This window comes from Amborella trichopoda, chromosome 2, assembly GCF_054954075.1.
Source record: "Amborella trichopoda isolate Santa Cruz 75 chromosome 2, AtrichopodaSantaCruz75HAP2 v2.0, whole genome shotgun sequence".
Classification (NCBI taxonomy): Eukaryota; Viridiplantae; Streptophyta; class Magnoliopsida; order Amborellales; family Amborellaceae; genus Amborella; species Amborella trichopoda.
The window spans coordinates 4,835,666-4,907,754 of record NC_142337.1 but is presented as its reverse complement, the minus strand read 5'-3'; the positions used below and the strand labels follow the sequence as shown (position 1 = coordinate 4,907,754).

The window sequence follows — 72,089 nt, the reverse complement described above, 5'->3', positions numbered from 1 at the left end:
TTTTGATAAATTTATCTAATTTTTTAATCATCAGACTACTTGTTAACATCAATTGCCTTTAAATTTTTGATAAATTTATCTAATTTTTTAATCATCAGATTACTTGTTAACATCAATTGCCCAACTAGACTTATTAACATCAATTGTCTAATTTTTTTTCTTCCAGTATTTGGTCCTTATTTTTTGAAAGTTTGAGACGGTCAGACTTTAGACCTCAATTTTTTGAAGGTTTAAGGCATAAAATAAAATAACAAATGTTTAGTGGCATGATGGTTTAGTTTGGCTCTTTATTATAAAAAAAAATTAAAATTAATTTACAGTCCGATATTTAAAATATAAGACCGGAGGCAAACTTGAAAAAAAACGAAAAATCGAGAGGACAAGAACTTCGACATAAAGACCGTATTTACCATCACTAAATAACAGTCAAATAAAATGATACAAACATAATGTTCCCTTTAAAAAATAAATTTGCAAGAAAACAGGTTCCCCTCTCTCTCTCTATGTAAAATAGACTTGCAAGGGAACATGTTGCCCTCTCTCTCTCTCAAACTTGTCACACACTCTCTCTCTAAAATACACCTACAAAAGAACATGTTTCTATCTCTCTCTACAATTTAAAAAAAAAGAAGTTCAAACTCCGTACTTGTCTAATCTTGTTGTTTTGTGGTAAATGGGAAGAACCTACTAAACAATGCCACACATGTATAGTATACAAGGCGGCAGTGGTTATAATATTAGTATTCTATTACTTTTCCCTTTCTTTATTTTACATTGTACTACTACTATGATATGTACGCCACACCTAAACCAATGTATGACACGCCGACCTCTTGAATATTGATTGCAAGTGATTTAAGAAATGTGTCGGTGGCCGGATCAGGCACAAGTCGCCGCTTTATTATACGGCAAAATAGTAAACTGGTCAAACAAATACATGCAAAAATAGCGAACCACAAAAAAACTGATCCGAATTCGTGTATCGACGGTCTTTTTTAGCAAATCTCCTGTTCTAAGGTTGGTGTCATGGTGATCGCATCGCTTGTGTCTTTGTTAAGGTCTAGGTTTTCATTCTCGTCTAACGCATTAAAAAATTACTAACAATTTAAAAAATGAATAGGGGACTGTCATCCCCATTGAATTACTCAAAAAAATAAAAATAAAATTGTCAATTCTTTTCTAGACCCAGACGATTTCCTATATATTGACAAAACCGGCATGGGGTGACCGATTCTCGAGTCAGACCGAATGATTCTGTGCTGACCCGGTATTTTTTAAATCACTGCCGATTACTGACATGCTCGAAAGACAAGAAAAATTTCAAAACACACTTTATTTTTTAACAATTTAACAATTTATTCTTTTTTAACTATTCTAACTAATGGCCTGTATTTTTATGGGTATTTAAAAATTAAATTAAAACATGGTTAAAATGTTAAATAATTATTTTTAAAAAAAATGCTAAATACTTTAGCTCTAATGTGTATTTTGATAATGAGTATGTTTTGCATATATTTGTGGCCTTAAATAATAAGAGGAATGCTTTCTGATAGAACTAATTGGTTAGAGAGGCCTCTTTCAGAAGGTGACGTGAAAGAAGTTGTTTTTAGCCTAGCTAGTGATCAGGGTTCCTGAGCCTAATGGTTTTTCACTAGGATTTTTTCAACAGTATTGGGAGATTGTTTAATCTAATGTTTGCAATATGATGTTTGAGTTTTATAAAAGAGGAGTGGTGAATACCAGTGTAAACTCAACTTTTATAGCTCTTATTCCTAAGAAGAGCATGATTGAAAGACTTAGTGATATTAGACTTATTAGTCTTTTGTCCAGCCTTATTCTTGCTAAGTGCTTCGCTAAGAGACTAAAAATTCTTTTACATATGGTGATCAAGGGACCTCAGTCAGCTGTTATTCAAAATAGGCAAATTTTGGATAATATTTTTTGTGCTCAAGAAGTTATAAGTTCTCGGTTTGCTAAAAAAGAATGAAGGATTATATACAAGATTGATCTTGAAAAAGCATATGATAAAATTGAATGGAAACTATTATTGCAAACCATGAAAGCTATGGGTTTTGGTAATAGATCGTTAAAATGGATAAATGGGTCTTTGAGTTCCATTTTTCTATTTTAATCAATGGGAAGTCTAAAGGATTTTCTAAAACTTCAAGAGGAATTAGGCAAGGAGACCATCTATCTCCTTTTTTGTTTACCATTATGGGTGAGATTTTTAGCGTGATGTTATCTTCTGTGGTATAGAAAGAACTTTTAACAGGTTTTCAAGTGAAGAACAATGGTATTAATGTATTTGAAGTTCTTTCTCTACCACAGAAACCTTTGGGCATCATAAATAAAGACATGAAAATGATGGGTAAATTTGCGACAGCTGCCTTAGTTAATGTTATTCTACCCCCAAAGGGTAAGAGTGTTTATTTCCATGAATCGAGCTTATATTGAATCCTCTGAATAACATAATCCTACAAAGCCACCCTATTATTATTGTCAAATAGAGATATACCCAAATATTTGACTCGAAATCTGCCCACTTCACAATTCATACATTCAGCAAAGTGTTTGACGTTATTATCATCACAAGCAATGCCAATGATATAAGTTGTGTGCAAATTAATTTTTTGCCTGTAACCACTTCAAACACTCGCAAATTTCCAGGTCATCAGAAGATAACATCAAAAATTTTTACTCACAAAAATTTATGTGGCAAATTTGCCAATCTATTTCATGTCTTTATTTACGATTCCCAGATGTGTGGCTAAGAAGATAGAAGATTTGATGAGGTGGTTTTTATGAGGTGAGCAGGAAGGTCAAAAGAAGTATAACCTTGTTAAATGAGACAAAGTGTGTACTCCTATAGATGAAGGGGGTATGGGACCGAAAAAAAATGCTGACTATGAATAATGTATATTTGACAAAATGGTGGTGCAGATGTACAACAAGTAGGCATTAAATATGGCGAAGGATATTAGGTGAGAAATATGGTAAGGATATTGAGCATGGGTTACTTGCAAAAGGTATAAGGAAGAAAGGTATTTCTTCTATTTGGAAAGGTATTTTGGCCCATAGATTATTCTTTTTTAGTAATGTGAAAAACATTATTGGGAATGGAGATAAAGTGAGATTTTGGCAAGGGAAATGGGTAGGTGAAAGTCCTCCAGTTTCCTCTTCCTTTTTTCAAAGTTAATTCTAAAAGTAAAACAATATATGATATAGTGGAGGGAAATGGCTTCAACTTAAGATGGGATATTTGTTGTTCATATAGAAGAGTAAGTAATGAGGTTATAAATGAATACATTCAGTTTTTGGAGCTCCTAAATCAGATCTATTATTGTTCTGAAATTGAAGATAAAGTGGTTTGGAAACCTAGTAGTAGTGGAAATTTTTTAGTCAGCTCAGCTGACAAACTATTATATAATGTATAAAGTTTAAAGCTTCAAAAATAGTGTAGTTCAACAGATGTATGAGAATTTGAAAATCTTGAAAATTGACGGTCCAAAAATGCGTTACAAAATATACTATTTCCAAAACTTGAAATCCATTTTTCTCTCGTGTCCATGCATCTTGATGTCAAGATGATCAACTTGAGGATATTTGGGCATCAAAACAACCTCTTCTAATGAAATTTTTGATGTAGGCTCTTATTTGATTGTTTAGAGTCTAGGCTCTATATAAACTTTCTCTTCTAATGAAATTTTTGATGTAGGCTCTTATTTGATTGTTTAGAGTCTAGGCTCTATATAAACTTTTTCTTATATATATATATATATATATATATATATATATATATATATATATATATATATATATATATATATATATATATATATATATATATATATAGGGAAAAGATGAGATTAGCCCATTAGCTCATATGAACATATGAGTCCAACAGTCCAGATTGAATCTGGGCCAATCTGACGATCACGGTGTCCGATAGTGTTTGAATTTTTTTTTTTTTCTACAGATACAAATCACTTGAAAATTTAGGTGTGTGTTCTTCTCATCAAGGCGCACCTAATAAAAATATAAAAAAATTTATTTGTGAATAAAAAATGACCAAAATCCCCCCGAAAATTTTTTAGGGTATTTTGGTTAATTTATTTCATGTAAACTAATTTTTTTGATATTTTTTGAAGATTCACCTATTTTTTATGAACACACGCCTAAAATTTCAAGTGATTTGGATTTGTAGAAAAAAAAACTAAAATTCAAGCACTACTGTCACACCCCAAGAATTTACATTACTGTTATTCCTGAGATGTGACAGACACAACATATATACACCTATCGATAGGACAAATTTACACTGACGAATTCTTACAAAGTAACAAAAAAAAGCTTAGACACAACTACAATATCTTCCAAAGTTGCCCTTGACGAGTACTCAAAATGAATCCGTAGTTATCCTGAAAAAAAGTTTACCATAGTTTGATGAGTTTGGCTACTCAGTAAGTGATCATCATAATCCTAAAAATAATCATAATTGAAAGATATCAATATTTTCCAAAATGAGATCTATTAACAGAAATGCATCAACAGTTTCACTTTCAATAAATGCATAATTAAGTATAATCCGAGCAATTGAAATGCTTATAACACTTTTAACGACAGTACATAATTCAAAGGATTTCACAAAATACCCTACTGGCGTCCCAAGTAGGTCACCTATATACCCCATCAGCGTCCTGATGGGTCCACTTAATCCCTATCGGCGTCCCAGATAGGTCCACTTAATCCCTGCAGGTCCACTTATACCTCACCGGCGTACCGGATGAGTCCACTTAATCCCTACCGGCGTCCCAGATAGGTCCACTTATACCTCACAGGCGAACCGGATGAGTCCACTTGCATACTTAAATTATTTCTAAATCTCTTTAAACATTCGAAAGCAGCAATATCATGTACTCAACATATCACTGAAACCATTAATATGAATTTCACTTAAACCATTAATAACAATCACTCTATATAACATTTCAAAAATAACCAATCAAATATCTTGGGCTCAAATTTAGAAAGGTAGCAGTTTGTAAAGGCATTCTAGCATAATTGCCAATTTAATATGTATAGAAAAACTCTTATAAAAATTCAAGAATACAGAATTATCACAATTTATGGGATGTTAATTTGTAAATAAACATTTCACAACAATACTATATTCAATTGTAAAAATGTCAATTTTTAAATAATACGGCAGTTATTTGCACACGAATTCTAAATAATACGGCAGTTATTTACAATGTCTAAATATTCAAAACAGTAGAAAGAAATATCACAATTTTACTAAAAGCAGAAATATCACATTTATTTCTAACAATAGACAAGAAAAACAAATAAATTTATTTTTCTAATTTACAGCATTCAAAATTTCTAACATAGATAAAATATCACAATTTTTATTAAAAAGATTATTTTTCAAGATAATGAGGTCACGTGCGCAAAAAATTTATCGCTCCTAAAATTCATGCTAATAAGTAGAAATAATTATTTCATTTTATTTTTAAAAAGAATGGATTATTTTTCGAGACAATGAGGTCACTTACACATAAAACTGATAAAATAAAGATTCTAGACGGAAATATCACTATTTATTAAAAATAGACTATTTTTCAGAAAGACGATGTCACTTACCCACAATTATTTGAGAGGGAGCTTCCGATAAAAATTTTCGGTTCGAAAGAGAAGTTCATTGTGTTTCGAGCAGAGAGAGATCTCAAAGTTTTGTTTTAGGGTGGGAGTGCTCACATCCCCTATTTAAATTCTTATAACGTATTATTATATTATTTTCTTACGCTCTACCTCATACCTGAGGTGTTACGTTAAAAGCAGACGTTTATCGTACGAAAACCACGTCCGCTAAAGGACGCTGCCAGCTGCAAGCAGCAAGAGGCAAAAGCGGGCAAAGGAAAAACGTAAAGGCGTAATCCAAAGCAAAAGTTTTTGAAAACAGTGATGGTCCCCAAGGACCATCATACTCAAACAGAACATCACCTATTTATAAGCATATTTTCTCCTTTTTTCTTCTTTTTTTTTTTTTTTTTTTCAAAAGTTTAGGATTGTTACAACTACCGAACATCAGCGACCGCCAAATCGGCCCAGAATCAATCTGGGACATTGGGCTCATATGTTCATATGAGCTAGTGGGCTAATTCCATCTTTTCTTATATATATATATATATATATATATATATATATATATATATATATATATATATATATATATATATATATATAGGAAAAAGTTTATATAGAGTCTAAGCTCTAAGCAATCAAATAAGAGCCTATTTCAAAAATTTCATTAGAAGAGGTTGTTTTGATGCTTAAATATCCTCAAGTTGATCATCTTGTCATCAAGATGTATGGACATTTAAAAAATAATGGATTTCAAGTTTTGAAAATAGTGCATCTCGTAATGCATTTTTGGAATACCAATTTTCAAGATTTTCAAGATTTTCAAGTTTTGATAGATCTGCTCAATCTACACTATTTTTGAAGCTTTAAATTTTAAAATTTGAGATGAAAATATATTTTAAGGCTATAACAAACATTTCCAATATTGCAAACGGCTCTACATTACTTTGATTGGTTAGATCCTCAGCTCTATACAAACGGCAATATATATATATATATATATATATATATATATATATATATATATATATATATATATATATCGAGGAGATCAATTTTGAGGGTTTTTGGGCAACGCAACAACCCTTTTGGTTGAGTTTTTTAGGTGCACCTTACTTATACATTACCATATTGACATTTATACAAGGGAAAAGTTTATATAGAGCTGAGGCTCTAGACAATCAAATTAGAGCCTACCTCAAAAATTTCATTAAAGAGGTTGTTTTCATGACCAAATATCTTCAAATTGATCATCTTGACATCAAGATGCATTGACATGAGAAAAAAATAGATTTCAAGTCTTGGAAATAGTGTAATTTGTAACACATTTTTAGACTGTCAATTTTCAAGATTTTCATGTTTTCATAGATCTTGCAATCTATACTATTTTTAAAGATTTAAACTTTATGAATAAAGATGGAAAAATATTTTAAGGTTAACACAAATATTTCCAGTATTGAAACGGCATTTCTCGACTCTATTTGAAAGTAGGGTCTAAGAGTCTAATTTGATTCTTTAGAACCTAGGCACTGTACAAACCGCACCCTTAATTTAAATTTTTCCTTTTGAGAAATCACCCAGAAAGAAACATTAATTAAGGTATTTCCTTTCGAGTGCACTTTATATAAGGCATCAACTAAATAATCAAAGTGAGGCGAATGTCCAAACCCTACTTAAACAATTAGTTCCAATGCCGAAACTCCTTTGATGCCTTTAAAGAATTCCAATGCCAAAACTCCTTTGATGGCTTGAATACCTCTTTATGAAATTTGAAGTTAAACAAAATGGTCTAGATCAAGCATATATAAAAAGGGCACTATTTCGGAGACTAAAAAAGGGCACTATTTCTGAGACTTCAACCAAATTTGAAGTTGGCACACGGATGCATCCGTAGGTGTAGAGGCAAGGTGCACCTTCAAATTTTATCATGGTATATAATTTTGATGTAAAATACTTTTAGGATTATCTCAAAATCAATTTTTATATCTAATTATAAAATTTTAAATTTCAAAAATGGTTAAAATCAAATAGATCTATAAACATATGAAAATCTTGAAAATAGACGGTGTAGATAATATGTTGTAAAATGCACTATTTCTGAGACTTAAAATCTTTTATTTTTCATGGTCTTACATCTCGATGTCGAGATGATCAATCAAAGGGTTTTTAACATTAAAACTACTTTCTTCGATGGATTTTTGAGGTGCATCTGTAGTCCTACAGTATCATATTTGCATCCTTATATAAACTTTATCCATATAAAAAATACTTATAAAGTTTTGAAAATGGACAATAGAGATAACGTGTCACAATATATACTATTTTTTAAAACTTAAAATCCTTTTGTTTTTTTTTCCATATCTTAGATCTCCATATTATAGGTGGAGGGTCTTCAAACGGCAGAACGAGCTTTTCAGATAAACCTTAAAGTACACCTTACATCTATAATATAAAATCAACACCTTGTATAAATAGAAAGGTTTCTATATTTCTTCAACAGTATAGAAGTTCTATACTCCCACCCCCCATCCAGCCGTCCAATTTAGGTCAAATGAGTTATTGACCACTTGATTCGACGCCTCAGAGTATTTTATTTTTAATTTTTATTCTACAAATCATATGAATAAAAACTTTGGTACATGTTATCATCTCAATGGGGCCCACCTAAAAAAACATTTCTAATAAACTAAAATCACCAAAATACTTTTGAAACTTTCATGGGTATTTATGTTATTTTAATTTTATTGTGAATATCTTTTTATATATTTTGTTGGTGCGAGTTTAAGAGAATAGTGGTCGCCAAAATTGCGTTTCAAAATCTTTTGTAGAACAAAAAACTAAAAATAAAATAAAACAGTATAAAGAGGCATGACATTGTAATTGAATCCATCTCAGTCGTTCATTTAAATCCCACGGCTAGATAAGAGAAAGTATATAACTACTGTACATTAGGAGAAATATAGAAAGCATGCCCTAAATAAACCATATCCCTTTCCCATATATCTACATTTCCCCCTCTCTCCCTCCCCCACACAATCTCCTCACAAAAATTCTCATTCCCTCTAGCACCTTTAGTCTCTCTCCTCTCTCAAATGCACATTTTAACATCATAACCATGGCGTTCAAGGATTATTTATAAATTATGTAGAAGAGAAAAAAACATCCTTATAAAGACAAAAGTGACCCTATTAAAAAAAAAAAAAACTAGCATAATGCCTGTGCGAATTTATTTGACCATTAGAGAGCAGACACAGAGTGAGGCTGGCTTGTCAAGGTCTGGGTATGGGTGTAATTACTTGGTCTCAAATAAAAGCTTTACTTTTTTCTACTTCAATATATACAGGCTTCTATTCTACATATATCAAATCACAATTTGGGTACGATATGTGTAATTACCGGTCAGGGTCGACGAATCGTCGATCTAGAGGCTGAGAGGATTGGCCAACGAAAAACTTTGAGAACAAAATAAAAATTGGAAAAATAAAAAAATATGAGGCCGAATCGGCAGTTCCTTGAAAGAACTAGTTAGTTCTATCACAAAACCAATGGTTCCCAACTGGAACTGCAAGAACCTCCCAATTCCTTATATATTTAGGGAACCATAACGGCCCCACTGATTTCCACTTCTGCAATTTCAATAGGATACTATTGGTTACGATGGATGTCTTGAATTCCATTCTGACTAGGTCCCAAGTTAACATTCAAATAAATAAATAATAAATTTTATGATTTAAAATGTAATAGCTATCACTTGGCATCAAAACTTATGTAAATAAATAAATAATAAATTTTATAACTTAAAATGTAATAGCTATCACTTGGCATCAAAACTTATGTAAATAAAAACACATGCATGACACTTACACATGACTTAGTCAATGTTAAAAATTAGTGACTTTAACCTAAGTACTTCACATTGTCTCATTAGGAAATTCCATGACCATCTACAAAAAGGACAAAAATTTCTAATGGAGAATACATGGTGAAGGAATAAACCTTGGGATAGAAGGAGAAAACATGTGAAGTTGAAAAACCACATTTATTTCACCACGTCGTCCAAAATGGCTTTCAATTCGTGTCCTAAGTCATCCTTAAATTTTCAAAAGAGATACTTTCTCGTGCAAGTTCTTATTATTGTACTCATTTATATTAGGACCGTAAAAGTCATCCTTAAATTTTCAAAAGAGTTATTTTTTAATGCACCCTCTTATTGCTGTGAGCATTATACATGCTCATCTCTCTCTCTCTCTATATCTCATTTCCTCTCTTTCTTTTCCTCTTTTTTTTATTTTATTTTTTTTACATGAGTACTTATGTTTTATTTTATTGACCAAATAGGAATTACAACTCATAACTCAAAATATTACATACTAGTCAATTAACGAATTCAAAACGGCTCCTTCCTTCGCCAAACCATCTGCTACCTCATGCGCTCTATATACATAATAATAGCTAACTAACCACGAAGATAGCTCTAGAATTTGCAGCCATAAAGATCTAAGACGCCAAGGAGGTCTGGAAATCAAACTTTTTTCTGTCTAATTTCCTCTATATATATATATATATATATATATATATATATATATGGTGTGGTTTGTATAGAGCCTAGGCTCTAACCAATCAAATTAGATCGTACCTTCAAATAGCATCGAGAAATGTGGTTTTCATACTGAAAATCTTTATGATAGCCTTAAAATACATTTTCATCTTTATTTGTAATTTTTAAAGTTTCAAAAATAGTATAAATCAACATATCTATAAAAACTTGAAAGTCTTGAAAATTAACGATCCAAAAATATGTTACAAAATACACTATTTTTAAAACTTGAAATCTATTTTTTCTCATGTTTATGCATCTTAATGTCGAGATGATCAATTTGATGATATTTGTGCATCAAAACAACCTCTTTTAGTGAAATTTTTGAGGTACGCCCAAATTTGATTGTTTAGAGCCTCGGCTCTATATAAACTTTTCTCATATATAAAAGCTCTATTGACATTTAATTCATGGAGTCAAATCGACAAGTTTAAAAGAAAAATTGTGTAGTCGTGGTTGTTGGGTTTATGTGACCTTTAAAGTTCTTATGAGAGTTTGTATGAGCATTTTATATAGTAAAACATAAACTCAGTGGGAGTGAGGTCCTCTTGTGGACCATACTAAGTAGCGATTTACCGATACTCGGACTAAGCTCAACATGCTAGGCCAACCGAGTTTGAAAAAACCCGAGATACCTGAGCATTGTGATCTACCGAGAAGGGTTTAGTAGATTAGCCCTTGACGAGATTGGAGTATGCCCAGATGAGAGCTGAGGGAGTGTGGCCTTTGCGAGTGATGGATCACCTTTAAAGACAGTTAAAAACATCATCGCTATATCATTACACAGCATGTACATAAATAATCGTATTAAGATTTATCAATGAGGGTGAAGCGTGTACATATACGAAAGACGATAGATTACCCCCATGCACCATAGAGTCATGGTTGCATCATGTCTTAGAGGACCATGATTTTTTTGTCTCTAGGGGAGAACCTGAAATCCATAAACTGCCATTGTGTCCCCTAGTCTATTGGCTGATTTTGGTGATCCAATAATGAGCCGGACTGCAGGTTATGAGAAATACTAAGGCAGTTTGAGAAAGCTAGGTGAATCGTGTTTCAGTTGAAGGCGGAGTACTCCTATATATTGATAAATTTATAGATCTAACGGATCTGATTCCCATCAAAATTAATTAGTTTTAATTAATTTCATGATATATGATTTTTAGAATGTTTATTTTAATTTTTGTGAATCTTCTTAAAATATTTTTTTTTTGTCATTTGGATTTATAAATTAAGATAAATTAATTTTTCAATGTTTTAAATAAAATATAAAAAATTGAAAATTCTAAATACAAAATAAAATATTTTCTAAAATTATATAGAACCCTCTATAAATATGGGGGTTCAATTTAGAACATGTGGAATTGGCATGTGGCCACCAATTAAATATTTGAAATATTTAGTAAATCTTGAAATCAACTTTTCTTGATCCAAAAAATAAAAATTGGATATAGTAAAATAAAAAGTAAGATATATATTTTATTTAAAAAGATGCTATCCCATCTCATAAAATCACTACACCTAATCTCTCTTTTCTCTTTAAGGGTTTATCTCTCTCTGAAGGAAGATACCCTTAGTAGTAAATCTCTCCTTATCTCTTATCTCTCCAAAGATCTTTTGATCTATCTCTTATCTCTCCAAAGAATCAAATGATCTTTTGATCTATCTCTTATCTCCCCAAAGAGTCAAAAGGGCTTTGATCTATCTCTTATCTCTCCAAAGATCTTTTTATCTATCTCTTATCTCTCAAAAAGGCCAAATGATCTTTTGATCCATCTCTTATCTCTCCAAAGAAAGAATGGCGCTTGAGCAATACTACATTGAGATCCATAAGCCCTTGAGAAGGTTTGTCAGGAGGAAAGATCCATATATGCCATTCAGAAGGTTTTACCGTACGTAGGAGAAAAGATCCATATGCAATTGAGAAGGTTTTGCTATATGTAAGAGAATCAAGTGAATGATCATAGATCATAATCACCATTAGAAAGAGGAGACTCGGTGTAGGAAGTACTAAGTCTGGTTGAGATAATTTTCGGCAATTTACTTTTTTAAATATTTATTTGTGATTTGATCTTCTCTTCTCATCAATGAGTTAAGGTTTTGATTTAAATAATTGTATTCAATAGTAGTAGTAAGTGAGAACCGTGTTTCTTTACTTTTATTTATTTGATTCAAGAGTTATTATTTTTATTTATTTGTTTCAAGAGTTGTTTGTTTATAATTTGACATTGTGAGCGGTTTTCTCAGTGTAAAAATAAGAACAATAAAAAAAAATTTAATTTATATACACAGTATTTGATCACATAGTCCAACTTTCAATAGTAGCATAAGCTCCAACGACTTGACTTGCACAAGAAAATACACAAAAATAGAACACAAATTTGCTTCAACGGTAGCATAGGCTCCAACCACTTGACTTGCACAAGAAAATACAGAACACAAATTTGCTTTTGCTACGTCTCTTAATATTCTTAAACTACTACTTATGCGTTGACTCTTCTCAATCACCCCCAATTCCTATAAAATGCCAATATCTAAAAGTAACAGGAAAACAACTCTCTCTCTCAATAGACTAAGCAAAACTATAAACTATTCTATCTGCAAATCACACTAAGCAAAACTATTCTATCCACAACTCACTCAAAGCGTAGTGTGGATAGATATGGATACGTATTGTGTATTAATATGTATTTTCTATCTTTGATAAGATTAGATGTCTTTGTATAGATAGGTATTTAGGTATTTCTTCATTATGATAAGATGTAGATGTTATATATCCATAACTATATAGAACTCTTTGTGTATTGATTTTATCTAGAGATATACACCTAATCTAGTAAGAAGATAAATATCCTTACATTTGATTTTATCTAGAGATATACATCCATACAACCTAATATAAACAGGAGATACATATCCTTACGTGATGCGTATCCATATCTATCCACACGATAACACTTCACAAATGTATATTAGGGTTTCATTTCAGTTTTGAGTTAAGTTTTTAAGGAACCCTAGTTTGGGAAGAGCATAAAATGAAGGGTGTGGTGTGTATAGAGCCGAGGCTCTAAACAATCCAATTAGAGCACACCTTCAAATAGTGTCTAGAAATATGGTTTTCATACTGAAAATTTTTGTGATAGCCTTAAAATATATTTTCATCTTTAATTATAAAACTTAAAGCTTAAAAAATAATGTATATCAAGCATATCTATGAAAACTTGAAAATCTTAAAAATTAATGGTCCAAAAATGTGTTACAAAATGCACTATTTCCTAAACTTGAAATCCATTTTGTTCTCCTGTCCATGCATGTTGATGTCAAGATGATCAAGTTGATGATATTTGGGCATCAAAGCAACCTCTTCTAATGAAATTTTTGAGGTAGGCTCTAATTTAGTTGTTTAGATCCTAGGCTCAATATAAATTTTAAGTTCCTTAAAATGAATTACTTCAAATGTATATTAGGGTTTTCTTTTCAGTTTTGAGTTAATGTATATTAGGGTTTCTTTTCAGTTTTGAGTTAATGTATATTAGGGTTTCTTTTCAGTTTTGAGTTGGGTTTTTAAGGACCCCTAGTTTGGGAAGAGCATAAAATGAATTACTTCATAGTTGAGTAGTTACCATTAGGGTTTCAAAAACCGGATCGGTCATCTTTTATATTGCAAACGGAAATATATTATTTTTAAATTGATTTTAGGAATCCTAAACCCTGTCCAAACCTTTTTAAAACAAACAAAATTTAATATTTTCAAACTTCATATTTTTGGTCCTTTATAAATTGGCCAATCCAACTTGAACCGGTGGGTGACCGGGATTGCTTCCGTGATCGACATCACAATGTTTGCTAGTGAAGATGTCCCTTCTAAGGAAACTTTTACAATATGAAAGAGATAGCTACATGGAATCTTCTCTTTTCAATTGCACTATTGATGCTGCACAAACTGAGTTGGGGGGCTTTGTAGTACTTTATTGCTTTTGAGCCGGGACACTTTGCATTACTTTGATATCTTGACATGTGTTAAGACTTGAAGACACATATATTATAAAAACTAATTACATATAATAAAAAACCACAATTGGGGTACCAATAATAGTCATTTCGAGTTACCGCCACCCCATCCTAAAGCTACCCATTTTGTGTTAAAGGGGAATTATAACATATATTCTAAGCGTGTAATATTTTATGTTGCGGTTGGCATAAGGTGTGCACCTAGAACAATCAAAGTTAGGCACACCGCCAAACTTTAAGGAACGATGAAGTTTTTTGGTGTAAAAAATTTTTATGTTGTCCTCGCAATATATTTCCAGCCCTAATTATGAATTTTAAAGCTAAAAACAATTATACAAATCAAATAGATCTCTAGTCTCTTGAAAATGTTGAAAATGGACAGTTCAGATATTATATTATAAGGCATTGTTTTTAGCATTGCACTCTCCTTAGAGAGAGAAGAGCGATGAAAGTGGCTAGAGAATGAATCTTGGGCTCCTTAGGTCAAGGCAAATATATTTGCATCATAGTTACCCTCAAAAAGTATTCAAACCAACCTTGTTCTTTTCCGAGGAACTGGCTGAGGTTCAATTTTTTTGTGACTCGTGTATGGTACATGAGTGGGATTGAATTCCCATTTTCAGATTTGATATACTCAAAAACTGCCTTTTGGCAAAACCACAGTTCTTAAGTAAGGTAAAATAGAACCCAAAATGCAAAGGAAAGCATGTGATACTAATTGAGTGTAGCGCATGGCTTTCGCATTGGTCAAAACAGATCCATTAGTATTTAGTCCCCAGATGCTAACAAAAGGGTTTAAGAACTTCATCAGAATGCAGCAAGGAGATGCGAGCATGTGTGAATAGCGATGGGAGAGACTCAATTTTTATTTCCTGATAAGGCAGAATACCAATATTTTCTATGCAGATACATGTACAACTACCATCAATATTTTTTCTCTTATACTGTCACTAAATTATTAGTTTATCTTGAAGTACCTTGAAACTGATTCCTCAGCCTTTCATATTTCTGGAGTTCAGCCATGGATAGAGATGGGGATAGCTCTCCTAGTACCTGTGGAGCATTCACAAATACTTTCATGCATATTAATTCTAAAGAAAAACCCCCAAAAAAAAAAATTTCATTAAAAAATACTTGCAAGGGTACAACCCTATTTAGTGATGTAGCCAAACTCTAAATCTGCTATAGAAGAAGGCCAAATGACTGAAAACCCCACATCATTGATTCAGATGACAACCCTAAACCCCACCCCCTTGCAGAAACATTGTACCCTTTTGCGACTATTTCAACTCATTATCATGTGCCTTTTGATAAGTACTTTAAAATTAAATCAAAATAAATAGGTAAATGTTAAATAGTTCATCTCCTAGGGGTATTTTGATGAATTTCCCATAAATAAATAAGTACAACGAAGAGACAGTTTCCTCTTCATTAACCTCAGTAAACAATATAACATGAGATGCAAACATGCACATGCAGGATCAACAATTTGTGCCATGTGTTTGTGTGAATCAATTTGTAGACGTAGTCACAGTTGCAAGGGCATACCTTTATAAAATCATCGAGTTCCACAATAACCGAATTTGCAACGCCGACCATACTGGCAGACTCTGAATGTTGAACTGATGCCTGCTCAGAAAAAAATCACCATGGTATATACCATTACAACTAGAATCAAAAGTCGAGTGAATAATGTTGCTGTGGCTGGTAAAGAGGTGGGTATATCCAAGAAAACAAAATAGAGGACAGTAAAAAGAAGCCTCTTGTATCATTAGAATTTTAAGTCATATGCATCATGGGGTGCCCATGCTTACATGCATATGTACATTCATGCACTACATAGGAATGTTTGTGTATAATGTCTGTGCATGTGTAGTGTGTATGCATGTATATATGTATATAAAATATATGTTTATGAACGAGCAAACATTTGCTCCACCCCCGTGTAGCCAACTTGTACCCCAAGTAAACAACACAATGTATGCATGGAGTTTGGGTTCTTTGTATTTTCCTCGCTATTACAGTTCTCATCCAAAATTTTATAGACACACATTGATGTGGAGTTTTGTTACAAATTGAATTAATGTGCAGGATTTAACTGGTGGAAATCCAACTTTTCTTTCCTGGGCTACATAGCAGCCAGTGTAGATTGATCGCATAATTTTACTGCTAATCTTATCTAGGCTCAAAATAGCGTAATCCTAGATCCTTCAAGATTGATTTAACTGAGAAACTATTGATGTTCATAGAGAAAAAGCCATTACCAACAAAAACAAAAACAAAAGATTGGTTCATTTAACTAGTACTAACAATCACATAAACAGTAATAACAATTGTCACCTGGCGCTTGGCAGCATGAAACCAAGCATCTGCACATAATGCATACATATCCGCACCGGTAAAGTTGGCAGGGCATTTCTTAGCAATTGTCAATAGAGACACATTCTCATGAAATTTAAATTTCCGAGTAAGTGCACCAAGAACCCTAAAAGGAATAGGGATATCAGAAAGAAAATCATATATATATATGTATATAGGTAAAAAATGAAATAAGAGGTCATAGAAAACTAACCTCTCCCTGTAAGAGGATTCAGAGTTTACTCCGACATATAGCAACTTATCAAACCGACCGGGGCGAAGAAGTGCCGGGTCAATAAGATCAGGCCTGTTACTTGCCCCTATAATAAACAAATCCTGGAAAATACAAAAAGTGGCAATCAGCATGGTTCCCAATCAGACCAGTCTCTGAATCTTTGAGGGCCGGAAATATTTATGATGTATACAACAAAAAGGATTGACCCACAAAAGTTACCTGTGTAGCTTCATTTAAACCATCAATTTCTGCGAGCATCTATCATCAAAGACAACTAGTTACAACCCAATTATCGTTAACAGCAATCTTGAGAATGATAAACAGATTAAGCCATACATACATGCATTGATCTAACCACAAAGAGGAAACCTAATGAATATCTCAGGAAATATGTGAGAAAGAGAGAGAATGGAAACATAGGCAACCATGCTCCCCAGCAGGTAAAACGTCGTCTCACCTGAGAAACCACTCTGTCCATGACACCACCAGAGTCCCCAGAAGCCCCCCGAGCAGGAGCAAGAGCATCAAGCTCATCAAAGAAAATTACACATGGCCGTGCCGACCTAGCCTATGAAGACACCAATAAGAAAAGAGTTCTCAATCTCAAAACTTAAAAACAAGAAATGCTCATAATCCATGATTTCTCAAAAACAAAAAAACTAATAAAATAAAGACAAAATCACGTTGATGAAGCAAGTCATTCTACCTTTTGAAAAATGTCTCGAACATTTTTCTCCGATTCTCCTATGTACATGTTGATCAGTTCCGGACCCTTCACACTCAAAAAATTCAAAGAACATTCGGTCGCTACAGCCTTGGCCAGCAATGTCTGGAAATTTGCATGAAACAAGTCAGATAACTAATTCAACAGTCGCCAAATTCTTTCTAGTATTTACAGTGTTCCTTGTTTTCAACTCACCTTACCAGTACCAGGAGGACCATAGAGAAGTACACCAGACCTCTTGCGCAACCCAGACGAGAATAAATCTTTGTGCATGAGAGGTAACTGCATAGCTCATATAGATACAAAGCATAAGAAAAAAGAAGATAATGGTATTGAGAACAAGTTAACGAAGAAATTTATGGATATATAATAGATATTAAAGCAATTGGCTCAAGCACCATATTCCAGAGGGTGGTAAAAAGAAATTTGGATACTTAAAATTACAGCAAAAGAGAAAAACTTTCTTTGTTAAAAAATATTAACGTACAATTTGGCCAGACAGTTCTAGTTGATTGAACAGAAAGGTTGAAACAGGTTAGACCATCAACCCATATCTTGGACAGTCACTGCCACCTCCTCCCTTCTCCATGTTCAAAATTATCACGGTGCCCCACTCTACTCCTACTTAATATTCTTCGAACATCCCATCAATCTATATTCGTGGAAAGTAGCCACCATCCCCACACTTCTCCATGAATGAAAGCATCAAAGTGCTCCAACACTCTCTAACCCCACCTAACATTCTCTGAACATCAGATTGGCAAAAAAACACTTCCCCTGCCCCCATCTCTCTCCCTCCATAAATGAAAACATCACAGTGCCCCAAAACACTCACCGAATACTCTCTATTCCCTCCTGTCAGTTTTCATGTCTCACTGCATAACCAATCTTAGGCTTTCAATTCTATAGCAAAAAATCCAACATCCCTTTTAGGCACCAAACCCCAGAATCCCCAATTTCAATACACAAGCCAATTTCATGTCTCACTCCATAACCAATTTTACACTTTCAATTTTATTGCACAAAAAAAAAAAAAACACCACCTGATTGGTCACCCAAACTCCAGAATCCCCAACTCTCAAACCATTGAAGTACCCGTATCTGCGCTTCTCCCTGTACTTCTAAGGACTGACTACATCCCCAAATGGTGCCAATATAACCAATCAATTACAATCAAATGCTATTTCAAAAGGAAGCCTAAATATGTTTTGAATTAACAACCGATTTCAAGGGGAAAATAGACCAAATAGAAGATATTTACCTGTACAGTGTCCAGGATTGACTTTTTCACGTCCTCCAGCCCACCAACATCTTCCCATTTTACATTGGGAACCTTCAAAAGTTAAATTTCTTATATCAAAGCCTATTCCACATGCAGCAAAGATCTGAATAGGACAGTAACCTCTTGAGAATCCAAGCTTATGAAACTTCAAATACCATGATACAGTGAGCAGTCACAGAACCCTACTAGCAATATGGGAAGTACACCATAATCCAGTGGAGTATAAAAAACCATAATGTATTGAAGTCTTCATTATACGACAAAATGGAAGGCGATGGCGAGCGTGTTCAACCCCCCACTGGGATCAAGTGCTGTACCAAAGGTTCCACTCTCTCCATCTCCATCCATGCCATTGGATAGTGATGACCCCAAGGGACTACAAATAGTTCACTGTGTTATAAACCACTACTCTGCAGAAATATGCGTATATATATATATCCAGGAAAACATTTCTATGTGCTACTAGGTACAGGAAAATTTTATCTGCCATCCCTCTCCCATTCGTCTGATCTTAACAGATGACTGCGATAGCTACCATAATAATTTCACAAGTTGGCTTCTAACCATCTAATCTTGATCAGAGGCTTGGACTATTTGATTGTTTTTTCCTACAAAACATCTGGACAACAAATTTGAAGTGTGCCCCACCTAAAAAGACTAGTAAAAAAATATTTCATACAAAATAAAATGATCAAAATACCCATGCAAGTTGCAAGAGTATTTTGGTCATTCTATTATGTTTGAAATTATTTTTTTTTATTTTTATTTTTATTTTTTTTAGCTGGACCAATATGACAGGAGGGCACTCCTCAAATTTCATGTCAGATGTTTCGGAAAATGAAAATAAAAATAATAAGTGTTTAGTTGTACATTGTGGTTGAAGCCATCCCAGCCATCCACTCAGATCGGATGGCTGGTAGCAGGGTGGCATATATAATTTTCCCATACATAATGGCATATAGAAAGGTTTTCCATGCATCAAAATGCCAAAGGTTTCTATTCTCTTTAAGAATGTCTCAAATAGCATACTTCCATAGTTGAATAATATTCAACTATTCAACTATTAAAAGAGTCATGAGGAAAATCACTTATTTCTAACAACCCAAAAAATATATTGAATAAATTATACTCCGCTTCTCACTTTTGGAGTACCCAATTCAGATGCACTCCTCTTCTTGCATCTATCCAAAGCTTTCAACAGGTCTTCTTTACCCAAACACTGATCAGCATCCTTGCCAGAACTACTATCCAGTTCATACTTAAATAGTACAGAGGGGCCATCATCAACTACTTCTGTATCGACTCTGTCCATCTCCTTATGAAGCCTAGGAATCAAATTCGCTCCAGCATCAGCAACCAGAGCTCTAACATCCCTAGGCAGAAAACCAGATGTTTGTCCGACAACATCCTTTACAACCTCATCAATATCATTCTGCAAACAAATATATATCATGAATACTGTATCACTAATTAAGATGAAGAAAGATGAGCATTTTTATCTATATCCAAAAAAAAAAAAAAAAAACAATTGAGCTTTTTTTGGGACATACTGAAACACATGAACGTGTGATGTATGTGTTTTTGTGTGTATTGGGTAGTTTAAATTTATGGTCATCATGGGCTTTGAACACAGTGGGTATGTGAGGTAGAAACACCACTCTACAAGCAGTCCCACAGATTTGCAATAAAAAGGTTAAATAGGAAAAGACAAAATCTAAAAGCAAGAATCAATGACTTGTACATGAGAAGCATCTTTGACAACACTTTGTAGCGACTGAGAGATCATTTTAACTCTTTGTGCCTCACTTAAACTTCCCACAGCTATTTCATGGCTGAAGCAACGCCTAATCGATTGAGCCAGACCTTCGGTAGTGTCAGCAATCGCAACCAGTAGTACACTGTTCTGGCTAATCCTTTCAGCTTCCGCAAAACCCTAAAAAGGAAGGTAGTACAAGTAAGAATGGTTAAGCAAAATGGTAAATCTATAAATGAGTAAGACATATAAAAAGCAATAGAAATGTTATTTTAATAATTATAAGATTATGATGGGTGGCAGGTGCCACAACATGTCATCTACACTTCCATTCTCATCAGGTGTCAAGAAAACTTTCAGAAAAAAAAGAATTTATACGATTACAATTGTTTCTTACATAACCAACATCTGATTCATCTCCAGATGAATAATCTTCGACTCTGAGGTTAAACTCAGTAAATTCTCGTATAACAGATGCAACATCAGAGATTACCCCAACTTTATCAGATGACCCACCTCCATCCGAGGATAGAGTACCAAATGCATCAAAACGGCGCAAAAGAAGAATTGAGGGCGAGTATCTGTTCAAATAATGAAGGATAAGAAGGAGATAACAATGAAATAAGAAGCGGTGATAATATCAGCACAAATCCAACAGTGGCCAACACAAAGCATCTCATTCCAGTGGAACACAGTTACGAAATGTGGCGTCGTGCCACATTACGAAGTCACATCAAGGAATCAAGGTCCTTGGACGCATTACACTGTCTCGTCTAGGCAGGAAGTCATGATCTGCTGCCTAGGTAGCCTCATCAAGGTGAACCTATGCAGCTGCATGGTTAGGGACCTGATCTTGGGGGTAAATATACACCAGCAGCAGGGTTAAAATGGTCTTTACACTGAAGGAAAGGGGCAGGGGGGAAAGCTTGGAGGGATATATAAACACCTTAAAACCCTATCAAAATCCCCCAAAAAAGAATTTTCAATTTTTTAAGGAAAAACTTGAACGTTTTAACAGCAATTTCTCAAGTTGATTTCGCGCTCACATTGGAAGGATTTTCTTTCTTTTTCTTTTTTTTTCTTTTTTTTTCTTTTTTTTTCTTTTTTTTTTTTTTTGGGAAGAAATTTTACATATAAATTTTTTTTGAAGACATCACATTAGAAGGAGTTTCAGGTGCACAATACCGGCCAAGCAGAGCACCACTTGGATGTTGCCACATAAGGTGTTATGTGGCTGCAACCTGCAATAAATAACTACAAAGGGCCCAGTAGTCTTTTTGTATTTTATGCCATAGTGTTTTTCTCTTCAACTTTTGGATCTCTGTTATACTTGTCAAGTAGTAAGTATTTGGCTACATGCTGCAATTGCTACTTTCCAATTTATTTAGGACGTATCATGCTATGCTTTCTTAGAGTATTGGCATATTTTTTTATTTTGAGTCAAATGAATGCATTACTTTCATTTATTTTACTTACTAATTATACTAGAGAATTTTTTTTTTTTTTTATTTAAATGAATGGATTACTTTTATTTATTTTACTCACTAATTATACTAGAGAATAGAGACAAGAAAACCCGCCTGACAAATAATAAATTAAAAGGCCTACTATTACAGAAATCACATATTCATGTTATTTTTGTATTCTTATAAATCGTATTATTTTTTGGAAACTTTTATACTTGTTTCCTGCATAAGAATTGATGTGCCCACATTAGAGACATGCATAATGCATCGCGCAACAGACCCACCCAGCCCTTTGCACAGCATACTGCATTTGACATCTTTGGTGGAACATTTAGCACAAGGGAATGACTGAAAGATTTTAAACCTTAAGCAAAGCCAATAGAAAACTGTACACCCTGTAAGCGGTATGTTGATCTATTTTATACACCAATTTGCTCGGCGTAATAATCTTTATCTTTTGTGCCAATCTAGGGTGTCTATACTTTGTACTTATCCCAATGGGAAGGTTAATACAATGCAATTACTCCACATGAGGTTAAGCTCTTTTGGATTGACATTGCTGTCAACCTGTGATTCAGCTAAATTAGCAACGAATAGAACACGGACAATGGTGAAATTTCAAGTTGAATATGGTTTTCCAAGGCACTAATGCTGACAAATAAATGACTATAATGTGCGTATCACACTTGAGAAGCTAATCGCCATTATTGTTATTTAGCAATGGCACTTAATTAACAACTTTCCATGACACTAAAGCAATAACTAGAAGACAAGTCAAGAGTACCTTTGAGCTGCTCTGAAGGCATGAGCAAGTGCAACAGATGTCTTTCTTTCTGTAGATCCAACAAAATCATGGCAACTATATTCTACAACATGAAGGCCCAAGCAGCGAGCAACATATCTAACTATTGTCCGCTTTCCACAACCTATAAAAACATTCTTCATTCTCTTCAGTGCAACCCAAACACCAAGGAGAAAAGAGCAATATGTAACTATCTAAATTCTCATCCAGATACCACACGATTCGACTAATTGATTTATTCCTATAAGTGGGAAGACAAGAGCACATTCTAGCAAACAGATTCAGTTTCCAATACCAAGAAATAAACTACAAAAATTTTGCTTAACATGCTCCAAAAAGAAAATAATATACAAATAAATAATTCTATTAGTTCATCATATGTCACCCCATTTCTCATTTGAATGGGTAAGCCGGGTCTGACTACACCATCAATCTCTTCAAAGGACAAATGGGCAGTAGTTAACAAGAAGACCCATTCTATATGCAATGAGAATTAGTAATGCAAAAACAAAATGCAAACAATGTAAAAATATAGATCTACTAAAGCCTGTTTAAAATAGAAGAACCCAAACATTGCAAGCAAGTAATCTTATTGTAATTTACCTTGAGGACCATGTAATAGGATGGTTGTCTTGAACTTTGCTGTAAGGACAGATGGGCATAATGAGGGAGTCACGATAGAGGCCAAAACCTTCACAACGTCTCCATGCAAAGGCACGAACCCTTTCTTAACACCAAGCATAGAATCAGGGGGGATCGAGGAAGCCACACTCCCACCAAGCACAAGAGCTGTTTGATGGCAATTAACACGAAGAATTTCTTCATATAATGGCTCCATTGAGATAACCTAATAGCAAACTCTACACATTAGCTGTGATCAGTGTTTTTCAACTCGGGCTCAAGCATGGAACCAGGCAGGGCCTGGGTCCAGATCAGCGAGCCAGACTCGGCCAAATCAAAGCCAGACATGGTTCAAGTCCGACTTGGCCAAGTCTTAAAATAAAAGCTAACAAAGAAACCTTGGGCACCGGTGAGACTCAGCCGGTTCCCAAGGTTTTTCACTTGGATCCTGCGCCCCAGCGGGATCAGAGTGACTTACCTGAGTCTGAGCCAGACTGCTAGTTTTAAAGCAAATTCCTAATAGCAAATTTTGCTAGTTATGAGCATACATTTCGGGTGTAAGTCACTTATGATTTTAGAAGGAAACTCAAGAACATATCAGGACATGAGATGTCAATATACACCGACATCTCAGAGGTTTTTCACTTGGACTTATTGACTTACCTAAGACTGAGTTAGACCATAGTTACCTGGATCTCCTGCTTTGGTAGGCGATCACTTCTAGGATCTCGATATTGTCGCTCCCGGAACAGATCTCTCAAGGATCTCAAACCCCACTTATAGGGATCCCGATACCTGCTTTAGGGATCTCGATCCCAATCTTAAAGACCAAGACAGCAACCAAATCGATGATTTTCTTTTTTTATAACCAACTAGCAATACAACTATTGCTTGCTTGCTATCAACAATAAGATCCATGCTTTAAAGAGTATACATAATCCTAGATTATCATACACTTTAAGGTTGGTAACAAGATCCCAAAAAGGTCGGGATTCAGATCCCAAAAAGGTCGGGATTCAGATCCCCAAAAGGTTGGAATCTCGATCCCTAACATTTGGGAAATTCAATTCCTAACATGTGCATTGTACGGACAATGTTCCCAACCATATGGATTTTCTAGCATTTCACGATCCCTCTCCCCCGATTCCGATCCCAACAACTATGAGTTAGACTACTAGTTTTAAGCAAATCCCTAATAGCGAACTTTGCAAGCTACAGACATACATTTCTGGGGTAACTTCCAAGGTCACTTATGATTTTAGAAGGAAACTCAGGAACATATCAGGACGTGAGATGTCGATATGTATGTGTCACCGTTTTGGATGCAAGGATCCTCAAAGGAAACCATACAACCCATTATCATTTGGGACACAAATACACATGTCAATAAAAAAGCCAAATATAGCCCCTGACCTGGGGCATCTAGCCGAGGAGAAAGGACCTCTGCCCTGAATAAAAAAATCAAGAGTCCTCAGTAAAGAAGAACCCTGAACAAGGGATATTTTATGTAACTACAACTTTTGACAGAAACCATCAAATTTTGTGCAATGTGCATCGGAACAACTACAAAACATCAAATATGGCCATTAAAAATATGATAGGTCGCATGCAAAATGAAACAAACAAAGAAGGCTCCAAACAATAAAATTAAAACTAATCGACAAGACAAAACAAATAAAGGAGTTCCCAAACCTTGAAATAGATTCTCTCATCTTTAGATCTCCCATTAGTCTTCCTGGAACAAGCAATGCACAGCACCGAATTGCAATTCCAATTAATGGATACAGAGATAACATCGTCTTTCGCAAGAAATCTATCAACTTTAAAGTAACTCTGCAAAGCCTTGTCGATCAATTCTTGGCGAGTTTCAGCTTCAATTGAAGAGTTACACCTTAGAGAATTTAGAATTCCACATTCAGGAATCTTAACAAAGGAAACTCTCAAGTGTGAGGCAAATCTAGGGAGACATTGATAATCACCCATGTTTACTGGGTTCCTCCGATAAGCATCAAACATGTACGGACTGAGTTCAACGTAGACAGTGGACTGAGGAGACACTATGGAAGTGTCATCCTCTTCAAATAAAGACCCCAAAAGGTCTTGACCACCATGAATGAGAACATTTAGACATACTTTCTGCAAGCCAATGTTAAAAGCTAAGAGTGGGGTCAAGTATGCAGTTTGGTGGTCTATAAGGTGAAGATTTTTGGAAGGGAAAGGATGAGAAGGCAAGATGGCCATCACACATTGAGAAGGTAAGGATTTGGGTGAGTCGATGCATTCCTCTCGCTTAGAATTGGGAGGGTCTAGTACAACGACTCTAGCAATTCTCCCAATATTTGTCCAAACACTTTTGACAGCAACCTAGAATCAACCACAACAATATATAATGTCAGTTGATAGGTTCAAATGATCACCAATTTTCAAATACAGTATGATAAAGGAAAATGTTCAATGATCACTAATTATGTTTCAGAATGTTTTCTTTTCTTTCATTGCTTTCTTCTTCTTTCTTTTCTTACCCTGTTTTCTGTAATCTCATAAGAATGATGTCCAATTGATCAATAATTCATTATAACCCATTAAGATAATTATTATTTTTTATTGAGCGCGTGAACTGAGAGCAAGTAAACAATTGGTATCTATTGACCACTCACAGTTTTGAGCGAGAGAGAGAAAGGGAATGTATTTTTGATAGAGAAGATAGAAAGAGAGGAAGTATGCCTGTGGGAGAGAAGATAAAGTGTGTGTGCGTGAGAGAGAGAGAGAAAATGATATCCACTGACCAATGAACAATTGGTATCCATTGACCACTCACATTTTTTGAGAGAAAGAGAGAGAGAGAGAGAGTGCTTGAGGGAGACAATATAGAGGAAGTGCGTGCATGTGTGTGAAAGAGAGAGAGACAGAGAGAGAGAGAGTGTGTGTGTGCTTGAGGGAGACAATATACAAGAAGTGCGTGCATGTGTGTGTGAGAGAGAGAGAACCAGCGTATCGATCAAATACTGAGAAAGTACTCCAACTCAGAGAATACACAGGCACAATAAAGGGCGAAGCCCAATCAAACAAATGAAAACCAGCTGAAAAAACTGGAAAGGAAAACTAAACACATTTAAAGGAACTATGAGAAGCTCAATTTTGCTATCAAAAGCACAGAAAGACTGAAAACCCACATGCAAAACAGAGAAATTGTGAGATGGGTGCAATTACCAGTGAGCCGGATGTGAGAGACAACTTCTTCAAGACTGATGCAGAGACCCCCACCATTGAAGAATCATCAAAAACCCCATTGTTGGAGCCATGCCAATCTTCAGAGACCCGAAGGATTCCAGCACCAATATGCAGAGGCGAACAATTGTTGAAATTAGAGAAAGCATCAGGGGATTCGCCATTCTCTCTCTCTCTAGAAATCCCCAGAGAAACTAAGGAATCACGAATTTCCTTGGTGGTGGAAAGTAGCAGAGGCTTCCTTCTCTCTACCATCGTAGGTTGCGGGATGAGAGAGAAAATATATTTAATTTTCTATGATCATATATGGATTATTATATGATCATCAATAAAGAGTACAATCCTTCAAACAAGGGTTACAAGGAGGAGACCGAGAGTCGAAAATTACCACCATTCATACTCTCTCTCTCTCTCTCTCTCTCTGAAAACACCATTTATGGTTTCTCTGTTTCTCTCTCGTGGCTTCTCTGTAACACTCTCGTCTTTCACTCTCTAAAACTTGCCTCTCTCCAACAAACTGAAGAAATTATACTTGGTACTCACGCACCCGCGCAGAAAAGCTAAGAAGAATACCCTGAATTATTTAACTTATTACACAATTATCTTCATCCTTTTTAGAAATTTAAATTGGAAAGACCTCTAATTTATCGTATTATTTTGTGATATATTTTTTTTCAATTTTTTTTCCAAACCGCATAAAAAAAAACTTTAGAGATTTCACCATATCTCGTCATCTCTCATCTCTCTTTTATTGACTTTTGATTATAAAAATTAATCCCAAAAAATCTTTTTATATCATTTCAACTTAAAAACTTTTTTAATAGATAAAAAGGAAAAAAAATGATTAAAATTTTTTTTGAGGTAAAATGATATAAAAAGATTTATTGTAGTTATTTTTTATGGTAAGAAGTCGAGGAGACAAGAGACGAGAGATTTTCTCACGTAGTCTTAAAAGAAAATGAAAAGAGGGTCTATCATGAAATAATATGACCAAGTAGGGTTATATACAAAATTTTCCTTTAAACTAGGTACTATACAAAAATTAACATTAATCATAAGATCTACACTATCTAAGTAAAATAAGATAATGTATAAGATAAGATCATTTACTTTGGATAGGAGGAGATCACAACTATGACTGTTGGATGTGAAATCGAGTAGTAGGGGATGCATTATTGAGTAGGCACAATGTCATATCTAATGACTAAAAATGTTTGTGATTTTTTTGTACAAAAAATAAATAGTTTCATAGTATACAACCCAATAGAATAACCAGTGTAAATTACTTCAACATTATTTGCAAGGTTATAACCTCATACATATGGATTTCTTTTGAAAATTTGTCAAGCCTACTCATGCCATTCGTAGTTGTACCAGATGAGGGTACGGGTGATTCCTAAATGATAGTATGAACTATCAAGAGATCATTTACTTCAATTAATGTAAATTCATAAGATTGATTTTATGAAGTGCAGCACTGCTCAAAATATGTTTTTTAATTATTTTATGTTTTCAAGCATTTTTAAAATGGTTTTGTAGGTGTAGAGGTAAGGTACACCTTCAAATTTTATCATGGTATATAATTTTGATGTAAAATGTTTTTAGGATTATCTCAAAATCTATTTTTATATCTAATTATAAAATTTTAAATTTCAAAAATGGTTAAAATCAAATACATCTCTAAACATATGAAAATCTTGAAAATAGACGGTGTAGATAATATATTGTAAAATGTACCGTGTTTTAGACTTACAATTTTTTTATTTTTCATAGTCATACTACATCTCGATTTCGAGATGATTGATCAAAGGTTTTTCAACATTAAAACTATCTTTTCAGATGGATTTTTGAAGGGGCATCCGAAGTTCTACATTATAACGTAGCATCCTTATGTCAACTTTTTCCTTTTTAAAAACTGTGAATTAGTATTATCCCTGTTGCTAATTATGTTGGGTTTTGGGTCCTGGAAAACAGGAGTTCAGAACTTCCTTCAAAGCCATAATAAATTGCTTCAAAGGTGAAGGCCGCGTAGAAATAAATGTAACTTAGCATTAAGAGCTTAAGAGAGGGCACGATCCATATTTATTTCAACTCTATTGCTTGCTCTTGTGCATTTCCCACTCTTAAGGGGTGAATGGATACAATGTTATTAAGCTAATTGTTGATAATTGACTGTTTCAGTTATTTTTTAAAAGGTGCGATTTCTATAAAGTTGCAACCTTAAACAATTCAATTAGATGTAATTTTGGTACAAAACATTCTTAGGATTATTTGAAAATCTATTTTCATATCTTATTATAAAATTTTAAACTCTAAAAATAGTTAAAATCAAGTAGATGTACAAACATATGAAAATCTTGAAAATGGACCATCTAGATAATGTGTTGCAAGATGCACTATTTATGGAATTTAATATCTTTTTTCTTTCTTTTTTTTTTCTTTTTTCATATTCATACATCTCCATGTCGGGAAGATCAATCAAAGAGTTTTTCAACATTAAAATAATTTTTTTTCAATGGATTTTTTATTTGCATCTTTAATTCTTCATTTTAAAGTTGCAACCTTATATTAACTTTTTTCTTTTTATAATAAATTATATGTCGTTGCATGTATATATTATAAGCAATTTGAGGTAAATTTTTTCGCAGTTCCATATATAAGTTTTTCTTATGGAAAAGTTATTAATATTTTTAATCAAAGTATTTTGCAGAACATCACACGTTTTTAGCTAGAATATTATAATAATAAAAAAAGAAAATTTTTGAATAATTAAGGGAAAAGATGATGTGCGCCCAGGTACGTACTGCTACAGTAAACACCCAGGGCCCAGATCGAATCTGAATCGATCTGACGATCACAGATGTCTGATAGTATTTGATTTTTAATTTTTTTTTCTACAAATCCAAATCATTTAAAAATAAGCGAATCTACAAAAAAAATATATATATATATAAAATTTACATGAAATAAATTGACCAAAATACCCCTGAAAAGTTTCAGGGGGTATTTTGATCAATTTTATTTTGTGAATTATTTTTTTTATATTTTTATTAGGTGCACCTTGATGATAAGAATACACACCTAAAATTTCAAGTGATTTGAATTTGTAAAAAAAAAAATTAAAATTCAAATACTTTTGGACATCTGTGAGTGTCAGATCAACCACAGAATGGCCCAGATTCAATATGGTGAATCTGAGTCATTCGCGTATGGACGTAGAGCAGTGACTTCCATTAAATAATATTATGTATAACATAAAGTACATTACCAAATGACTAATAAAATAATATTATCTTATGTTAATTTTAGATAAGATATATTATTCCAAATTAAATTAATTGCCACCCAAACATGCCTTATTAAAAATATTACATTTGATGTCACAAGAGATTCACCATTCGAAGAGTGAAATAAATGCATCAATAAAAATGTCTCCATCTCTAAGAAGATAAATAAATGCATCATTGAAAATGTGTCTAAGAAAAACTCCATCCTTAACCAAAAAAAAAAAAAAAAAGCAACTTGCCAAACTTAAATGATGGCAAATAAGGTAAGTTGAGCCCAACTTAGACAAGAGACACAAAAAACCTCTACTTTCTTCAAAGTACTAAACACCCCCAACTTGATAACTTGGATCAAACTTTTGAACCAAAACACTTTTTGGCGCTTCCACCTTGAACAAGCTGTGGCTCAATGGTTCTAAAGAAAACAAAATAAGATCCTTGTCAAACTTTGAAAAATCTCACAAATGAAAAAATAATATTCATATTTCTCTTGTTGGTTTACTAACAGATGGTTCGGCTTTTGCTCGACCCAAATGATGATTTCCGCCGTTTTCAAAAAGCACACGGTTTTGGTAAGTCAACCGACTCACGTATTATGTGCGGTCCCTTGTCAATCTGATGTCCCCTAAAAGTTAAAATGGACAATGAAAAAAACAATTCAAATAAATAACATTTATGTTTTTTGGAAAAAAATAATGATTTAGATCATTGCTATGGTTGACATTATTGAACCCTAAAATATTTAGATTGATAATACATCATATAATTTCTAAAGAGACCGCACAAAAATAGTGCGAGTCAGCCAACTCATCAAACACTTTTTCTTTGAAAAAATCTCACCCGTATGGTTCCCAATTGAATAATCTCTCTCTCTCTCTCCATTTCCTCTACCTCCCGTTGGATTACACAAAGGTCACTCTCTACCTGTCTCTCAGATAAAGAACTAGAAAGCTAGAAAAAACTCAAGGGAAAATTTATCAAATTACATCTAAAATATCAACGGCCAACATTTGAACCATTTCGAACCATTCCAACTCATGATCATGTGGATTTTGATGGGGTTTTTAAAATTAAACCAAAGGAAATGGATAAAATATTGATAGTTTACATCTTATGCGCATTCTGATAAATTCCCCTGAAAGAAACAAGAAAAGGAAAAATTAAGTTGCCCTACCTCCTTATGAGTTTCAGCTGGCAATCTTTTCTTGTTCATGTTAGATATATGGTTTTGTTATCCTTCTATTTTGGTTGTTTTCTATTCATTATCTTGTGTTTCAATACGAGACCCAGGACCAAACCTAACCTAATGAAGTATCTTATCAGGAACTTAAATTAAATAAAACTTAAATTAAATAAAAATAAGATATAGGGTGAAGTGATACAAAAGAAGCTCTATTTGGTTTTGTTCCTACTCTCTCCCCACTTTTCAGGTCATAGACTAAACTATAAAACTCACGTAAGCATGAATACAAAAAGGATGTAGTCATGAATATAAAAAGGAAGAAGTTTCTGTAAGGACTAAGCTTTATGAAAACAAAATAAAGCCTCACCTTGAATCCTCGTGTGGAAAGCACTTTCAACAACGAAAATCTCCACGATAGTTCTAAAATCAATTTCCAACAACGATAATAAAATTTGAACTAAAAAAATGTACAGATCCGCTTGCAGATCAGTGAACGCTTATTTTTAAGGCTATATAGACGGTTTAAATAATTTGTTACAATATACACTATTTTTAGAGTCCAATAAAGCATATCCATTCAAAAAATTTAGCAAGAATGAAAAACCTCAACACTGGGATAATTGAGAGAGATTCTGTGTGATGCCATGAGGAAAATAAACTTACATTGGATACTACAAAATTGAGAAAAATTAGAAAATAGAACTTGCAAACACAATCAATACCAACAATATCAAAACTGAGTGGTGGGCAAGTGAAATTCCAGCTTAAAAAGCTTTCGCATATGAAGCTTTCTTCCTTCCTGATCTTTTGATTCAGCTTCGGCACGCATGTGGAACGGTATACATCCACCATAACTCCAGGCACACGGGTGCATTGCCTTAAAAAATGTATGATACCATCCATGCACATGTATGCATATCTCTCACATGCATACATCAAACATTCCATCACAGGCGCCTCCATGGAAATCACACCTGAAACCTGAAATACGCTCCAATGAGTACTTGTCTGGATTTTTATTTTTTATTGTTTTTGTGTGGAAATGCAAAGCATTCTTCTGCAGTTATGGCAATTATCGTATCTAGAGATCCAGTAGGGCAATTGCATACTATCTATATTCTATTTTCTTCAAATATTTAGAAGCTATTTACTGGAAAACTATGTATAAGAAATAAAGGCTATAATCCAATGTTTGAATCCTGACCAACAAAATAGTAATAGTAGTAGTGGTAGTCGCAGTAGTAGTAAGAACAACAGTAAAAAAAACAACAACAATAACAATAATAAAAACAAAAACAATAACAATAACAACAAAACACTACTACAACAACATCAGCAAGAATTTAACAGTAATAATAATAAGAGCAATAATAATAATAATAACAATAAGACACCCTTAATTACACCAATATCCTAGTTCTTTATTTTTTAAGGTTGGCAGTCAAATCCTTAACTTCCTACAAACAATCCCCTCTTCACAATTTCATCATTTATAAGGTATGTTTTCTTGCCCCCAAGTCATAGTCAATATCAGTGTACAGAAAAAGGACTCAGCAAGGTACTCAGACCTTGGCCAAGTCGAGTAACTCAGGTGAATCCAGCAACTCGCCCGAGTCTAGCCCGAGTTAAACAATAAATAGAAATAAATACAAATGTGTGTGTGTGTGAGAGAGAGAGAGAGAGAGAGATATAACCTCCCTCTTTCTCATATCTAATATCAAATGGCATATTGGTTAGTTAGGCCGCCCTTGGTATGCCTCTTTATGAGAGGTCTTGGGCTTAATTCTGGCGAATACTTTTTTTCACTCCGGTTTTTTAACTCCTTGAAAAAAAGACAGTCTAAAAAATGGGGACAATGTTTCTTGGGGGGGCTCGAACCCCCACCACAATGGTAAATAAAAGAGTGTACTACACCAAAGCCATTTGATCATTTTTTACTTATAATCAACATGTTAATATATATAAATAATATAAGAATGGGAGTACACAGCACATTCGGCGAAACTTGCCTCGCCCATAGGACGAGGCCGAGCAACTCGACCGAGCGGAGTAACTCAGCCAAGCCGTCCTGGTACATTGGTCAATATAATCAGCCTCATCTCATTTTTCTTTAACTTTTCTCTAACTTGGCTTTTCCAATGCGAAAGGACCAAGTTTCCAATGCTACAGGACCAAGTTTCTAATTAACAACAAATAATCCATTTAAAAAGGAAAGGCTTAAATATCCCAACAAGGACAAATCTTACCAGACCACGAACATTAGACTTTGTCCAAGCATCGCCTCTTCTTCTTCTTCTTCTCTCTCCTATATTCCTCATACAAATGTATGGATGACATAGTGAGATTCAGTTCCCTTCTCAGTCTCTCATTCTCCAAGATATTTCGAAACACTTTAAAGTGATCAGAAAATCTCTTTCGAACCAAGTCCTCATGTTCCTGATCATTCCAATGTGGGTCAGCAGAAGATTCCAGAACCTTCTTCCTCTGTTGGGAATCCATAACCTTCTTCCTCTTGCAAATGGAAGCAGGGGGTTTAATCGATAATTTGAAGGATTCCCGGGCAATTGAGTACTCTGAGAAGGCTTGACCAGGGGAAATAATGGAGAGAAACATCTGGTTATGGCCAGTGCCCATGTTTGCGATGCTTGAAGCCATGGCTGAGACCGCGGGATGATAATGCTTGCTTAGTAAGCTTAGTTCCCATAACACTGATGAAAGTGCTCCACTAAGGTTTGGATCTGTGGCATCAGGATGATATTTCTGTGCAAAGAACAATAGATGGATCAAGGTGGTCGTTTGCAATTTTATTGAAGAAAACGTATCTACAACTTTAGATGTAAATACATGAATAAATTCATAAATCCATAGAACTAAATATATGAAAATATTTTAAAATGTACTTATTTTTTTCTACCTTGTTTGGTTTTTACTTTTTTAACATTTTTTTCCTTTTCTAATTTTTCTCAAAATTCTTAGGACTTCATATGAAAAACCTAAAATTTTGGAAATCTGCAAAAAATTGCCACCCCTTTATAGAGATCTGTACCTCCACCGCTACAAGTAGATCAGGAAAGGACAATACTGGAAAGGTATTTCTCTTTCCTAATTGTGCTTGTGGTCCACAATTTCTAGATGAACTCTTGTTTTCTTAAAATTCTTACATAAGGTTTAGAGTTTAATTCAAACAGAACTCCTTTCATTTGTAACTTGGAGGAATGGTTGATACCTAAAGCCCTAATTACAGCTGGCAGAAGTGCGTATGACCACGGCACGTTTTGAGGCATGTTATGATACTAGAAAGATATGTAATTATCACCTTCCCAGTCATGCTGATGGTCTACAATTTCTAAGTAGAACCTTGTGCTCTTAAATTCGTACATAAGGTTTAGAGGTTAATTCAAACACTGTTCCTTTCATTCCTATTTTGGAGGAATAGGTGATGACTAAAGCCGTAACTACAGGTAGTCTAAGCACATATGATCTGGTTGCGGCACTTTTTGAGAGGTGTGCTCTACAACATTACACTAAAAGAAAAGAATCTTCGTTAATTGCTGCAAGGAGATTCCTAACTTTGACATGACACAAAAATAGGAGAATGTTTAGATTTCTTTCAGGGCTTTGATGTTAAACTAGAATAGGCAAACCTTTTTAATTACTATGATAAGACCGATTTCAGGGCTTCGACAGTACACACTAGTTCCAGTTTGGACTTGCATTTGTCAGAATTGAGGACTTAAATGCAAGTTGCAGAAAAACAGGTTTCTAATATTTGCACCTGTTAACAGTGAGTTTTGTTTTCTCTGCAGAAATCTGTGGTAATGGCTGATAACAACCAGTGCGTCTATGTCCGCTCTGTCATTGTCTAATATGTGGATCCAAACATGATCTAGAAACACACAATCATTAAAGTGTTTTCAGGGCATTGACATCACCATAGCTCCAGGTGAATGTCCATCTCAAAACCCGTGGTTCATCACTTCATCTCCATGGCCTTTAGTTGAGAATGTTCAGACAATGCGCTACTTGTAGGATAATGGCTCCCAAACACAAGATGACAATGCTACGCTTTCTTTTTCTTTTTCTTTTTTCCTTTTTGCCTTTTTTTTTGTTTTTTATTCGTGACAAGAATTCTAGGCTTTCCCAAAAGAAAAAAACACCAATTTAAGAAATATATGGAAGAAAGTGAACCTACAGCAACTGAACAAGAGAGAGAGCCACCGCCTCCATCATTTTCAAGAAGATTTCTGCACTTGCTGTTCTTCTGGAGTAGGTGCTTCATGGTAACCAAAGCTGCAAAAACACATGCCTGTATATTCATTTGATAGCCACAACAAGAAGTGAAACAACAAAACCCCATATATCATGAAATGTATATTGTATTAGCATAAATTTCAACTTTAACCCAAATTCACCATAAACAGTCTTAGATGCACATAAGTTTGTTGCATGTTATTCATTAGAAATGAGAAGTTCAATATTTATTAAGGTCGCCCCAACATGATGTATGTTTTACTCTTGTTTGGAAAAAAAAAAGAAAAATAGCATTATCCACAAAAGAAGGAAATATCATAGTTTGGTGATAACAAGATAGATGTGAACATTCTCAAAAAAAAAGAAAAAAAAGATAGATGTGATGTTTCATAACATGATGCTTTATAACAAGATAGATGTGAGGTTTCTCTTTAAGTAAATGTGATATATCAGTATGTGACAAAATAGATGTGATATACAGAAATGAAATCCTAAGGAATAGCAATAACACCCAAGCAACATGATTCATGATTAAAGGAAAATCCAAATGGTACTGGAAGGATCCATGGATTTGAAGAAAGTATAATACAATGAAACCAATAGAAAAGAAAGCACCTGCCATAGCCTCTGCAGGTCCATAGCACAAAGAAAATGTTGCCAAGCGTTTAATAAATGCGGCAGCCCGCTGCATATCATGTTGTCGCCCCTCACATAACATGGTTTTCAGAGCTTCAGCCAATAACTCTCCTTCGTCTTCTCTGTAAATATGTTCAAAATGGGGCCAATGATTGGAATAAGTACATAGGGCATCCCTGATCAGTGAGCCAAGAAGTGGCAGCAGAAGACATTGAAGAGAGAGAGAGAGAGAGATAGACAGAGATAGAGGGAGGAAGGGAGAGGGCATGTATCATCATCATATAAAACTCAGCAATCAAGATGAAGGCAAAAGGATCAGACCTGTTGGGTTTGCACTCAAGCAATAGATTGTAGAGGTGGATAAAGAACTCCTGGAGATCTATAATTAAGGAATCAAGGTTGTTCCTCATCACTTTGAATGCCACTATGCAGCACTGGATGCGTTCAGAAACAGTTCTACAGTTTTCTGTAGAGAGGTTCCTTCCACTGGCAAGTCTTTTGAGTTTATTCAGAAGATCACCCATAAAATCCACACTGATTAAATGAGAGAATTTTCCCAATCCCTTCAAGCATGGAATCAATAACGGGCGTAATTTAGTTCCACTGCCTATCTTAATCCTGCAATAGTTAAAACTGTCAAACCACACTCTCTCTCTCCATAATGAAGATTAATCCTTAACTTATTAATACTAATTTTTTGAAATAAATATCCAAAATCTGACATTCCTGATTTGGATTGGATGTAAAATCTCAGTAGCCTATTTTTCCTCTTGTAAAAACTCCAATGATAGTATTGAAATTAACATATTTAAGTGGGTTCATTTAAGTATAAAGTCTGACACATGCCCCTCAGAATGCCCTCTTCATAATATAGTGTGTATGTGTTTGTGTGGGTGTGTGGGGATGTGTCAAGAAGACACTAAAACGTACCCAGCTGTTGACTCTATGCTCTGCTTCAGAATTCGGAAATATGTCTCAAATACAGCAGCAAGTGTTTGCGTTTGCAATTTTTTGCGTTCAGATGCATCAGGGGCAAATGAGACTGCCTTAAAATCGGTGTTAACCTTCACAAAACAGAACACCTCAGAGGTGAATAACTCCAGAAGAAAAGGTAGTCGAAAACTGCCTTAAAATAAGTATTAACCTTCTCCAAAGAGAATGCCTTAGAAGTTAACAACTCAAGAAGAAAAGGTTAGTTGTGCATAGGCTGCTCATCATATTATGTCAGTAACTATATAAGCAATATTTTATTTCATTTTGCATATTGATAGATGGGTTAGAAAGGAAGAACCTCCACTCTTGTTTTTGCAGCCAATTCCTTCTTGCTCAACTTCTTGTCATCTTTTGCCAATTGATTTGGAACAGCAGGCGTGTGTTTCCCCTTTTTCTTAGGTTTAACTTTTTCCTTGCCATTTTCAGATGTAGACTTCGCAAGATCCTCATCAAATGACAAGGCCAAGAAAACCTGACAAGTGGGTCAATAACAGCACCCAGTAAATAGTCTCCCTTGGGAGAACAAACAAAAAATAAACGAACAAGAACTATTTAAAAGATGAAGAACAAATGTTATAACCATATGACATGGCACCCAAAGTGCATCAGTTGTAAAATCAAAACCTTATGACATTCACTTGCACAATGGGCACACAAAAGAATATGGCAGTCTGAAACTGAGAATGACGAGCCAGGCATAAAAACAAGAAGATAATAGTTATGCACAACAACCTCAATACAATCAGGATGAAGCTGGCAATTATGAATCTTCACGTGATCTGCAATCAACTGTACAGCCTCCACTGTTGCTTCACCACCATGTTTTCCCTCATTCATAAAAAGTGACTTTATAGCTGAACAAGAAAGTTTCCTATCATAATAAAAGCCAGACTATTAGACAAATCCAAATAATTCAATACAAGCAACTAGTACAAAGGATAGGAACTCATAAAAATGCAGTTCATCCTCTCGTACAGAATGTACAATAAGCGACATTGTCTACAATAAGCAACATTGTCCAGAACCAGCTCCTCCAAACAACATAAAATCTTCACATACAATGAAAAATCTTCACATACAATGATTTCAGGTATCAAAAACTTATTATGCAAACTAACAATGGATACTAATCTTGCTTAATCAGCGTCGCTAGGAAACACGTTAAGTACACATTTGAGAATGACATGATCTAATGTGCACAATCCACATCTTAAAATGACACTGTGATATAAAAATACAGAAGCCTCAAACATGAACAGGAGACAGAAAAAATATAAAACATATCCATAAGAGATTGGTGGGGGCAAAAAAAAAATGAAACAAAAAGATAAGGGCATGAGGAATCAAAGAACTATCTCAATAAACAAGTATATTTAGTAGCATTCTGGGTCAAATGAGTGCTTACAAATTACAATTCCTAATGGAAATTCAGGAAATAGAGAAGGCCCTTAACCCATGACCACGAGGGAAGAGATCCAAGATACTAAGTCATAGACAAGGTTCGACTCCACCAAGTTGAAAAACCATAGCAAGGGAATTCTTTAGAAATACACCTTGACAACAAGGCACATGTTTCACATTTCACAACACTGCAGAAGATCCTGAAGAGTATACTACAATAAGATGAAGCTGTTATTATCAATCCCAAGAAAAGCATTTGAAGACACAGAGAAATGCAACAGGGAAGACCAAAAGAGTGCAAAGAGGAATAGGAAAATTTCATGCATCAAAGGAAATATGACCATGGTAGCAGGTGGAGACAAGCTGCCATGACAGAACTGAACAATGACCAAAACCCTATGGAAGTGACTCGCGGATGGAAGCTGCAAATGGTAGAATAAGGCGATGGAGGTAGGAGATCTAATAAACTGATGACTACATAAGGTGAAGACATACACAGCAATTATCACCCATAGCAAAGGTGGTTGCTGGGTGGGAAAACCCAGAAAAAATCTATGCTACAAGGGCACAAACACACTACCAGAATCAAAGAGGGTTTATCAAAAAAAGGAGGGTTGGACTTCAATTACCAGGAAAACCATGCTAACTGTATCTGATTCTATAGACTAGATGACCTTGATTAACACCAAAAATCCTAACAAAGTTTGGAGATATAACCATGATCAGGTTTTTTTTTTTTATGTTGTTACCTGTTGTATTGAAGAAAAGTAAAGGATCTACAAGAGTTCATCGAGAGAACCCATAGACTGGGCCTCTCGGCCAAAAAATAAGCTACCCCACAAAGAGGAGCCCTGTACAAAAAATGGGTAGGGGCTTATAACTGTCGCCCAATACAGAGATCATACAAAAACATAGGAAACCCAAGTAACAAGAAGGTCCAAAAAAGTCCATAGGCAGAAGGGCAAAAAGTCTAGCGAGACCCAAAAAACTTTCTCAAGCACCCATGGAACTTGACAATGCGCCATCTTTAGCAAGTTGGTCCGCCAGGGCGTTTGATTCCCTCCAGGTATGACGGTTGTATCCCTGCAAGAGTGCATAATTTCATCATAAATCGAAGAGAGGTACCACGGAGAAGGAGTTAAGCCTGCGGCCCACGAAATAATGTTTTGGGCATCTCCTTCAACTATTAGTGGTTGATCCCACAGGGGGTTGATCATCTTGAGACCAGTGAGAAGTGCCATGTACTCAGCTGGCTCGGAGTCCACATGGCCAATAAATTTGGAGAAGGAGGCCAAGATATTACCGTGATAGTCTCGGAAGACCCCACCCACTCCTACCGGCCTGGGGTTTCCAAGGGAACACCTGTCAAAATTTAGTTTTATGAGGGCTGCAGGAGGAGGAGACCAGAAACTAGATCTAGATATCTGACGGTAGTGGGCGTGGAGAACATCTTCCCAATGGTGTAGGAAGGACAAAGCCGGGATGCCTTTGACGGCCTTGTGGTAAGAAGCCAAGAAAATGACCAGGGCTGTGATTTTAGGAAATAGAGCCGAAGCTTCGCATTTGGATCCTCGGAAAAATCTCGAGTTTCTTTCAGTCCATATAACCCATATTGTTGCAGGGATGGAAGCCTTCCACAATAGCATTCCCGCTTTGGGCCATGGAGTGATTTAAGAGGGCCGATAGGGAAGCAGGAGTTACCCAGAGCCGGCCAAAAAGACTCAGGAGACGGCTCCACGGTTGAAAGCTATCAGGTTGATTTTGATATGTCAGAAACTTACTATGAACAGAGACAAAGCTCAAAGAAAATGAGAGCAATGAAAAGATTTATTCAAAGCACCCACGAAACACTTGAAGAGTCATTGTATGCAATTGAACACCCTTTCTGAATGTATGAAACAAAACCACAAAACAAGCATCGAGCAGACAATAAAACCAAATCAGCCACAGAAGCCTTCCAAAGATCTGATATCTATTAATAATAACAACAAAAAATAAAAGGAGATGATCAATCAAGCCTGAACTTCAATTGAAACACCAAAAAACAACCAAACAAAATCTTATACAACATCAAAGAGAAATAAGAATTAACAAAAATCACCAATCAAACTTCAGTGAACAGCAAGCATGCATACAATTCATCATCATCATCATAGCTTTTTCCCAACTAATCGGGGTCGGTTATACGAATCTTGCTCCGCTATTCTGCTCTATTAAGGCTACACCCTTAGTCAGGCCATAAGTCCCCATATCTTTTCTCACTACTTCCAACTTGGTCCTTTCAAGCCTACCCCTTGCCTTTTTTTAGCCTTCCACTTGAACTAACTCGCACCTCCTAACAAATGTTGTACTGGGTCTACACAATACATGGCTAACCCACTTAAGTCTACTTTCTCTTGTCTTATCGTCTATTGGTGCCACACCTAAATTCTCCCAAATGTATTCATTTGGAATTCTATCCACTTTTGTCTTGCCACCCATCTATCTTAACATCCTCATCTCAACTACACTCAGCCTATGGGTATGTTGTTTCTTGACCACCCAACATTCCACTCCATAAAGCAAAGTTGGTCGCACAACTATCTTATAGAACTTTCCCTTCAACGTCATTGGTATGCAACGATCGCATAAAACTCCAGTTGCACATGTCCACTTCACCCACCCAGCTCTAATTCTATGTGCGGCATCTTGCTCAATCTCTCAATTTTTCTAAATTATCGACCCAAGATATCAAAAGTACGCTCCTTTGTTATTTTTGGCCATCAATCTTAACTACTTCCAAGTCTCTACTCCTATTATCACTAAACTTGCATTCTATATACTCTGTCTTAGTCCGGCTAATTTTAGAACATTTAGATTATAGGGCATCCTTCCAAAATTCTAACTTTGTGTTGACGTCATTTCGTTCATTGATCAAAACTATGTCGTTGGTCAACAACATGCACCACGGTACCTGATCTTGTAGGTGGCCTAGTTAAGTCGTCCATAACTAAGACAGAGAGGTATGGGCTCAATGTTGACCCCTGATGTAGACCTATTGTCACTGAAAACTCACTCGTCTCTCTACTAGTTATTCGTATACTAGTTAGCACTCCCTCATGCATATCTCTTACCAAGTGGATGTACTGTTTGAAGACTCCTTTCTTTTTCAATACCCACCAAATCAACTCTCGAGATACTCTATCATAAGCTTTCTCTAGATTAACAATGATCATGTGGAGGTTTTTTCCTTTCGCTCTAACAAGAACGCATACAATTGATTAAAAAAAACTTTCTATAGTTGTATAGCTAAAAGATACTTATTTTTTCTATAGTTTTTTTTTTTTTAAAGCTGTTAACAGTTCTCCTAAATTTAAGCTTGACCAGACAATCCCTAGACAATTGGCATGTACTCTTGTATGACGGAGGGCACGAATAGGTTTAACTTATTTTTTCTATAGTTCTATGAGAAAAGTTGCATGATAAGAGTTGGGATAAGGCTCGGATGATGATGATGATGATGATGATGATGATGATGATGTATGAGAAGAGTTGCATAATGAAATGTCAAAACAAATCACCAATATTACAACAATATCAACACTAACCTGCTAGAAGTAATGGTATATCTCTTACAAACATTACATAAAGAACACCATGAGAACATTTCTCCCCACTGAAGAACAAGTCAATCCTTAGTTTAGCTTGATGCATCCCAAAGATGTTCACAAAGCTCTAAAGTTCCGATCCGAAAGTAATAAAGATCCTTTAACTATATGCATGAAAGTTTGTTGTACATAAAAGACGCAATTAATGTGGTATGAGGGGAAAACCTTATGACATCATCAGAGGAGCTAGTGTTTTTAACAGTCTCTGCAAGTAAATTCTCGCGATAATTGAAGTGGGGAACAGCCTCTAGCAAATTACATATACAACGAACAGCCACTTGTTGAAAGAAAGGTTGTTTTCCAAAGGCCACAAGCTTCTGCAGATATGCCTATTGAATTAAAAAAAAAAAGAGAGTTTAGTCACTATGACAAAAATAGCAAATAAAACAAAAATCCTCAAAGAACAAGACTTTTGAGTAAAGAGACATGAATGAGGCCCAATCAAGCGAAGAGCCATATAATCCACGTTATGATCGTTAAAGGCATATAATGCCAAAAATGAGTTTCAGAACTATTCAAACAAACTAACACTCAAACAGAATAAAAAGTAAATCACTGCCACTTGTTCACCATAACAAACTTTGCATATCTGCTCATTAAAGGGATATTTCAGCCAGGCCCAAGTTACGAACATCGAATTGAGTGAATGAAATAATAGATAGGGATGTGTATATCGGTCCCTTTCTACATGTATCTTTTGTGCAAATTGTGGAGATATCAAGGCACATACTTGGGATGGTTATGTACTCAAGACACATGCAAGAGTAATCAGGTAAATCTGCAATCACTAAATGTCCTATATGTGTTGCAGTTTCATCTTTTTCTTGGTGAACTTCTTTTCATCAAATATCAAACAAATTGAAAAGGAATCCTCTTCAAAACAAAGTTGGGCCATGGCACAGACAGTTGCGCATGCCCCACTTGTGTATGTGTTCTAATGTTAAAGCAAGATGAAGGCTAGGATTACTCTGCCCACCCATCACCACTTACTCCTTCCTTGTGGGCACCCACATCTTACTACTGGAGTAGTTCATTTTTGAAAACTAGAAATACTTTTACAAAATCACAGAACTAGTTGCAAAGAAATGAAGCCGTGTTGAGGGAAGTTGGAAATAACTAAGAAATGTATGCAAAGAAGGACATGACTTCACATAAGAAATTAAATGGATTAAGGAGCAAGAGTGCTTCTCAAGTACAAGGTCTCTACTGCAAAGATTTGGCTTTTATGAAAAAGGGCAAAAAAAAAAAGAAAAAAAAAGGGCCTTAAAAACTTGAGGAATGAATTTTTTATCCTCTGAATAAATTAAAAAATGACAAGGAATTTGAGTAGAAAGTATTTTATACAAGAATAAATCCCACTGCCAGAAGCAACAGGGTGTGCCAAGGCAAAGTTGGAAAGTTCTACTTTACATGGGTCAAGGTGAAATAACTTGACTCTAGAGCGCTACAACTCTTGCGATGGACACGTTTCTGCATCTATAGGAGACAACTTTTAGTGCCTGGTGATAGAGAGCATTACATACAAGGTGCACTGGTGGACAATAATGGGCGAATGCCTTCCACAGTGACTCTCTGTGACATCCACAAAATAGGTTAATGCATTCATGAGGATATCATTTGTAGACAAGAAGTTGCTGATCAGCTTGCAAACCTAAGAGTGATAAGAGTCAATCAATTCATCACTTTCCATTCTGTATGATTTTTCTTTTTTTTTTTCATTTTATTGAATGTCATTTATTTGGTTATCAATAGAAGGAGAAGAAAAGATTATTTCTTTGTATTTGCAGGTAACTTGGGACTTGCCCAAGTCGGACTGGGTATTTCTAAACAAATACAACATTATTTTCTTTATAAATCTCCAACTCCGTGAGTTGGCAAGGTTTTACCTCCAAACTCACAAGGCCCCCAATCCAAGCCAACTTGGGGGAGTAGCAAGCCCGGTCGGCCATTTTCTGAACACTGATCAGAAATACTTCACGTTCAAATACCATTTCCAAGAGCACCTGCATACCTTATATGAGTTCAGAAGCATAGACTCATAGTCACGCATCTTTTTTACTTCCTTTGAAACCTTCATCTGCAGTTCCTTGTCAGTAGGAAGCCGAATCCGGTAGCTGTTTCCATTCACAACAAACAAAATTGTGAAGCCAAAGTCAGTAGCTTCCAGAGAAAGGATATTGTCTCTTCACACAAGAAAACAATTCTCATAATCCAGCATTCCTTATTCAAAAAGACTAAAACACCATTCCTCATTCCAAAAGAATAAAGCAGACATGAAGAAAAAAATACCCAGGGATTATGTCTTTGAAAAGAGCCAACAGTGACAGCAGGCCCAGTTTTGCTACATTGTGATCTGTATCATTGCATGTCTGTACGAGCTCTTTCAAGGATGCAATATTATTCTCTGGATCAGCAAGAAGCCCCATTCCGATCTCTGCAATTTTACCCTTCTTTTGAAGAAAGAGTTCTTCTGCTGAAAGTTCTTGTTTCACCTTTTCCTATTTTAGTGAAGTTTATGGCCAACAAAAAGCATGATAAAAATATATAGAATAAGATAATTGAGCATGATGAACAGATGATCACTATGCGGTTATAAATAATAGAAAACCAAAAAAAAGAAGAGGGGGGAGGGGAAGAGAGAGAGAGCGAGAGCGAGAGATAATTGCATGTAAGGAACAGCGGATAATTATAGGATTCACCACCCTTCCTATTCAATCATACTTAGTAATTGCAGACATGTAGATTGTAGAGACTCCATCTTGGCTAATGGATTTCCAAGTGCATAATCCGTAAACCTTAGGTCCTAAACCCCAGTATTGCCAACCCAAAATACAGAAATCACCCATCATGCCAGAATAGTGTGTAACAGAGAACGGAGGTATGATAAACATAATGTTGAAGTGCAGACTAATAATCAGAATCCAACATGTACATCAGTATCAAATCATCTTAAGTGAAAAAGAATGCCTTATTTTTTTAAGAACGCATTTGGAAAAATGCCTGACATGAAATCTAACTAGGAGCAGGTACTAATACTCGATCAATACCACAAATACAAAAAAATGAATGCTTGCTCAGTGGTAGGCTAATAAGTTATGTGGTGATTTCGTAAAGTCAGTTCAAGTCAAGAGACTAGGAGCTACCTAACCTGTACTCGGACTTTTTATCTGACCAATCCAATACAGAGGGCAACAGTTCAAGGTACTACCAAGCCAACCCAGTCAAAGTCAACATTTATTAATGATCTAGGAGGCCTATTTATATTTATCAGCTCATGGTAGCTCTTGATGTTATGGAGCTTGATCACTTTCGCAATTTTTTATTGATGAAGAATGACATTTTTCTGCAGAATCGTGATAAGAATTCAAAACTACAAAATGATGTGAGACATATACCAGGACTTCAGATTTCAGGTCCCTCTGTACTTCATCTATCTTATTTTCCTCCTCCACTTGTTTCTTTGCTATCTTCTTAATTTTCTTCAGCTTCTCCCTTCGTTCAGCTTTTGTTGGCTTGATTTTGTTCTCATCATTATCAACATTTTGATCATTTGTTTTGGTGTTGTCTTCTTGCAGACCAGTTTGAGGCTTAGTGACATCCACAGAGGCTGCATCAGAAAGTGAGCCCATTAGTTAAGCAATTTGTAATGCAGCCGCCATCAGTAAAGTTTCTTTGGGGAAATTTATGAAAAAGCACCCAAATAGATAAAACCAAAAGATATTCTACTCCAGCAGGAGTAGAATGCGTGCTGGAGTAGAATGCGCATATACTCCCTCGGGTAAAACCTCACCTAGAATTAATTTTATGAATCCAAATGATGTAACCTCTTCAACCCATATATTAATGTCAATAAAAAAAATTTCTGATTGTATCCTCTATGCACTTGAAAAAATAATGTCTCAAGATTGAATAGAGACCATCCAATTTTAGGGGTAAGATCTAAATATTAGAAAACTCAAAATTCAATTTTTTTTTTTCTGAGAACAATATCTAGTAATTATTAAGTGGTTTCCAAAATTTCAGATTGAAAAAAATCCTTCTAAGTGGGTCTTTCGACCGAAGGAGTAGAAATAAACCATCTTCCTGAGGAAGTATAGTGTACATGGCCATAGATAAATTTCAACCAAATCACACTAATCATGAGTTGGATCTAGGATGCGCACTTTAACTTGCTCCTCCTACCAAAATTAGGGACTTGTTCAGCTCTTTGAGAGCTTCATGTTTTCACAATATTGGAAAATTAGAATACTCGTGCAGGACCAAAATGTACATTTTCTCCCTTGTGTAAAACCCTTACTAGGAGCATTTTTCAGATCTCAAACTTTGGGGATGTGACATACCCAATGCGAAAAGAAAAAAAAATCTACAAAGTGAGTGTTGAAATTCCAAAGTGCGTGTTCAAGATTTAAATAGTCTATGTTCAATCCGAGGGCAAGACTTTTACATAAAGTCCCAAAGTGCATGTTGAAGTTTTTCTTCCTTTTCTAAGTTGGTCGCTTAGTTGACTAGGTCAAGTCCACAAAATTTGGGACCCTAGAACTTCTAGCTAGGGTTTTGCCTGAGGGAGCAAATGCATATTTTGCTCTTGAAGAAGCATACTGATCTTTTATACCAGTAAATCCATAGGTCCATGCCAAATGATAAGTGGCTTTCTTAAATACCACATAACTATGAAAGGAGGGGCAAATTGGAAGTGCCCCGCCTAGAAAATTTGATTCATAATCAATGTCCCAATGGAATTTAAACTTTTAAAATTAAATTATAATTAATAAGAGGTATATAGAGCCTTGAGGGGGTCATTTCACATTATTTTTAGAATTGAAAAAGAAATAAAAGCTTAGGCCTTTGGAACCCTGGCTTGGGGTGAGGAGGAAAACCTAGATTTCTCCAAGTTATTGCTTCTATTTGGCTTGAATTATGTTCTTTTACTGTTTTTCAAATTTCTCCTACATCACATTCCCTTAAGAAACAAAAGGAGAAAATAAATTCTTAAAAGGCAAAAGAAGAAGAAGAAGAAGAAGTGGAGGAAGAAAAAGGATAACTTTAATGGCTTTCCAACTTACATTTATTTTATCCTAATATTTTAAGGTAATATAAAAAAGAATCATTATAGAACCCAACCAAAGCATAAGAGATCTCTCTATCTAACAAATAAGAATTAGCAAACACAAATTCTTTATTCAACAATTAACCATAGTGAAAGATTCAAGGCACGTTTAGATGAACAATTAATTTTATTTTGAATGGATTATCCTATCTATAATTAATATACTCTGAACAGTATTATTATGTTAGTTATTTGGCATGCATCTTGTATTATATATAATTTTAGTCTTGTATTATATATAATTTTAATTAATTATTAAATTTTTTAAGCAATCTCCAGTTAATTTTAGCTCTTTCTGGCTAAAAAATTGGGATTTTCAGCAAACAACTTTGAATAAAGTAGAATTAACTCTTCTAAAGTAAAAACTTATATCTTAAACTGCCTAAATTTGTCTCAGATAACTTTATGATGGACACAAACAAACAATAGATAATTCATTATCAAGGTTAATTTTTTTGAAATAGTGAATTATTAGTGATAACAAGTATATCCAAACAGGCCCTTGCCTTTTTTAAGTATCACGAGAGGAGCAGGTTCGCACTAATTGGTTGCAAGGAGATGGGAAACTATCCCACAAAGAAAACTATTTATCATAGTATGCATTCATGTTTATAATTGAGAAACATAACATGATAAAATAGAGGGAAAAGAAAAGAATAATGGAGGGAACTTCAGCACTTATAAATTACTTTGACTTTACCCAGATTTTTAATAAACAAAAGGCAATAAGTTTTGCAAGTAGATGGAAATGCCTAGGAGAGTTAAACAAGTGCACAGGAATATATGGACAGAGATGGCTTTCTGATGAATCTCTGATCAGAATCCAGGTGAATAAAATAGCTACCAAAGAAAAGTTTCGAGAGAGAGAGAGTAACGGTAATAGTAACAAGTAAATCCAAGACTTAAATCATGAACTCACAGGTTCTATAATACAACTTTCCGTCTAGTGTCTTTACAGGGAGGGCATCCACAGGATCCAATTGAAGAGCATTCCCTTCATTATTCTCAATAAACGCTTTTTTCTTCCGTTTCTCATAAAACGATTCTAGAGCATCTTCCTTTTTCCCATCAGCAAGGCGAACAACATGTCTGTACAATAGTTTAAAATTGCAGTCAAATTTTATATTTTAAACTACAGAGAAAAAGAAAACTTCCATTATTATTTACACATATCACCCACTCCAGGTCAAAATGATACAAATATATTCATGATTCAGAAAACGTCAAAATGATCATTCATAAATTCACAATGATTTTTTACAGGACAACAAAAAACAGAAAGAGGAAATTTTTAGCATACTTTAAAATACATGGGAATGAACTTATCTGAATAGACTACTTCGGAAATTTGAAGAAATGATTGGAAGGTCATAACATGACCAATTTTAATGTACAACTTCTCAATTATTTCAATTATGGCTATAAAACTAGTCTTTGGCACTTCAGCACCGTTGGCCAAATGACTTAAAAACAAAGGCCAGTACTACAATTGTCAATGTTGCATTCTTTCGAAAGAATAATAAGAATGCTGCAAGTGTCGTCACGTACATATAAGTAACTCTTCAAAATGATTGAGAAATATTTCCAACAATTGTTCATAATGTGTGGACTTCCTATGAAATTCCATATAATATAAGGCACATTTAGAGAATTTATCACAAAGAAAGTATCGATAAAAATTTATCTACTCTAGCCATTATCAAGAGCATATGCCACACATACGAGAGAGAGAGATTTTGCATACCTTGGAAGAGTTTGAGGTGCTTTCCCCATTCATGAAAAGATAAGATCATTTTTGTAACATCACAGGAAACTCATGAATGACAATATTATTACAAACTTTACGACAGAATTTCTACTAAAAATTATCTTGAAATCAATATATCATTAAGAACTCTTAATTACTCAGTCACTGATCTCAAAGTTATAATCTTTTTTATGATGCAAGAACAAATAAAGGAAAGGCAATGAATATAAAAAAGAAAGCAACTTACCAAACAACAAGAAAACAAATGTAACAAAAATATGAAAATTCCCAATAAATCATGACGTGATACCAAAATATTGATAGGAAATCCAAGAGTTGCAAGTAAAACACAATAAACGATAATTTACTTACCCCATAATTAGTTGTACTAAGAAATATGATCACATAACATTCAATTTGAACCAGAAAATAATTTCACGAAATGAAAAAAAAACTTAAGGAAATCATAGTACAATGAGAATGTAATACCACAAAAACTATAAAGGCCTCCGAGATTACAAAAAAATCATCCCAGAATATAAATTTACTTACTTTGTAATTGATTTCGTGTCCAATTTACTGAGAAATCCAGCGTAATATCTGTTTTCCTTTACAAACTGTAAATCTTCATCTGAAACCTCGATTTCATCCTCTTCAACCTCAGGAGGTAGCAATGGAAGAGGATTCCCCCTCTTCTTCCCCATCCTTGAAAACAACAAGAATCAAAATAGGAAGCAGAAAAAGGTGGGAAACCAAACAAAAATGGCTGTTAAAATGGCTTGCAGTAATACATAAAACTAGGGCAAGAGACGAAGACAGAGCAGGGCTTGGAGAGCGAGAGAGGGCAAAGTGGGCAAGGCGGCAAGCGGCGAGCAAAGGATGGAGACTGCATAAGGATTTTGTGGGGTTTTGAAGGTGCGCCTTATTTTGATTGGTTATGGCCTCACCCTTACTATACAAACAACACCCCCTTTAACGTACATGGATTCGGGGATGTTTGGACTTTGGATCCAGGTAAAAAGAGGACACCGTCTCAATGAGTACCTCGACTCATATGTAGTAATGCAACCCCCTCAATGACCTTTTTTTTTTTTTAATGGATTTTGGCCTTAATTTTTAGTATATAACTTCTAAATATGAATATCATTAATATTTAAAAATAAATAAATTTTAAAACAATTGAATATAATTTTGAAAAAATGTTTGGATAATTGGTTTTCTTTTCTTTTCTTTGTTTGGAGGGACCGCCTCGGGGGTGTGAATGCAAAAATGCGCCCCCCATGCATATAACACTAACCAAGAGGAAGACACGGTTAAATCCATAAACTAGATCTTTATCCAAATGTAGAGTTGTAGTATCTACACTGTATATTTTATTTTAGGGTGTGGTTTGTATATTTTATTTTAGGTGTGGCTTGCATAAGGTTGCAACTTTAAACAATCCAATTAAAGTTTACCTTTAAATTTTATCACAAATGTAATTTTGATATAAAAAATTCTTAAGATGGCTTGAGATTCTATTTTCATCTCTAAATATAAACTTTTAAACCCTAAAATTGGCTCAAATCAAGTAGATTTAAAAACACATATAAATCTTGAAAATGGACGGTCCATATAATTGTTGGGATCAATTGGTGAAAATCAACAAGGATTTATAACATTCACAGCTATTGTGCATTCATATCAATATAAACAAACAATAGAAACTACACAATATCAAAGCAAGAACATGGAATAGAAATTCAGCAACATACAATCCACAGAGCACAAAAATTTAAAGTGGTTCAGTCATAAATTATGACATACATCTACGGGAGCATGGCGGGATACTTTACTTACTAATTTAGGAAGATTATAAGGTGAAAATCGAGCTCAAAATATCAATTTACAGCAGCCTTTTCTCACTCTAAACTGAGCCCAAAATGCATGGCTCTAAGAACTCCTAAAAATATGTTCTCTTTAACACTTTCTCTCACTAAAACATGACACACAGCAAACTCACAATAGAGTTCAAGTCTTTTTTGCTCACTTTCTCTCTCTAAAACAGAGCATATTAAGCCCTTAAGAAAAAACTCAATTGCAGCCCCAATCTCTCTATCTTTTTCGTACTCTTTCTCTCACTAAATAAAAAGGTTTTAATCCTTCTAAAAGAGTAAAGTTCCTATAACACTACAACTATTGGATTAGATGCAATCCAATTGCCTAAAACAAAAAGAGAGAAAAGTTAAATAAAACTCCAACATGAGTGGTTTGTTTTCACACATGTAACAATCTCCCACTTGAAGACAAATCACAAAGTCTATAAAATAATCACCAATGCAACATTCTCCATCCACCCGAGGTTACGTCTCCTTCAACCCGAAAATCTTCTACACATCATATTCTTTTCAGTTGAGACAACCTTTGTCAACATATCAGCAAGGTTCTTCTCAATATGAATCTTGTCCACCTACAAATCTCTATGCTCGAGGGCCAACCAAATAAAATGATATATAACCTCTGTATGCTTTGTTTTGAAGTGATAAGTTGTATTCTTAGCTATATGAATAGCACTTTGGTTATCACAATGCACAACATATTTACCCTATTTCACCCCAAACTAGTCAAGTAACATTCTCAACCAAATCATTTATTTTGTTGCATCGCCACATACTCAGCTTCAGTTGATGACAAGGCAACAATATCCTACAACCTTGACATCCAGCTGACTGCACCACCACCAACATTGAAAATGTATCCAGTGGTAGACTTTCTAGTATCATGGCATCCTGCGTAATCTGCATCTACATTACCAACAACTTCCAATGATGAATTTATAAAACACAAGCATACATTTTGTGTCCCCTTCAAATACCGAAAAATCCACTTAACTGCTTGTCAATATTTCCAACTTGGATTAGACATAAATCTAAAAACAGCTCCCACTGCATGGGCAATGTCAATGCTAGTACAAACCATTGCATACATCAAACTACCCACTATAGAAGTACATGAAACATTCTTCATCTTACTTCTATCTACCTCATTCATTTAAGAATCCATTTTAGACAACTTGAAATGTGTAGCTAATGGTGTAGAAATAGGTTTACAGTCAATCATATTGAAGCGCTTAAAAACTTTATAAATATATTCAGATTAACTTAACCAAAGTTTATCTTGCTTTATGTCCCTATGGATGTGCATGCCCAAAATCTTCTTGGCTGGTTCAAGATCCTTCGTGGCAAAATCCTTAGACATATCAAGCTTTAAACGCTTGATTTCACTCAGATAATTGCTAGCAACAAGTATATCATCAATATAAACCAACAAAATAGTAAAATAATCATATGATGAACCCTTGAAGTACACACAATGATCAAAATCACATCTAAAATAACTTTTACCTATAATAAAACTGTCAAATTTCTTATATTATTGCCTAGATGCTTGTTTCAAACCATACAATCCCTTTTTCAACTTGCAAACCAAGTTATGATTGATTTTATTCTCAAAACCCTCAGGTTGACACAGATAAATTTCTTCATCAAGGTCACCATGCCAAAAGGCAGTTTTAATATCAAGTTGTTCTAGTTCCAAATTCAAGTTCAACCAAAGATAAAACAACTCTAATAGAGCTATGCTTAACAACATGAGCAAAAATTTCATTAAAATCACCACATGGTTTTTAGCGATAACCTTCCACCACAAGTCTAGCCTTATATCGCATAAGACCGTTTGCCTCCCACTTAATAGCATATACCCACTTATTCTTCAATGCTTTCTTCCCATATAGAAGTTCTACCAACTCCCACGTATCATTCTTATGCAAAGCATCAATCTCCTCCTCCATTGTCTTATGTCACCTTTCAGCATTAGGGAAATGAATAACCTCTTGAAAGACTCAGCTTTACCACTATCAGTATGCAAAGCATAATATAAGGAAAGAGAATACCTTTGTGTGGGCTTGTGAGGGAGTGTGGATTTTCTCAATTCTGACTCAGGTATAACTGGTAGTCCTTCTTCATCTTGAATTAATTCAATGTCATCCTCATAACTAGCATCACCTACATCAAAATTTTCTTGAGCTTGAGCTTGACTCTCTTGCACTTGCTACAACAAGCTTTTCTTGTTTTGGCTTTTCTTGCTTCTTTTCAGTAAACATTACATTCTCATTAAAGAGAATATCTCGACTTCTGATAATCCTCTTTGTAATATGATCCCAAATCCTATAACCTCTATCATCACCACCATACCCAAGAAAAACACATCTTTTTGACTTGGCATTCAGCTTGGTTCTATTTTCACTAGGCACTTGAACATAAGCTTCACACCCAAATGTTATCAAGTGTTCATATGACACACTTTTACCTCTCTATAGAATTTCAGGTATATCACCATTCAAGGGTGTACTATGAGATCTATTGATCAAATATATAGTTGTATTAGCAGCTTCAACCCAAAATTGCTTACCAAGACCAGATTGTGATAACATACTTCTTACTCTTGCAATGATAGTCTTATTCATCCTCTCAATGACATCATTTTGTTATGGTGTCCTAAGAACAATCCTTACTCTACGAATGCCATTCTCTTTATAAAAAGTATCAAAAGTATTCGAGCAATATTCACCACCATTATCTGTTTGCAAGCATTTTATAAAACTCACTATTTCTTTTTCAACCTTGGCTTTGAAAACCTTGAAAACTTAAAAAACTTGATCATTAGATGTCAATGGATATAACCAACACTTTCTAGAATAATCATCTAAAAAGTGACAAAATAAAAAAGCTCCACCAAGAGATTTAACATTAACATAGCCACAAACATCAGAATAAATCAATTCTAACGCTTTACTTTTTCTATGAGATTCATTTCTTTTAAAACCAACTCTATGTTGCTTACGCATAGCATAATGATCACAAAAATCAAGAAATAAATGCTTAGAAATAGGAATAAGGTTTTGAGTTTACATTACCTTCATATCATGCTCAATGAGATGACTCAAACGGTTATGCCAAATCTACATATCCTTATGCTTACTAACTGCAACAATGATCTTCTCTGTAGCATCATTCTTTTGAGCTGTGACATGAAGAGAGTAGAGACTCTCATCTTTTTTCTTTTTCAACATTGTTATACAACCTCTTGATATCTTCCATGACCCATTTTCAAAAGTCACTACGAAACCAAAGTCATCTAACTGCCCGGCTGAAATGAGATTTTTTTTCAACTTAGGAACATATCTCACATTTCTCAATGTGTGCTTCTTTCCATTTGATTATTTGATAACAACATTTCCAATGCCCAATATTCTGCAAGCTCGATCATCACCAAGATAAATCAAGCCACTATCCACATCTGTGTAGGATGAAAAATATGATCTTTCTAGGCAAACATGAAATGAAGCACCAGAGTCTAAAACTCAAGTATCTGCAATAGACAATGTTGTTCATGCAATACTAAAAGTCACTACATCTTTACTATCTGAAACTATAATTGCTTCGACATGGCTATCTTTGGCCTTGGCCTTTTGCTTATTCTTCAAAGCATAACAATTTTTCCTTGTGTGACCAGGTTTCTTGCAATACTAGCAAGTAACCTTCTTGCCTTATAACTTGAACCTGCCTCTGCCATGAAATTTACTCCTATTAAATCCATAGGGTTGGTCTCTATATTGTGTTCTTCCTCTATCTTCTGCTGCCAATGCTTAATTTGAGTCGGCAAGTGTTTGTGTGGATGCCTTTCTAGCCTCTTCATTTAACAATGAAGCTACAACATCTTTTAAATTAAACTTGTTACCTATTATATTAGTCACAGTGGTAACTAAGGTATCCCAATAAGCAGGCAAAGAACTCAGTAAAAGCAAACATAACACTTATTTATCTAAATTCATTTTCAAAGACCTTAATTATGCAAAAATTGAATTAAATTCACTTACATTCGACCTAATTGTAGCACCTTCTTTCATTTTCATCTCATGCATTTTATTTGCACTAGAGAATTGCTCAAAAGATTGCTCTAAATATTGTCAAAGCTCTGCAGATGTTTTATATTGACAAACATCAAATAAAATTGATGGTGACATGGTCTAATAGCTGCCAAACATTTTCGATCAAGAACATCACATTCCCAATCTTCCATTCCAACAAGCATGAACTCCTTACATTGAAGTGGCTGATCCAATTCTTTTCCAACAAGCTAATATTCTATCATCATTTTTCATATTGGCCAATCACTTTGATTTAATTTTTCAAATTCTATTGCCCTTTCCATTTTCAAGAAAAATACAACAAATAGCTACAATAGCAAAAAACATCTTTCTTCACAGACATAATGAAGAACAAACCCTATGCTCTGATACCAGTTGTTGGGATCAATTGATGAAAAATCAACAAGGGTTTATAACATTCACAGCTATTGTGCATTCATATCAATATAAACAAACAATAGAAACTACACAATATCAAAGCAAGAATATAGAATAAAAATCCAACAATATTCAATTCACAGAGCACAAAGATTTAATGTAATTCGTTCATAAATCGTGACCTACATCCACGGAAAAATGACGTGAGACTTTACTTACTAATTTGGGAAGATTACAAGGCAAAATCGATCTCAAAATATCAATTTCTAGCAATCCTTTCTCACTCTAAACTGAGCTAAAAAACATGGCTCCAAGAACACCTAAAAATAAGTTCTCTTTAACAATTTCTTTCACTAAAACATAGCACACAGCAAACCCACAATAGAGTTCAAGTCTTTTTGCTCACTTTCTCTCTCTAAAACAGAGCATACTAAACCCTCATGAGAAAACTCAATTGCAGCCCCAATCTCTCTATCTTTTATCACTTGTTTTCTCTCTAAACAAAAGGGTTTTAATCCCTTTAAAAGAGTAAAGTTTCTACAACACCACAACCATTGGATTAGATGTAATCCAATGGCCCAAAATAAAAAGAAAAAAAAGTTAAATAAAACTCATATATGTGTAATTTGTTTTCACACATGTAACAATAATGTGTTGCAAGATACACTATTTTGCGAACTCGAAGTCTTTTTTTCTTTTCATATTCATACATCTCGATGTCGAGATGATCAATTAGAGGGTTTTCCAACTTCTAAACAACCTTTTATGATGGATTTTTTAGGTGCATCTTTGATTATATATTTTAAGGTTGTAAACTTATATAAACTTTTTGCCCTTTATTTTAAAGGTACATATAAAGATATCTTTTTAGAACAATTGTTTCATGCGAGCTAGACCGCATTTGTACAATATGTGGTCCAAAGGTATAAGGCATCCATCTTAAAGATGGATGAAAGATGGATGCAAATTGGTGGTCCATCTAAAAGCAATTGTAACTAACGGTCCAAATGTTTTCTTAATATAATTATTATTTTTAATTTTTTAAAAATCATATTCATGATCTCTTTGTTAAAAATTATATATGCTTTAAAACTTAGGATCAAATTATATTTAAAAAATGTATTTATTGCCAAGCCCGCATTTGTACATGTGTGGGCTTGGGCGTATGCTAATCGTGTCCATCTTTTTAATTTATGTTATTTAAATTATACTTAAATATTTTCCAATTTTATATTGTACCCATTTTTCCGCAATTTTTTTTAAATAACCAAACAGCCCATAATTCAGATCTTCGAGATCTATAATTGATCAGTTTTTAAATATAGTGATTTGTTCACAATTTTTTCCACAAGGATTTTTGGTTTTCCAAAATCTAAAAACAATAATTTTTATATTTTAAAAGTTTGAAAAGTGCTCCTCACCCTAAGCCACATAGGGCCAGGAGCATTTTTGGATTCCACGAATATTTTTTTATTTATAAAATCCAAAAATTAAAAATTTTTAAATTTTCAAAATCCGAAAATTGTGAACAAAAAAGCAAATGAATTTTCAAATTTTGGAGATCCAAAATTTTCAAATAATTTTTAGACTTCAAACATCCAAAAAGTGACAATTTTGGAATAAAAAAATAAAAAAGAAGAGATTAGGTATGAATGTAAATTTTAACTTTGTATGAGACTTTCATAAAAACAAAAATTCCATGGGACATCTATGAAATTTACTCTTCGGTTTTATGCTAGGAAGATCAACAACGGAGGCTATTTTTCTACTTCGACAACTGATTGAGAAGTTTAGGGCAGAGGAAAAAGACCTCCACATGGTCTTTATTAGCCTAGAGAAAGCTTATGATAGAGTAACTCGAGATTTGATTTTGAGGGTGTTTAAAAATAAATGAGTCTCGAGACACTTCATCAACTTGGTGAGAGATATGAACGATGAAGCACTAACTAGTGTGTGAACAACTAGTGGAGAGACAAGTGAGTTTTCAATGACAATAAGTCTAAATTAAGGGTCAGCATTGAGCATGTTCCTCTTTGTCTTAATTATTGAGGACTTAACTAGCACCTTTAGGATAAGGTATCGTAATACGTGTTGTTCACAGATGACATAGTTTTGATCATTAAGACCTCAAACAGCAGCAACACAAAGTTGGAATTTTCAAGAGATGCTCTAGAATCCAAAGGTTTTAAAATTCGTCGGACTAAGATTGAGATATGGAATGCAGGTTTAATACTAATAGAAGTAGAAATGAGAAAGTAGTTAAGATTGATGGTCAAAAAGTACAAAAAAAACCACACATTCGATGCCTTGGGTCGATAATCTAGGAAAATACAAATATTGAAGAATATGTCATATATAGAATTAGAGCTAGGTAGGCGAAGAAGAGATGTACAACTGAAATTTTATGTGATCGTTGGATACCAACAAAGCTAAAAGGTAAGTTTTATAGGACAGCTATGAGACCAGCTTTACTTTATGTTGACAGAATGTTAGGAGGACAAAAAACAATATACCTATAAAATGACTGTAGTGGAGATGAGGATGTTGAGATAGATGAGTGCCAAGACAATAAGGGATAGGATCTGAAATGAATCCATTTGGGAAAGTTTAAGAGATATGCGATAAGATGAGAGAGAGAGAGAGTAAACTTAGGTGGGCTGGTCATGTGTGGCGTCGATCCAGTACAATGCATGTTAAGAGGTGCACGTTAGTTTTTTATTTTGGGTAATTCAGTGGGGATGACAGGCCCCTTGTCACACCCCAAGAATTTACAATGCTGATATGCCTGAGATGCGACAGTCAAAACATATATATACGTCTCTTTTTAGGACAAATTACAATGGTGAATTTTTAAAAAGTAACAAAAGAAAGTTTAAGCACAACTACAATATCTTCTCAAAGTTGATCCTGACGAGCACTCAAATGAAACCGTAGTTATTCTGAAAAATGTTTACCATATTTTGATGAGTTTGGCTACTCAGTAAGTGATCATCATAATCCTAAAAATAATCATCGATGAAAGATATAAACAAACTTTCAAAATGGAAGTCAATAAAAAATAATGCGAGCACTAGCAATTATAGATAACAATTTCACCTTCAGAAATGCACAATTAAACACAATCCAAATGATTGAAATGCATATAACACTTTAACGGCAGTGCATAATTCGAAGGATTTCACAAAATACCTTACTGGCGACCCAAGTAGGTCACCTATATACCCCATCAGCGTCCTGATGGGTCCACTTAATCCTTATCGGTGTCCCAGATAGGTCCACTTAATCCCTGCAGGTCCACTTATACCTCACCGGCGTACCGGATGAGTCCACTTAATCGCTACCGACGTCGCAGATAGGTCCACTTATACCTCACCGGCGATCCGGACGAGTCCACTTGCATACTTAAAGTATTTCTAAATCTCTTTAAACATTCGAAAGCAGCAATATCATGTACTCAATATATCACTAAAATCATTAATAAGAATTTCACTGAAACCATTAATAACAGTCACTTTCAATAACATTTTAAAAATAACCAATCAAATATTTGGGCTCAAATTTAGAAAGGTAGCAGTTCGTAAAGATATTCTAGCATAATTGCCAATCTAATATGTATAGAAAAACTCTTATAGAAATTCAAGAATACGAAATTATCACAATTTATGGGATTTTAATTTGCAAATAAACATTTCACAACAATGCTATAGTCAAATGCAAAAATATCAATTTTAAGATAATAAGGCAGTCATTTGCACATGAAATTTACAATGTCTAAATATTTAAAAACAGTAGAAAAAAATCTCACAATTTTATTAAAAGCAGAAATACCACATTTATTTCTAATAATTTGATAGTATCTAAAATTTTCTAACAATAGACAAGATAAATAAATAAATTTATTTTTCTAAGAATTTACAGCATTTAAAATTTCTAACATAGATAAAATATCGTAATTTTTATTAAAAATATTATTTTTCAAGATAATGTGGTCACGTGCGCATAAAATTTATCACGCCTAAAATTCATGATAATAAGCATAAATAATTATTTCATTTTATTTTTAAAAAGAATGGATTATTTTTCGAGACAATGAGGTCACTTACAGACAAAACTTATAAAATAAAGATCTTAGACTGAAATATCACTATTTATTAAAAACAGACTATTTTTCAGGAAAACGATATCACTTACACATAAAATATTTGAGAGGGAGCTTCCGATAAAAATTCGGCTAGAGAGAGGACTTCACTGTGTTTCGACCAGAGAGAAAAATCTCATAAGTTTTCTAAGGTAGGAGTCCTCACCTCCCTGAATTTAAATTCTATTAATATATTATTTTATTCTTTTATTACGTTATAGGTGTGAGCGTTAGCTTACGCTTTAAACGCCTAAAGCCCACGTCCTTTAGTGGACGTGGCAAGAGCAATGAAGCAACAAAGCTTTTAAACGAAAAGCTTTTAAAAGTAGCGATGGTCCCTAAGGACCATCATGTTCAAACGAATTATCATGTATTAAAAGTTTCTTTTCTTCTTTTTTTTTATTTTTTTTGAAAGTTTAGGATTGTTAAATAATTGTCACACCCCAAGAATTGACAATACTGATATGCCTGAGATGTGACAGTCAAAACATATATATACGTCTCTTTTTAGGACAAATTTACAATGGCGAATTTTTAAAAAGTAACAAAAGAAAGTTTAAGCACAACTACAATATCTTCCCAAAGTTGATCCTGACGAGTACTCAAATGAAACCGCAGTTATCCTGAAAAATGTTTACCATATTTTGATTAGTTTGGCTACTCAGTAAGTGATCGTCATAATCCTAAAAATAATCATGGTTGAAAGATATCAATATTTCCAAAAAGGAGATCTATTAACAGAAATGCATTAACAGTTTCACTTCCAAAATGCATAATTAAATATAATCCGAATAATTGCAATGCATATAACATTTTAACGGTAGTGCATAATTCAAAGGATTTCACAAAATACCCTACTGGCGTCCTAAGTAGGTCACTTATATACCCCATCAGCGTTTTGATGGGTCCACTTAATCCCTATCGGCGTCCCAGATAGGTCCACTTAATCCCTGCAGGTTCATTTATACCTCACCGATGTACCGAATGAGTCCACTTAATCCCTACCAGCGTCCCAGATAGGTCCACTTATACCTTACAGACGAACCGGATGAGTCCACTTGCATACTTAAATTATTTTTAAATCTCTTTAAACATTCGAAAGCAGCAAATATCATGTACTCAACATATCACTGAAATCATTAATATGAATTTCACTCACATCATTAATAACAGTCACTTTCAATAACATTTCAACCAATCAAATATTTTGGGCTCAAATTTAGAAAGGTAGCAGTTCGTAAAGACATTCTAGCATAATTGCCAATCTAATATGTATAGAAAAACTCTTACAGAAATTCAAGAATATGGAATTATCACAATTATGGGATGTTAATTTGCAAATAAACATTTCACAACAATGCTATAATCAAATGCAAAAATATCAATTTTCAGATAATAAGACAGTCATTTGCACATGAAATTTACAATGTCTAAATATTTAAAAACTTTAGAAAGAAATCTCACAATTTTACTAAAAGCATAAATATCACATTTATTTCTAATAATTTGATAGTATCTAAAATTTTCTAACAATAGACAAGAAAAATAAATAAATTTATTTTTCTAAGAATTTCCAGCATTTAAAATTTCTAACATAGATAAAATATCATAAATTTTATTAAAAAGATTATTTTTCAAGATAATGAGGTCGTGTGCGCATAAAATTTATCACGCCTAAAATTCATGATAATAAGCAGAAATAATTATTTCATTTTATTTTTAAAAAGAATGGATTATTTTTTGAGACAATGAGGTCACTTACAGACAAAACTTATAAACTAAAGATCCTAGACGGAAATATCACTATTTATTAAAAACAGACTATTTTTCAGGAAGACGATATCACTTACACATAAAATATTTGAGAGGAAGCTTCCGAGAAAAATTCGGCTAGAGAGAGGACTTCACTGTGTTTCGACCAGGGAGAAAAATCTCATAAGTTTTCTAAGGTAGGAGTCCTCACCTCCCTGAATTTAAATTCTACTAATATATTATTTTATTCTTTTATTACGTTACAGGTGTGAGCGTTAGCTTACGCTTTAAACGCCTAAAGCCCACGTCCTTTAGTGGACGTGGCAAGAGCAAGGAAGCAACAAAGCTTTTAAACGAAAAGCTTTTAAAAGTAGCGATGGTCCCTAAAGACCATCATGTTCAAACGAATTATTGTGTATTAAAAGTTTCTTTTCTTCTTTTTTTTTTTTTTTTGAAAGTTTAGGATTGTTACACCCCTACCCGTTTTTTCGAGTAGATTAGGAGTTAGCTTTTTGAAGGTATTAGTGGGGTGGTGTTAGTGGTGGGAATAGAAACCACAACATGGTGACTAGGGTGTAGGGTACTACACCCAAGCCCCTTCCCATAAAACAGAGATAAGTTAGTGGGGATTTGGGCCCCTACCTTTGGTTAGAATGGAGTAAGAGACTTCATTGATAAAAATATACGAGTTAGTTCAAGTGGAAGGATTGAAAAGGGCAAGGGGAAGGTCCAAAAGGATATGCTTGGAAGTAGTCCGAAAAGATATTGGGACTTATGGCCTTATTGAATGTGTGACCTTAAATAGAACAGATTGGTAGACTAGAATTCGTGTGGCCAATCCCAACTAATTGGAAAAGGCTATGATGATGATGAATGTTGTCTTAAAATACCTATCAAATATACACCATCCAACTAAAATATACTATGTTAAATACTACAATCATATTTCTACAAATAAATTTGCTACCTTGTATAAAGTATACCTTTTCTAATTTATATTGAAAGTGCGAAATATTCGCAAGGAGATTTATGTTTTATAGGAACTGCATACTATATTATCGTATTTATATTTGTAACAAGGAGGTCACAATCTCCCTTGATAGTTAGATTGACAACTTGATATCAATCACAAAATTCCGAAAAAAAAAAAAAAAAGGTTAATAAAACATTTCTCAACACCTTATTTTACTTCTAACAACTATATGTTATTTGTGACCTTTTTATACAAAAAACGAATGATATTTCTAAATAATATCCTCTTATATAAGGAAAAAGTTTGGAAAATTATCGCTAATATACCTATATTTTATTATAATCGAAAGAAAGAAAAACCCCAATTTTTCAAAACCTCACCTACACCATTTTTCAAAATTTTCAGCTTTTTTTGGACCAAAATAACCTTCACAGTAGCCTTTTTACTGTAAAGAACATTACGGTAATTTAAATACCGTAATAAGTTGAATGAGTATTACAGTAATTAAATACCATAATACCTTAAAGTAGTATTACCGTAATTTAACTACCGTAATAACATTACGGTAATTTAAATACCGTCAAGAGTTGAAGGAGTATTACGGTAATTAAAATACCATAATAAGTTGAAGGAGTATAACGGTAATTAAAATACGGTAATACCTTAAAGTAGTATTATGATAATTTAATTACCGCAATATTGCCCACACCTCATTAAAAGAACACAAAAGATTTTCTACTATCTCGGGAGTCTATTATCTATTTACTCCCTCGACAAAAATCCATGCTAGCTGTATTTTTCAAGACTCAAATTTTTAAAATATAATTTCTACTACTTATAGAATATTTTAAACAAAAGAAATTTTCCAAGTAAATTCTTTTGTATATTAAAAAAACCTAACACTTCAAGATTGAATAGAAACTATCCAATTTTCAAAGAGCTAGTTTTAAGTGTCACATAACTCACAATTCAATTTTTTCAAAAATAATTTAGTAATTTTTATATGGTTCTCAAAATTTTAGAACAAAAACATTCTTAAATAGGTGTTTTTGAGCGAGGGAGTAGATCCACATCATGTTCCCATGGGAACATGGATTTTTTAAAAAATATAGCTCCGAAGAAGACTACATTGAAGGGAGGAGCTTCGGTTTGAAGGATTTCAGCAAATATGGGTTTGGAATTGATCGGGAAAGTATTACGGTAATAAGAATTTCGTAAAGACTTTCCCACACATTACAGTAATTGAATTACCGTAATAATAATTCAGACTATTATTGTATTTAAATTACTGTAATACTCTTTGAATTTTTTACGGTATTTTAATTTTCGTAAAGCTTGTAAAGTATTACAGTAAAAAGACTACCATGAAGGTCATTTTGGTTCACAAAAAGCCGAAATTTATGAGAAAAGGTGTAGGCGAGGTTTTGAAAAATTAGGGTTTTTTTTTTTTTTTCGATTTTACTAAAATAAAGGTATATTAGCGATAATTTTCCAAAAACGTTTATATAAAACGTTTATATAATGATGATATCTTATAATGTAGAACTCCAGATGCCCCTCAAAAATCCATCGAAAAAGGTAGTTTTAATGTTGAAAAACCCTTTGATTGATCATCTCGATATTGAGATGTATGACTATGAAAAATAAAAAGATTTTAAGTCTTAGAAATAGTGCATTTTACAAAATATTATCTACACCATCCATTTTCAAGATTTTCATATGTTTATAGATCTACTCGATTTTAACCATTTTGAAATTTAAAATTCTATAATTAGATATAAAAATAGATTTTGAGATAATCCGAAGAACATTTTACCTCAAAATTATATACCATGATAAAATTTGAAGGTGTACCTTACCTCTACCCCTACGGATGCATCCATATGCCAACTGCACCCCTTATATAAACCAAGATCGCCTTGAAAAAGTAGAGTGCGGCATTTGAAAGGTTTTAAGACCTCATTTAGTTTCCATACCTTTTTATTTTTTTGGGTGAATAGTTTACATTGGTCTTAAAAAGCGGAAAATCCATTGTAAAATGCTCAATCTCATCCCTTAAATTCAAAATGGGTGGTTGTAAGCGTGTCATTGAATAGACACAAAGTTTCAAAAAAAAAATTCTTGAACTTCAAAACTCATACCAAACCATCATATTTGACAACTAATGAGTGGGAATAGTTGTGACCTATTTACCAAAAAGAAAAAATAGCTATGATCTCTTCGTACAAAAAATAAATGATCTCTTTGTAGACAATCCCAATAATTTTAGTTGCAGTTTGTAACACATTTAGTGGAGAAACCGTGTCCAAGTTTGCCTGCATCCTAGACTTGAAACGGAAAAAACAAAGAACCTAGCCTATCCGTATCTACCCATTGATGCCAAACTTGCAACATCGATTGTAATTCTCTATTAAGGGTTATGTTCTAGTTGCAACTATGATTATAGAGGTTTTTTCTATTAATATTTCAAAACCCAGATTGTTGGAGCAAATTGCTCACTCATAATTTGTGTCGGATTGTTGGATCGACGATCTAGATCAGGTCTAGATTGGTCTGAAATAATAACCCAAAAAATATTAAAAATAAATTAAATAAAAAATCAAAATAAGGAGTTTATGAGATAGGGATTCAGAGGGAACTTAAAAACATTATTAAGTTTAAAAGGAAAAAAACAAAAAAAGAAAATTTATAAATGGCATTTTCAGGGGAATTAGGCTGGGGCTCATGCCATCTTGAAACTGCTTCGGTCCTGACTAATGCCCAACCAAATTGGCGATCTGGATTGGTAATCGCTAAATTTTAAAACATTGGTTTCTACTATTATTTCGGGTGGCATTCTAGATGACAAGTAGAAGGAAAAAGTTTGTATAAGGTTGCAAACTTATATTGTTGAGGAAAGGTGCATATCAAAAATCCTACATTGCAGAGTGTTCCCACATAGGAGAACCCTCCAACTGATCATTTCAACGTTGAGATGAATGGACATGAAGAAAAAAAAGAATTCTAAGTTTAAAAAATTGTACATCTAGTAAAAAATCATCTGGACCGTCTGTTTTCCAGATTTGCAAGTGTTTATTAATCTGCTCGATCTGTACCATTTTTAAGAGTTTTGACACCGAAACGACATCTCTAAATAAAATTTATTGGTGCACCTGACTTCTAAAGTATAAGGAAGCAACCTTATAAAAACCTCACCCCAAGTAGAATGAGCATATTTTGCCTCTTTCGATGCCCACGGTTTCCCATTTTCGGTGCATGTACACTCAAAAATATATCAGCAAAAATAGAACGTGTCGGGTTATAACTAAAACGTACACTTGGAAATAAGTCTCAACCTTATACTATAGAAACAAAATACACCTAAAAAAACCATAGGGAAAGGTTTTTTGAATTTTTAAAAACCCTTCAATTCGATCATCTTGTCATTTAAATGTATGGTTATGAAAAAAAGAAGATTTTAAGTTTTAGAAATAATGTATTGTTAAGCCGTCTATTTTCTTGATTTTCAAATGTTTATCAATCTGCCTGATCAACATTATTTTTTGAGCTTTGAATTTTATAAAAAAAAATTACATTATTTTAGGCTATTATTGGTGTTTTTAGTATTCAAAATACATTTTTCGACACAATTTAGAGGTCCGTCCTACTTTTGAAGTTGGCGCATTATACAAACCATACCCAAAATGTAAGATAGCATAATTTTCATAGAACTAAAAATGAATTGCCGTTTATACGTCAATCCAAGGAGAGAGAGAGAGAGAGAGAGAGAGAGAGAGAGAGTTTTTGTTGCCGTTGCCAGTCTTTATTTGTGGTTTGGCCTTGACATTCACTTCAGTTGATGCTTTATCAAATCAAAGATTTATCCTATGATGCCGTTAGTGTTTGAAGGAAAAGATTAAATTAAAATCACTTGATCTAAAATAGGAATCATCCTAAACAATCCAATTTCCATAATAATTCCAATCTGCGTTGAGAATCATCCTAGCCGATTAGGTTCTTATAAATATCGAACCGGCCATGTACCCCTTAGAACGAACCATTTGGAGCCTGTCCCGAATCCACCTTTTTGCTTTTCATACTTTTCGTTCATTATTTTTAAAAAAACATTGGTTTAAAGAAGGGTGGCCTTATAGCCTATCCCACTCCTCCTTGTCAAGCAGCTTATGTCCCTCCGCTTACTTCATGCACTTCACCTTCACCCTCCCACCACTTTATTTTATTTTATTTTATTTTATTTGCTCGACCACTCTTTTCTACAAGTTCGTAGCGTGACTCATAAGTTTGACCCCTCCATAATTTGTACAATTTTGTATGTCTTTTATATTTTTTATAAATATATATCACAATTATTTTCTTCCATTCATCTGACATATTTCTTTACTCTCAACACTTTGTTGAACAACTTGGTTAGCTAGTATATGTCAATTCCCCCATAAATACCAACTAGTCCTAAAGCCTTTCTTATCTTCATCCTATTCAAAGTTTATTTCACTTCAAATATCTTAATTCTACGATGTATCTATGACCTCTAGCCACATTTATGTAAGAGGTTATCCTAGCACTATGTTCCAATTGTGTTCATCGTTTAACAATTTTTGAAAATAAATTCCCACCTTTCGTTGACCTCGTCATCCTTCACGAATACCATATGATCCTCACTCTTAATACATTAGGTATGATCTAAATCTTTACACTTCCTCTCTCATTCTTGTTAGTTTGAATTTTCACTTTCTTTAGTCCTACTATTTTCTTATCGTTTTTCTTAGCATTCTTATATCATTCCAAGTTTTGGTCATTATTACATTGTCAAGTTTTACAACGTAATCGTTTTTCGTTAATAGCTTTCTAAACCTCATCACCAAGGTTTTATTACCTGATTTTTTTGCATTAATGGTCTTGTAAACCACATCACTCCACCACCAAGGTTTTTCATAAAAAAATTTCTCTCTAATTTCTCCTAAAACCTTGTTTGTCACTTTCTTAAAACAATCAATCATCCACATAACATTGACTTCGCATTCAGAGTTTTATTTTCCTTCTTTTATCAAATTATCCCTAAATCAGTTTATTTTTACCTTTTTTAAATTTCACCCCTTAATTGTTGGACACCTATAAATTTTTTGTACTTATATTTCACCTCTTCATGCAAACATCCATAACCACAAGCTCATATACGCAGTCAAACTCTTCTAAAATAATGTTACAGTCTTTATATGAAGGAGATTTTTAAAACTAAATATTTTTGTAAACTATATGAATTTTTGTAAGCGTCAAATGATCTTAGATGTAGGTTCATGATTATAATATTTCTTGAAATTTATTGAAAATCCCCGACACTCTTCTTCTTTGCATCCTAGCATTTATTCATTTCTATTGACTCTCTTTCACCACTCTCTTAGTACGATAAGTACTTGTTGAGCAATGGTTATATCATAGTATACTGTAACAACACTTCCAGAAAATCATGTTTGTAATATTTGTAAGACTCCATATTTTGCACACACTCTTCTTCTCAATAATCAATCCCCAAAAAAAAAAGGTTCAATTTGAATCTTAGATATCGGCAAAATGAATCCCCTCCAGAAACGAATTTAGACTACTCATTTTACGAATTTCAAGATCTTAACCTTTCTAAACTCAAAATCATTTTTTTATTTTTTAACATTATTCATCTAATGATAATAAATCTATCCAAAAAATTTGAAAATAAAATAAATCCTTTCAAGACCTAAAACATTAATTAGACTAAAAAAATATTTTCTATGTCGTGGTATCAATTTTTTCTTTTTTCCGTTGCATGAAATCAGTACCCTTACTCATTTAGCAACTTGAAATGCACAACAAAAAGAAATCAGCATTTCTCAAAAATGAGAAATCGGATCCTCCACGGCCCCACATAGAAGAGTAAAATGGCAAAAAAAAATGGAAATGGGAATTTCCCCTTTTCTAAATGTTCCTAATTTTGAAATATGACACAGCACCAAATATTTTATTTTTTACAAATTAGATCAAGATAAAATTCAGATGTCGCATCTCATTGGGATGTATAAATGTAGAAAGTTATCTTAATAAAAAATAAATAACCAAAATACCATCAAAGCTTTTGGGCTATTTTGATTATCTTATTTGTGCAAAATACTTATTAATATTTTACATAGATGCTTGATCTTTAGACGTATAAACACTCAAAAATTTCAGATCTATCCAACGGAAAACAAATGTGGAATTATATGGTTTCTACCATACTGTCAAAAAATCCCTGGAAAGCACTGGCACCTTGAGTAAGCTACATGACTGGCCTATCTCAATATGGGTGATGCTTTAGTCATGGTTTATGAACCGTAAAGACTAATCTATCCATGCATTTTGTCCTGTGTCCCTTTCTCTACTAACTTCTAATTAATTATAAGAAATTTACTTTTTCATGTGGGTTATGCATGAGACAGATCCAGTTTTTGCACTCGAAAGTCGAGAGAGGATAATACTTCGAAGTCACCTGTTCATACCAATGGGCTACACATTGGCATGAAACTCTTACATAGGATTTTAATCAGCCATTGCTCAAGTGTAGTGCACAAAGTAAATGAGAAACAACTATTTTACTTCAAAATGGAAAGCGAATACAACATAGGTACAAAGAAGGCTCTGATTGTAAATGAGGATTTGTGAGTGTTCTAAGATTTTAAAATTCAAGTGCAAGGATGGAGACACATGATAATACGATCCAAACGCGATCGGGTATGAGTGCTCCAGATCCTCCAATCATTTTCCCCTGGAATAAGAAAAGAAACGGGCTCAAAGACTTTAAATATCACAAGAGAAACACGGTAACGGTTTTGGAAAGGGATATAAATTTCCTTACGTGCTCATCATGAGAGTAATATTGTCACCTTTTAAAAGAATCCTGCCTGCAGAAAAACAAAAAACTACGACATTAACACTAATGGCAGGAAGAGAGAGAGAGAGAGAGTACAATAAACTAGGTACATATGTTGAACAAAGGTAAATATGTTTTACCCACCAAGGGGCTTCCTGGTGTTTCTCTTGATGTTGAGTTCATCAGCATCATCCAGGACCAGATTCATATACTCATCAAACCCCTGCCAGATCATCAGTTTGTATATAAAGAACAAAATAAATTTAAAGAAACACTAAGCAATCATCGGTTTTGAAGGTACAAGATGAAGCACAAGACAAGCCTCCTGCAAGGTCAAAGACAACCATCCAAAGATAGGGTGGCCCAAATATCAACCCCTTTGCCATTGAGACAAGAAACTTTTGTCAGATAGATTTAAAGAAAATAACATACTCAGTGTAGGTTTCCCTGTCATTTCTACTCATAATAGAGAGAATTTTGACGATAGGGCAGCCACAATCAATTTAGCTTATGATAATGTTGAGAACTGAAAATAATTCATCAGCACTCGACCGTCAATAAGCATAATCCCACGGACAAAAAATTATAAACATCGATTTTGTTGAATCAGGGAGATATAGAGTTCTGTTTTGTTCTCTGCCGTAAGTTTCTGTCAATAAGCGCTTAAACATCTATCACAGCACATAAATGTGGCTAGAGGTCATAGATACATTGTTTCCTTCAAAATTATAAACATCTATGACCTCTAGCCGCATTCATCAGCACTCGACCATCAATAAGCATAATCCTACGATCGCTGTGAAGTTGTGGAAGAGTGTGGTTGAGCAACGAAAGTAAAGTAAGTGGAGTCATCGATGCAACTTCCAAGTCAAAGGACTGAACGGTAGGGGAAGATATGAACATCAGCAAGCTATTTTCAATACAAGATTGTTTCATGGATTCTTGTAGAGATGGGACACAAAACTCCATTGATAGGTCGGAGAACCAAATTCAATCTCCCCTGCAACTGGAGGGATCAATGTTATTAAAACCAAAGAACCCCGACAATTCAATCGAATTTTGATGGAACTGAGCCATCTCACGCCAAAAAGACCATTCTAGCCAAATCCAACACCCTTAAACGCAGTTTGTTCAATAGCCTACCATCAACTACTCGGTTAAGCTATTCTCAAAAAAACCACTCGGTTAAGCTAGCATATTTAGAAGGTTTAGCCTTTCATAAAATTTTAAACAAAGGGGATTCCAAATTCAAACACCATAGCTTAGTCTATAAAAGATAAAGAAGGGCTTCCTGTTAATTCACAAGCAACCTAATATATGATTAAAAAAGTGCTGCCAAACATTAATTCTCAATAGAATTTATCTCATTTACTTTTTCCCAAATAATACGTGGTCAAATGGCTTGGTTTACCATAAAGCTTAACAAGAAACACAAATGTCGATCATTTTAACATAGAAACAACAGAACCAATCACACAAGGTCACTTTCAGCGCAAAGAGCAAACCAACAGAGTAAAAGTAAATAAAACAAAAGTTAACCTTGGCAGTTCATTTGGTCTAAAAGAAACTTTAACCCCAAAGCTCAGCAATTTTTGAGAACACTAAAACATGGAAATCTGGACGCTACAGCTTTGAAAACCCAAAGAAATAGATACACAAAATGTATATTTAACACATGAAGAAAGGAATACAGATTTAAAATCACTTACAATTATGCGCCCTTCAATTCGCAAATCCTTCTGCTCAAAAAGCCAAATCTGGATCCGAGCTTTCTGAACACAAGAAAATAAAGAACACTTATTGCAGAAATCCCATATTTTTAAATGAAGCCTGCATATCTTGATAGCATCACCACATGATAATCAAGGGGTACACAGAAAGATAAAGAGAGAATGGCTTACACTCTGGAGGAACCGGAAAATGAGATTCTGTAGAGGAGAAACAAGAAAATAAAATCAGTATGCCATATCATAGTAATGGGCGCACAAAATAATGCCTACTTTAATAAACGAAGGAACAATGAGAGAGAAAATGTCTTACAATAGGCTGGGTCATAATACGTTGAACTCTTGTAGTCGCCATGGCTGCTAAACCCTAAGACCCAAGAAACCCTAGAAATTGGGAGTTATGTTGTCAAGACTGGACCGGCAACCGAACCGTGGCTGAACCGCAGCAATTTACCAATCAAACCAGTCTAAGAAATCAAATAATTACTAAAATAGTAGAATAAGGAAAAATAGATAAAAGTATGGAACAAGGTTTAAAGAAACAGATCGGTGACCCAAATCGTTCACACCCATACCCATGTCAGATCGGAGAATCGGCAATTTTTGTCCCAAAAATTTTCAAAAAATTACTATAAATCTCTAAAAATATTGCTCATTTAGTTTCTAAAAGAAATTAAGAGTGGTGCATTATGTACTTTCATTACTCTGTAAAAATAGGTGAATATTGAGATGTTGCTGTCATGTCTGGATGTCTGTATTATAATATTGCATCAAAATAATTTAAAAATATTAGAAAACACTTCTATATTATAAAATTAAAAAAATTTAATTTCACATCAAACATTTATTAATTCTCTTTACTCATCCAAAATTATCACAATCTAACTAACTATAATATTATACATTGAAATTATTTATTTATATTTTATAATAATTTTAATATACAAATAAGAATAAATTTGAAATTTATAATATCATCTGATCTAAAAATTTAATTTACAACTATAACAAAAAAATAATACATTATATAATTTATAATATAAATATATTAATAAATATGAGATTGTATACAATGAAACCATTTACCCTTTGTATAGAAAGGTCATAAATACCTACAACCATCCGATGTGAAATTTGATAGCTTAGGTGTGTCACAAAGTTAGAGAAAATTTCTTTTGAACTTTGAGCTTGGTGAATGCAATAAACGCAGCCACCCAATTTCACATCCAATGGTCAAGATTAATTGTGACCATCTTGTACAAAAGGCAAATGGTCTCATTATATACTTTCCCATAAATAATATA

General features: G+C 34.0%; 3 protein-coding genes across 18 annotated transcripts in view; all 3 read right to left on the bottom strand.

The window, feature by feature from the left end:
* Positions 1-15,090: 15,090 nt before the first annotated feature.
* On the bottom strand, positions 15,091-27,224 carry PEX6 (peroxin 6). Of its 6 annotated transcripts, none has more exons than XM_011628374.3 (16): positions 26,706-27,224; positions 25,188-25,859; positions 23,478-23,721; positions 22,857-22,998; positions 21,004-21,187; positions 20,595-20,786; positions 19,995-20,285; positions 18,833-18,904; positions 17,767-17,853; positions 17,554-17,676; positions 17,305-17,415; positions 17,067-17,105; positions 16,827-16,948; positions 16,595-16,739; positions 15,803-15,883; positions 15,091-15,307 (listed from the first exon to the last, which is right to left on the bottom strand). In XM_011628374.3, the coding sequence occupies exons 1-16, from the start codon at positions 26,976-26,978 to the stop codon at positions 15,218-15,220; spliced, it is 2,868 nt and encodes a 955-aa protein (XP_011626676.1). In that variant the 5' UTR covers positions 26,979-27,224; the 3' UTR covers positions 15,091-15,217. The 6 variants fall into 6 exon arrangements, 4 of the variants coding, with proteins under 4 accessions (XP_011626676.1, XP_088713660.1, XP_020528437.1 ...); XM_088857534.1 differs by having other exon boundaries at positions 23,478-23,663; XM_020672778.2 differs by lacking the exon at positions 16,595-16,739.
* A 4,515-nt stretch (positions 27,225-31,739) lies between these two features.
* On the bottom strand, positions 31,740-49,961 carry LOC18443066 (binding protein). Of its 5 annotated transcripts, none has more exons than XM_088857531.1 (14): positions 49,525-49,961; positions 48,145-48,314; positions 45,514-45,725; positions 44,408-44,616; positions 44,130-44,232; positions 42,284-42,447; positions 37,800-37,941; positions 37,369-37,542; positions 37,008-37,141; positions 36,399-36,695; positions 36,057-36,199; positions 35,383-35,480; positions 33,437-33,950; positions 31,740-32,171 (listed from the first exon to the last, which is right to left on the bottom strand). In XM_088857531.1, the coding sequence occupies exons 1-13, from the start codon at positions 49,674-49,676 to the stop codon at positions 33,450-33,452; spliced, it is 2,499 nt and encodes an 832-aa protein (XP_088713657.1). In that variant the 5' UTR covers positions 49,677-49,961; the 3' UTR covers positions 31,740-32,171; positions 33,437-33,449. The 5 variants fall into 5 exon arrangements, with proteins under 5 accessions (XP_088713657.1, XP_088713658.1, XP_006853329.1 ...); XM_088857532.1 differs by having other exon boundaries at positions 31,740-32,164; XM_006853267.4 differs by having other exon boundaries at positions 37,803-37,941.
* An 18,804-nt stretch (positions 49,962-68,765) lies between these two features.
* Positions 68,766-72,089, bottom strand: part of LOC18443065 (uncharacterized) — a 6,792-nt gene continuing 3,468 nt past the window's right edge. Inside the window, exons 2-7 of one of the 7 annotated variants that reach the window (XM_011628288.3) lie at positions 71,099-71,252; positions 70,960-70,986; positions 70,768-70,830; positions 69,203-69,281; positions 69,044-69,089; positions 68,766-68,953 (exon numbers count right to left, since the gene is read on the bottom strand). In XM_011628288.3, coding sequence (XP_011626590.1) covers positions 68,944-68,953; positions 69,044-69,089; positions 69,203-69,281; positions 70,768-70,830; positions 70,960-70,986; positions 71,099-71,140 — 267 coding nt within the window. In that variant the 5' untranslated portion in view covers positions 71,141-71,252 and the 3' untranslated portion in view covers positions 68,766-68,943. Of the gene's footprint in view, positions 68,954-69,039; positions 69,090-69,202; positions 69,282-70,767; positions 70,831-70,959; positions 70,987-71,098; positions 71,253-72,089 lie in introns of those variants that run through there. The other 6 variants (XM_088857528.1, XM_011628287.3, XM_088857527.1 and 3 more) reach the window with 6 other exon arrangements.

Coding starts and splice junctions, on each gene's coding strand:
- PEX6 (XM_011628374.3), bottom strand. CDS start 26,978: ATGGTAGAGAGAAGGAAGCCTCTGCTACTTTCCACCACCAAGGAAATT. Junction 21,188..22,856: donor GCCTTCAGAGCAGCTCAAAG/GTACTCTTGACT, acceptor TTATTTGAACAG/ATACTCGCCCTCAATTCTTC. Junction 17,677..17,766: donor GTCCTCCTGGTACTGGTAAG/GTGAGTTGAAAA, acceptor GCAAATTTCCAG/ACATTGCTGGCCAAGGCTGT.
- LOC18443066 (XM_088857531.1), bottom strand. CDS start 49,676: ATGGGGAAGAAGAGGGGGAATCCTCTTCCATTGCTACCTCCTGAGGTT. Junction 45,726..48,144: donor AAAGTTGTATTATAGAACCT/GTGAGTTCATGA, acceptor TTTCTGATGCAG/CCTCTGTGGATGTCACTAAG. Junction 35,481..36,056: donor ACCTGCAGAGGCTATGGCAG/GTGCTTTCTTTT, acceptor GTGTTTTTGCAG/CTTTGGTTACCATGAAGCAC.